The 72,089-nt window shown below is 45.9% G+C and overlaps 1 protein-coding gene, 1 long non-coding RNA gene and 1 pseudogene across 2 annotated transcripts; 2 read left to right on the plus strand and 1 right to left on the minus strand.

Annotated features, from left to right (window-relative positions):
* Nucleotides 1-20,710: 20,710 nt before the first annotated feature.
* On the minus strand, nt 20,711-36,487 carry LOC123153062 (probable LRR receptor-like serine/threonine-protein kinase At1g05700; annotated as a pseudogene).
* An 18,410-nt stretch (nt 36,488-54,897) lies between these two features.
* On the plus strand, nt 54,898-56,667 carry LOC123153252 (uncharacterized). The gene is made up of 3 exons (XR_006476419.1): nt 54,898-55,215; nt 55,679-56,128; nt 56,200-56,667. It is a non-coding gene; the product is annotated as an uncharacterized lncRNA (long non-coding RNA).
* Nucleotides 56,668-59,246: 2,579 nt separating this feature from the next.
* On the plus strand, nt 59,247-60,177 carry LOC123152447 (ethylene-responsive transcription factor ERF086-like). Its single transcript, XM_044571985.1, has one exon. The coding sequence runs from the start codon at nt 59,279-59,281 to the stop codon at nt 59,966-59,968; it is 690 nt and encodes a 229-aa protein (XP_044427920.1). The 5' UTR covers nt 59,247-59,278; the 3' UTR covers nt 59,969-60,177.
* The last annotated feature ends 11,912 nt before the right edge of the window (nt 60,178-72,089 follow it).

Below are 72,089 nucleotides of genomic sequence, written 5' to 3' on the forward strand. Positions count from 1 at the left end.
GGGCTTAGCTGCAGTCCAAGTACTCGCCTAAGTTATCAAAAATCCTACCGAGTGAAGAGCAAACCTCTCACTCGGAGGCTTAGCTGCAGTCCAAGTACTCGCCTAAGTTACCGAAATCCTACCGAGTGAAGAGCAAACCTCTCACTCGGGGGCTTAGCCGCAGCCCAGTGCTCGCCTAAGATATAAAAATCCTACCGAGTGAAGAGCAAACCTCTCACTCGGAGGCTTAGCTGCAGTCCAAGTACTCGCCTAAGTTATCAAAAATCCTACCGAGTGAAGAGCAAACCTCTCACTCGGGGGCTTAGCTGCAGTCCAAGTACTCGCCTAAGTTATCAAAATCCTACCGAGTGAAGAGCAAACCTCTCACTCGGGGGCTTAGCTGCAGTCCAAGTACTCGCCTAAGTTATGAAAAATCCTACCGAGTGAAGAGCAAACCTCTCACTCGGGGGCTTAGCTGCAGCCCAGTGCTCGCCTAAGATATAAAAATCCTACCGAGTGAAGAGCAAACCTCTCACTCGGGGGCTTAGCTGCAGCCCAGTGCTCGCCTAAGTTATGAAAATCCTACGAGTGAAGAGCAAACCTCTCACTCGGGGGCTTAGCTGTAGCCCAGTGCTCGCCTAAGTTATGAAATCCTACGAGTGAAAGCCATACTTCCACTCGGAGGCTTAGCTGTAGCCCAGTGCTCGCCTAAGTTATCGAAATCCTACCGAGTGAAGGGCAAACCTCTCACTCGGGGGCTTAGCTGCAGCCCAGTGCTCGCCTAAGTTATGAAAATCCTTCCGAGTGATAAGCCAGACTTCCACTCAGAGGCTTAGCCGCAGCCCAGCGCTCACCTAAGTGGATTAAGGAATAAGTCGATTGCAGTAAGCGCCCTGCTTTGAACCTGCAAAAGACATTTCGAGCCAAGAGCAATCATATTCAAACGACAAATTCAAGTTCGGATCGATACCTAAAGGAACCGGAAGTGCTCAGGCGCTAAGCCCGTTAAGGTTTATCGGTTACAATTCCACTCGGCATACCGAGGCAAATTTAAAGCGTCGAGCTTAGAAGAAGTTTTTTACCCCTCCTGTGGAGGGCTGGAAGGTGCAACAAACTCATCAAGATCAATCTCATCTGCGATCCGAGTGGCAGCCGCAAGGAAAGTTTCCATAAAGGACCTGAAGTCGTGTTTCTTGGTGTTGGCCACCCGGAGGGCCACCAGCTTGTCTTCTCGCGCATCTTTGCAGTGAACTCGGGCCAGACACAGAGCAACATCTGCACCGCACCGAGCCGAGGATTTTTTCCACTCCTGCACTCGACCAGGGATCGTGTTCAAGCGAGCCATCAGCGACTCGAGGTCATTCTGAAGAGTCTCCCCGGGCCAGAGCGTCGAGTCGATGCGAGATGTGGCGACCTTCAGCCTTGCAAGATAGTCCATGACAGCTGCAACACGGGACTCCAGTTGGGAAACATTCATGGCAGCTTCGTCGTCCATCGGAGAATTGACGGGGTCAAGGTTTGGTTCCAGCCGGCTAGTTTCTTCTTCAAAGTTTTGACAAAATTCTGCAAGGATGATCACCGAGTCAAGGCAATGGTCGAATGGAAAAACCACGGTTGGAAATGATCGCCGAGCATAGAGATTTACCTTCAAGCATAAGAAACAGCTTCTTGGCAAGACCATTCAGGAAGGCCTCCAGATCTTTTTTCTTCCCAAGAGCAGCTTTCAGATTGGCATTTTCTTGCTCAAGCTTGGCGACTGAAGCTAACTTCTCGTCAACAAGCTTGATCTTCTCAGCTAGTTCAAGGTCCTTCTTCCGTTCGGCCTCCCTCACCTTACCTGCAAGTTACAGCAAGATCAGATTTTGAAACAAATAAAGGGAAAAAGCAGTCGTCAAGGTCTCACCAAACATACCTTCGGTCTCCTCCTTTGCCTTAGTCAGATTCTCCTGAACCAGCTTCAAATTCAGCTCGAGCTGAATGTGCTTGTTTTCCAGCTCAGAGTAGTGAGCCACAAGATCACAGGAGTTCTGCGAAGAACCAATCGACTAAAATGTCAAATATAATTCACTTCCGAGTGAAAAAGGAAAAATCACGCGTTTCTAAGACTACAGCCGAATACGAGCATTCGACCGTAGTCTCGGGGACTACACCCAGTGGGTGCACTCAGCGTGCCCCCACTAATCGACCAGTCGAAGACAGAGTCGACCAGTCGACCGGTTTGTGAAACCCAGTCGCCTTAGTCGAATGACGGAAAGACTGAAATTATAAAGCCTAAGGCCGACTGCCAGCAGTCGACCTTAGCCTTGGGGACTACACCCAGTGGGTGCACTCAGCGTGCCCCCACTAATCCTATTTGAAGACAGAGTCGACCAGTCGACCTCAAAAAAAAACAAGATGTATTCTCTAAGACTGTAACCGACTGCCAGCAGTCGACCACAGTCTCGGGGAATACACCCAGTGGGTGCACTCAGTGTGCCCCCACCGGTTTGTGAAATCCATTCGCCGTAGTCGAATGACGGAGAGACTGAAATTATAAAGCCTAAGGCCGACTGCCAGCAGTTGACCTTAGCCTTGGGGACTACACCCAGCGGGTGCACTCAGCGTGCCCCTGCTAACACGGAGTTTAAATCAACACACCCAGTGGGTGACTACTATAAATTCTGGAAAGAAAAGTTTTTTGATAGCATATCCTAACAGAACAAGTGGTGGTCGACTGACCTGAACATTCCTTTGAAGGGCGGAACTGGCGTCATAAGCTGCCTGGCTCGCATCCCGGATGGTCTTCAACTGCTCCATCATGATCCCTGCCTGGCGTATCGCCTCCTTCGCGGCGCCAGCTTGGTCCTCTGGGACGTGGTGCGTCGTGAAGAGGGAGGGCTGCGGAGCACTCGTCAGCGGATCTGCGAAGGACACAGTGTGTCGAGTGGTGTTCTCCTCCTCCGTGACCAGAGTCTCAGGCACCGTCACATCCTGGGGCACCCTGCTGGCAGACGCTTTCCTTCTCATTCTGTGCTTTAGTGGTTCCTCGTCTTCATCGTCATCAGGGAGAGTGATAACAACATTGGATGGAGCTACAGAAAAGAATCAGAATTAGAGATCATGAGTCAGTCGACTAGAAACGGTGTTAAGAGTATAATACCAGGTTTTGAGGTTGCTGCGTCCTCCATCGCATGGTCGTCAGCCCGGGCTGAGGTCTCAGAAGTAGCAGCACTGCAACTCCAAAGAGTCAGTCGACTAACTCCAGCGCCAACCAGAGATAAAGTTCACACAAAACAAGAAGACGTAAGCAATATGATTACCCTGATATGGTGGGGATGGACACCTTCATCTTCGGCAGGTGCTTGGTCGGCTTCGACGGGGCCGCCCTGGGCTGCTTCGGCGCCTTTTCAGTCGGCGCCGGAGAGGTGGTCCGGGGGCGCTTGGTTGTCAGGACCCCGACTCAATGCCACATCGATCTAGCATGTAACACCTCATATCACTTTGCGGCCTCACGCACGGTATTCCCACGGGTGTCGCCTTACCTTAGCCCGGGACCGTTTGCGCCTTTTGGCACACGTATATGACAGTGTCGCTAGCATCCATATGATAAGGAGCCCGGGCTGACATGGCTAGTCGTAAACCCAAAGTGGCACAGACTTACAGGGACAGGCATCCATGACCCAGCATCGAACGTGTCGGTCATCAGCGAGTGAAACCAGGCTGTAGCACTGGGCTAGCAGGACTCCGGTGAACCGGGCTGTAGCGGGCTAACAGGACTCCGGTATTCATCGCGTGACATTTCCCCGAAGGGACAGACACAGGAACGAAGAAGGACACATGCCGGCCAGCCTAAGTGTTCCGGAGCAGTAGCAAGCTACCATGGCTCGGTGGAAACACTAGGAGACATTTCCCCGTAAGAGAGGCTACTAAAGATAAACAACTAGATGGTCAGATCCCACACATACCAAGCATTTCAATAACATACACACAATATGCTCGATATGTGCAAATACAACATGGCATCACAAAATGACTCTACGACTCAAGTAGTTTATTCAATAGGCTCCGAGGAGCGAGATATTACAAACATGGGTCTCATGACCCAACACTCAGAGCATACAAGTCAAAGCACAAGCGGAAGCTATCATGTCTGAGTACAGACATCTATAAATGAAAAAGGCTGAGAAGCCTGACTATCTATCAGATCCTGCCGAGGGCACAAGATCGTAGCTGAGGTATCAAGCTAAACGTCGAAGTCCACGCGGAATTACTAGTGAGACTGAAGTCTCTCTGCAAAAACATAAAATAGGCAAACGTGAGTACAAATGTACCCAGCAAGACTTACATCAGAACTAACTACATATGCATCATTATCAACAAAGGGGTGGTGGGGTTTAACTGCAGCAAGCCAGCTTTGACTCGGTGGCTATCCTGAACTACGACTGCAAGTAACTCTTTTGAGGTGGCGCACACGAGTCCACATATTCACCATATCAATACACCACTATGGATCCGCTCCCGTCTCCCTACGAGAACGCCATCCATAGCACTCACGCTTATCTTGCGTATTTTAGAGTATCCACTTTCACTTGTCTATGAACTGATATAAGTAACCCAAAAGTCCTTTTCCGTGGACACGGCTATTCGAATAGATGATGATAACCCTGCAGGGGTGTACTTCTTCATACATGTTTCCACCACTTAGCGTCTGCACACGACATGTGCTCGGCAGACTTCAAGCGAAAGCCGACGTGGGTGTAGACCACGACCTACCTAAACACTCAAGTCTCTAGTCCAGGTTTATCGCCTATTCGGGTTCCATCCATGAGGAGATCCGGCCGGAGTTTCGCTCACAGCCCCAAACGATGTGAACAGGGTTCCGTGACACCAAACGGGCGCCCGGTTTACCCGGCCACGTGCCTACCGCATCACAGCCCACCCCTACGGTCAGCGCTGTCCACGGCCTCCAGCATACTACAAACACCAGAAACTACTTGCAACTCCTGGACAGAGGACGAGGGTGAATGAGAAGTCGAGCGGGGTCATATTTCAGGGCCCAATGTATGGTAGTAGCTGAATCATGGATCACAAACACAGAACTCAGTTCCTAAGGACGGCTTCAATGAGACAACCCACCATGTACTCCTACATGGCCTCTCACCGACACCTTTTACCAAATCGTGTTCACACACTTAGCTCACACATAGTAGGACATGTTCACACACCTCTGATTCATCCTCGATGAATCAGACCTGACTCAACTCTAAGCAGTAGCAGGCATGACAAACAAGCATGAATGAGTAGGCACAACAGGGCTCAAACAACTCCTACTCATGCTAGTGGGTTTCATCTATTTACTGTGGCAATGACAGGTCATGCAAAGGATAAAGGGGTTCAGCTACCGCAGCAAGTAACAGATGAATCGGTGTTGTCCTAATGCAGTAAAAGAGAGCAGGAGCGAGAGAGTAGGATTGTATCGGAATGAACAAGGGGGTTTTGCTTGCCTGGCACTTCTGAAGATAACATTGAGTCTTCATCAGTGTCAACGATCACATCATCGGTATCACGTCTATCGAGAGGGGATAATTACCGGCAACACAGAAGGGAACACAATCAATGCAATGTACAATATGATGCATGATCATGACATGGCAAAATGAATGTGTTTTGGGCTAATGCAACTAGCAACGGATTAAATGAAGTTGGTTTGAATACAAGATTCAAATTCAAACTCCATATGTGATTATTCAAATGCCATTCACTTCATTTGCCCTAAACAGTAGTGATAAGTTGTTCTAACATGCATGAAAATGGTACAGATGGATTCCTTGAATTTTTCTGATAATTTTTCATATATAAATTATTTAATTTGGAGTTACGGTTAATTTTCTATGATTTATTGAGGTTTAAACAATTTTCTGGAATTTTCTGATTTATTTTAAATCCAGAAAATCATTTAATGCGTCAGCATGACATCACCTTGACGTCAGCAGGTCAACAGGGCGCCTCCAGGTCAAACCTGACCTGTGGGACCCATATGTCAGCGTCACAGGTTAAACAGGGGGGGTTTATTTTAGTTTAATTAAGGATTAGGGCACTAGGGCCCACATGTCAGTGGCTCTGGGGTTAGATTAGGTGGTGATTAGCTTAAGCTAATCACCTGATGGCGGGGGCCCACCTGTCAGTGTCAGCAGAGGGGGTAGTTAAAATAAAATAACTAAACTAATTAACAGGGGGGGCTGGCCCCACCTGTCATCGACCCAGAAAGGGGGGGGGGTCCCGCCGTGGTCAACGTGGTCAGACCCACCGGCGGCTTGACGCCGGCGAGGCCAGACACGGTGGTGCGCGTCGGAAACCAACTACAGGGGCTCTTTTGGCGCGCAGGGAGCAGCTACGGGGAGAGGGTGGAGTGGCGCATCCAACGGTGGCGGTGGCGGAGGCTGGGGTGGCCGGAGCTGCCGGCGGCGAGCTCTTTTGCGGCGGCCGGAGCTCGGGCGAGGTCGGGGTTGGCGTTCGGGGCACGGGAGGGGAAGCTAGTGGCGGCTACGGGCTCCTGGAGACGTGTTGAGTGCGGTGGTGTGCTCGGCTTCGAGCTGCAACGGCTCCAGCCACGGTGGTGACGAGGCACGGCGGCGGCGAGCTCTCGGGTCCGGCGGAAAGGCGGCTAGGGTACGGGAACGAGCGCGAGGAGGAGGGGGAATGGAAGAGTAGCTCACAGGGGTTGCGACGGTGGCCTCGGGGAGCTCGGGGAGGCACCCGAGCCGACGAATTTGACGAAGATGGCCGGCGGTCCCGAGGTTGAAGAAGCCGGCGGTGGCGACGTTGCAGGGGCTCCCGCGGTGCGCTTCTCGGCGAGGAGGAAGAAGTGGTCGAGGCGGATCCCCTGGGTACTTCGGGTGGCAGCGAGGAGCACGGTGGCTACGGCGAACGGCGTCGGCGACGACGAGCTCCGCTCGGGCGCGTGCAGGGAGGAAAGCAGAGGAGAGAACGGGGTCCAGGGGAAGAGAGGGGAGGTGCAGGGGGCGAGGGCGTCTCCGTGGCGTCGCGAGGGAGGCTCGGGAACGCCTCGGTGGAAGCAGGAGGTGGCCGAGGCGGCATCGGCGCTCGCCACCGAGCTGCTTCGGTGCGAGGGGAGGAAGAAGACAAGGGGGAGGGAGGAGGTGGGCTGGGCCAGCGGGAGGAGCTGGGCCGGCTACAGGTAAATGGCCCAGGTGGGCTGCAGGTAATGTTTCCCTCCCTCTCTCTGTTTTTCCTATTTTACTTCTGTTTTCTATTTTTCTGACATTTGTTTGATTTAATAAATATATTAAATCATTTAATTTTATTATGCCAATTTTTGTAGGGGCTAATGGTATTATTCCAGAGCTCTTTTATAATTGGCATAATTTTTGGACCATATTTCATATATATAGAAATATCTTTCCAATGCAAATATTTATCGAATTAATCCAAATGGCCAAAATAAATGTCCATGAGCTCCTAAAAATATTGTTTTGATTTTTATCTCTGTCCAATATTTTCAGAGGGCAACATGAGCATTTTCTTGGACCCTTTTGGGGAATTTTTTTATTTGGGTCATTTTCAAAATGATTCTGAGGGTTCCACCAATCCTCATTTCAAATTTAAATGAAATTTAAACATGATGCACACATGAAGCTAGCCTAGAGCATTACCAGAAGCTAGGGATGTGACAACTCACCCCCACTAAACAAGAATCTCGTCTCGAGATTCAAGCGTAGGGTAAGGTGAAGGGGAAACGCAACTAGTATAATCTTCACGATCCAGGGTGCACTTCAGTTGAACGTTGATTTGAACACCATCTTTGTCTTGATGTCTTGCTCTGAGAACTCCAGCTAATCATGACAAGAAGAGGAAAGGAAAACTCTAGAACAATCGATCTTCGAGAAGACCGAACAACTTAGGATCAACTCATGGGATGAGACATAGCAACATCTCTTGAGCTGAGAGACGAAGCACAGATCCGAAGAAAAGGAGTGAAGCAGATGACGAGGGTTCACTAGGTAGACAACAATTTCACGCTTAAGAAGGTGGTAAACAATTGTCAACGTAGCGAGGAGTTGAGTTGCCATGATACCACAACGAGACACCTTCGGAACCGTGACTCGTAGAGATATTCCCTTAAGTGGCAAAAAGAATTACTTTTGATTCAGAGATCATTGAAACTCTTTAAACCAGCCTAAGACAATTCTCGAGCGATCGTTTGGAGGGGGTCGGTAGAATGGCATACTCAAACTTGGATGATGTGGATTACCTTGTTGAAGACAACGTAATGGATGATTTTTGCTTATCACCGGAAATGGAAGGGACCCATGGTAGAATGACACATTGGCGGTGCAAGCTGGGAACAAAATGCAAATGCTGGGAATGATTCTGGTAACTGGGGAAGAACCCAACAATAGAGAGTGAATTCACTGTTGGAGTGGTTATAGCATAACCGAAGAATCTGGGGCAATCCCAGCTAGTGCCGATGATAAGACGTAGCGCTTGTGCGTGCTCTCAAGAACTTAAGCATTTCCACAATCATCAAGGTTTTATCAACAACCGCGTCAAGGGTGCTGACAACACAACATACTACCATGATGAATAGCGATGGACGATGCAGATGCGAAGGAGGATAACACTTTCTCAGATTTCACCTTAGCGAGGCCAAGCAAATAAAATCTGGATGATCGACCGAGAGACATTTAGCACTCCGCTTCTAATGTTCTCCTTGATGTGCTAGTATAACCCATTCATAGATATGGTTTGATATCTAAAACATCAAGTAAAAGGTCGGACTTCGGGAACACAATAAGCATAAGGCACAACTAGGAAGTAAATCCTACGAAGTCCTTATGGGAAGGTGGCCAACTGCTTCAATCAAGATACCACAATAATAGGTCCTTCGGCTGGGTGGTGCTGGCCACGACATCCACTTTACCGGTTATCAAGGGACCAATATTATAGTTCTTGGGAAATGTTCCAAACCATCATATCTGCCTGAGATTCAGATCTGGTTGGTGTCAGGATATTCCAGACTCATCGAGTCTAGGAAGAAAAATGAAAGTTTGCAACACAATTCGACGAGATGACGTTGCGAGATTCTCGGGAAATGAACTACGATAGCAAGCTCCAAAACATGAGCTGGTTCTGCTACAAACATGTGAACACGTTGTCCAAGACAAGCATGACCACAAAGTAGTCTTATAATAAAACACTACCGAGTTCAGGAGGGGGAACCATCAGCGAGGATATCGAAGTTTTGTACAAATCCGTCTGGTACCTTCGGGACTAGCACTTAAAACTTATTAATCTTGAACAAATCAATCAGTGGCTTGGTGTGCTAGGGACCCATATAGAATGGAGGTTGCAAGTCTCCGAACCACAGAATACTTCGCACGTATGCATGACTGATTTGGGATGATTCCAAAGGAAACAACATTGACTTTCTCGAATCCACGGCGGCAACTTGCATCAAATGCACATGGACTGGAGGAAGTCACTTCTTACATCCGAACATTTGCTCCATGAACTAGCATGAAGAAATGCTTTCAAAAGTTTCCAACACTAGCTTAATGTTCAACAACACCATGGAGGAGAGAAGGATGTTGCCAATGGGCTCAACAACAACTCATCCGGGTTTCCTTTTAAAAGGAATTCCATAGTTAAGTGAACAAGTGATAGCATTGGTCAGACCAAAGATGTAAGGGTGTATGCTCGAGGGATCAACCACGAGTAAGGCAACATTACGAGCATCGTTGGTACTGATTTGATTTGACGATAGCCCACACTCAAATCAAAGAATTGATAAGACAATAGGTCCAGCAACTGATCACAGGGACCAATCGATGAAGATATCATCTTTCTTCAACACACACTACACAAGAATATCCCTTTGGAACGAACTAAGTCAGACAAGCTTTTATCTTCCAACTCTCCAAGTTGTTGTCTAGCTTAACCAACTAGCTCAGGGATATCTAACACCGATTCTTGGAGAGAAGGTGGTTCACAAGAAACCAACTTGATCACGGGCTCAACATAACGGTCAGGTGACGACCTGGTGATACTTCCGAGAAGATATTCAGAAAATCATGAACCACCGGTATGTTACTAAGCTCGAGAACAATCTCGCTTTTGAGGGCAAGACGATATGATCAAATGAGTGAGGACTTGACAAGATCCTAACTCATCAATCGAAGGGTGCACCGAAATAAGGACTAGGTAGCACGATCAATCTTAGAATGATGATTTAATAACCAACACACTAAGAAAGAAATTATTGTCCTTTAACTACCAAGCAACAAGGTTGCTAGGAGTATTGGTTTCACACATCATGATTCACTTGTCGGCACTCCGGCTGCAACAACACGGAACCGAGGAATGAAAAAGGATGGCGAGAAATATCACTATGTCAAGAATTCACAAAGGGTAGTGCAATTCTCATGAAATTCCTGTCATAAGGAAGGTAATACTTCAGGGTAGAGCAGACCAGAAGCTGGATTGTAACTTGATCTGCGGAACACAACTACTTTGACCCAATCCTAAATATGGATGAGGTACTGGAGTTTGTTTCTCCTAGTCATTCCGGAATAGAATGGCTTGACAGACCACAAGAGTAATAGGCATCGATGAACGAATGCACACATAATCTTGACTATCAATTGATAGACGAGGGTCAGAAGACAACTAAAGGGACAACTCAAAGAACATATAATTTTCTGAGTTGTGGATGCATGGTTTAGCATGTCGAACGAATTCCACATATTTCTTCCGGATAACCCATGCAGAAAGGTAGAACTGGCAGAGTCACAATATAGCATGGAGAACTCATAGAGGGCCTGTTGTGATCTTTTGATCCAACAAACTTCTGCCATAATGGTTCATGGTATTTGGAAGAACGATATACCACGGACCTCGAGGACTATCGCAAAGGTTACTAATATACTAAAGGAACTAGCAACACTATCAACATGATGTAAGTAGGGTGAATATCGGGTTTAAGAACCCAGGAATAGAATACCTATTACTAAGTAGCATCACGGGATGCTTCCGAGAATAAAAGCCAGAATCATCACACTGGGATCACAAAACATTGCTAGATTACTAGGTGACTCCCTAAACACCTAGGGCCACAATAATATCTCCAACATATATGTCAAGGTAACGAAGTACCTCAACTCACTGATTAGTGTGGTTAATCTGGCCCATGGGAACATTGAAACGGGAAGAAAGGATTTGCAATTGCATCAGACTACTTAGAAACCTGGGATGACTCGGACAGCATAACGGCTGTAAATGCTCAGAAAAGATTTGAGACATTCACAAAAATGGTGGCATAACCACTCAGAAGCACAATATCAAGGTTCCGAGATCAACAATTCACATACGGAAGTAGTAGGAACTGAACTGAGACTTAAATCCAACAATCTTATAAGTCTACTGATTAGTAACTCGTGATCCTGATAGAAAGAAGAGATAGCCTAGCTCTTAATCCCCGCAGGAAAGATAAGATGACTCAGATCAGAAGGCATAAGGTACAAGGAGTAAAAAGAGCCTTACGTTCCATCCCACAATCAATTCCCTTATATAACTAAAGAATTTCTAGACTCAACTTCGACCAGTTTGGCTTGGTAATCCTACAGGCAGTCAAGCTCTGATACCAACGCTGTCAGGACCCCGACTCAATGCCACATCGATCTAGCATGTAACACCTCATATCACTTTGCGGCCTCACGCACGGTATTCCCACGGGTGTCGCCTTACCTTAGCCCGGGACCGTTTGCGCCTTTTGGCACACGTATATGACAGTGTCGCTAGCATCCATATGATAAGGAGCCCGGGCTGACATGGCTAGTCGTAAACCCAAAGTGGCACAGACTTACAGGGACAGGCATCCATGACCCAGCATCGAACGTGTCGGTCATCAGCGAGTGAAACCAGGCTGTAGCACTGGGCTAGCAGGACTCCGGTATTCATCGCGTGACATTTCCCCGAAGGGACAGACACAGGAACGAAGAAGGACACATGCCGGCCAGCCTAAGTGTTCCGGAGCAGTAGCAAGCTACCATGGCTCAGTGAAACACTAGGAGACATTTCCCGGTAAGAGAGGCTACTAAAGATAAACAACTAGATGGTCAGATCCCACACATACCAAGCATTTCAATAACATACACACAATATGCTCGATATGTGCAATACAACATGGCATCACAAAATGACTCTACAACTCAAGTAGTTTATTCAATAGGCTCCGAGGAGCGAGATATTACAAACATGGGTCTCATGACCCAACAATCAGAGCATACAAGTCAAAGCACAAGCGGAAGCTATCATGTCTGAGTACAGACATCTATAAATGAAAAAGGCTGAGAAGCCTGACTATCTATCAGATCCTGCCGAGGGCACAAGATCGTAGCTGAGGTAACAAGCTAAACGTCGAAGTCCACGCGGAACTACTAGTGAGACTGAAGTCTCTCTGCAAAAACATAAAATAGGCAAACGTGAGTACAAATGTACCCAGCAAGACTTACATCAGAACTAACTACATATGCATCATTATCAACAAAGGGGATGGTGGGGTTTAACTGCAGCAAGCCAGCTTTGACTCGGTGGCTATCCTGAACTACGACTGCAAGTAACTCTTTTGAGGTGGCGCACACGAGTCCACATATTCACCATATCAATACACCACTATGGATCCGCTCCCGTCTCCCTACGAGAACGCCATCCATAGCACTCACGCTTATCTTGCGTATTTTAGAGTATCCACTTTCACTTGTCTATGAACTGATATAAGTAACCCAGAAGTCCTTTTCCGTGGACACGGCTATTCGAATAGATGATGATAACCCTGCAGGGGTGTACTTCTTCATACATGTTTCCACCACTTAGCGTCTGCACACGACATGTGCTCGGCAGACTTCAAGCGAAAGCCGACGTGGGTGTAGACCACGACCTACCTAAACACTCAAGTCTCTAGTCCAGGTTTATCGCCTATTCGGGTTCCATCCATGAGGAGATCCGGCCGGAGTTTCGCTCACAGCCCCAAACGATGTGAACAGGGTTCCGTGACACCAAACGGGCGCCCGGTTTACCCGGCCACGTGCCTACCGCATCACAGCCCACCCCTACGGTCAGCGCTGTCCACGGCCTCCAGCATACTACAAACACCAGAAACTACTTGCAACTCCTGGACAGAGGACGAGGGTGAATGAGAAGTCGAGCGGGGTCATATTTCAGGGCCCAATGTATGGTAGTAGCTGAATCATGGATCACAAACACAGAACTCAGTTCCTAAGGACGGCTTCAATGAGACAACCCACCATGTACTCCTACATGGCCTCTCACCGACACCTTTTACCAAATCGTGTTCACACACTTAGCTCACACATAGTAGGACATGTTCACACACCTCTGATTCATCCTCGATGAATCAGACCTGACTCAACTCTAAGCAGTAGCAGGCATGACAAACAAGCATGAATGAGTAGGCACAACAGGGCTCAAACAACTCCTACTCATGCTAGTGGGTTTCATCTATTTACTGTGGCAATGACAGGTCATGCAAAGGATAAAGGGGTTCAGCTACCGCAGCAAGTAACAGATGAATCGGTGTTGTCCTAATGCAGTAAAAGAGAGCAGGAGCGAGAGAGTAGGATTGTATCGGAATGAACAAGGGGGTTTTGCTTGCCTGGCACTTCTGAAGATAACATTGAGTCTTCATCAGTGTCAACGATCACATCATCGGTATCACGTCTATCGAGAGGGGATAATTACCGGCAACACAGAAGGGAACACAATCAATGCAATGTACAATATGATGCATGATCATGACATGGCAAAATGAATGTGTTTTGGGCTAATGCAACTAGCAACGGATTAAATGAAGTTGGTTTGAATACAAGATTCAAATTCAAACTCCATATGTGATTATTCAAATGCCATTCACTTCATTTGCCCTAAACAGTAGTGATAAGTTGTTCTAACATGCATGAAAATGGTACAGATGGATTCCTTGAATTTTTCTGATAATTTTTCATATATAAATTATTTAATTTGGAGTTACGGTTAATTTTCTATGATTTATTGAGGTTTAAACAATTTTCTGGAATTTTCTGATTTATTTTAAATCCAGAAAATCATTTAATGCGTCAGCATGACATCACCTTGACGTCAGCAGGTCAACAGGGCGCCTCCAGGTCAAACCTGACCTGTGGGACCCATATGTCAGCGTCACAGGTTAAACAGGGGGGGTTTATTTTAGTTTAATTAAGGATTAGGGCACTAGGGCCCACATGTCAGTGGCTCTGGGGTTAGATTAGGTGGTGATTAGCTTAAGCTAATCACCTGATGGCGGGGGCCCACCTGTCAGTGTCAGCAGAGGGGGTAGTTAAAATAAAATAACTAAACTAATTAACAGGGGGGGCTGGCCCCACCTGTCATCGACCCAGAAAGGGGGGGGGGTCCCGCCGTGGTCAACGTGGTCAGACCCACCGGCGGCTTGACGCCGGCGAGGCCAGACGCGGTGGTGCGCGTCGGAAACCAACTACAGGGGCTCTTTTGGCGCGCAGGGAGCAGCTACGGGGAGAGGGTGGAGTGGCGCATCCAACGGTGGCGGTGGCGGAGGCTGGGGTGGCCGGAGCTGCCGGCGGCGAGCTCTTTTGCGGCGGCCGGAGCTCGGGCGAGGTCGGGGTTGGCGTTCGGGGGCACGGGAGGGGAAGCTAGTGGCGGCTACGGGCTCCTGGAGACGTGTTGAGTGCGGTGGTGTGCTCGGCTTCGAGCTGCAACGGCTCCAGCCACGGTGGTGACGAGGCACGGCGGCGGCGAGCTCTCGGGTCCGGCGGAAAGGCGGCTAGGGTACGGGAACGAGCGCGAGGAGGAGGGGGAATGGAAGAGTAGCTCACAGGGGTTGCGACGGTGGCCTCGGGGAGCTCGGGGAGGCACCCGAGCCGACGAATTTGACGAAGATGGCCGGCGGTCCCGAGGTTGAAGAAGCCGGCGGTGGCGACGTTGCAGGGGCTCCCGCGGTGCGCTTCTCGGCGAGGAGGAAGAAGTGGTCGAGGCGGATCCCCTGGGTACTTCGGGTGGCAGCGAGGAGCACGGTGGCTACGGCGAACGGCGTCGGCGACGACGAGCTCCGCTCGGGCGCGTGCAGGGAGGAAAGCAGAGGAGAGAACGGGGTCCAGGGGAAGAGAGGGGAGGTGCAGGGGGCGAGGGCGTCTCCGTGGCGTCGCGAGGGAGGCTCGGGAACGCCTCGGTGGAAGCAGGAGGTGGCCGAGGCGGCATCGGCGCTCGCCACCGAGCTGCTTCGGTGCGAGGGGAGGAAGAAGACAAGGGGGAGGGAGGAGGTGGGCTGGGCCAGCGGGAGGAGCTGGGCCGGCTACAGGTAAATGGCCCAGGTGGGCTGCAGGTAATGTTTCCCTCCCTCTCTCTGTTTTTCCTATTTTACTTCTGTTTTCTATTTTTCTGACATTTGTTTGATTTAATAAATATATTAAATCATTTAATTTTATTATGCCAATTTTTGTAGGGGCTAATGGTATTATTCCAGAGCTCTTTTATAATTGGCATAATTTTTGGACCATATTTCATATATATAGAAATATCTTTCCAATGCAAATATTTATCGAATTAATCCAAATGGCCAAAATAAATGTCCATGAGCTCCTAAAAATATTGTTTTGATTTTTATCTCTGTCCAATATTTTCAGAGGGCAACATGAGCATTTTCTTGGACCCTTTTGGGGAATTTTTTTATTTGGGTCATTTTCAAAAATGATTCTGAGGGTTCCACCAATCCTCATTTCAAATTTAAATGAAATTTAAACATGATGCACACATGAAGCTAGCCTAGAGCATTACCAGAAGCTAGGGATGTGACATTGGTCGACTAAGTAACAGTCGCGACCCCCTCGCCGCGTTCAGTCGCAGGGTCATGAACAAGTTTCGACCGCCTTTCCGAGCGCGGTGGTGCGACCTCCTCCTCCTCCTCCTCTTCGCCGTCCTCATCGTCATCATCATCATCGTCATCGTCATCATCATCGGCCTCGGCGGCGTCCGAGTCCCACTCCTCCTCCTAACTCTCGCCCCCGCTCGCTTCTCCCTCCTCAGTCGGAGCCCGCGCTCCGTTGGGCATTGAGTACAGTTCAGTGAGGGCCTGATGGACAACAAGACAAAGATCAGTCGATCGATCGGCAGAGAAAACAGAAATAAATACGACAAAAATACAATGGGAAGTGGAGCAGACATACCTTGTTTGGGTCACTGTGGCAGTCGAGTGGAGGAATCCTTCTGGCTCCGCGAGGGTTATCCTTGTTCCTAGTAACAGCGGCCATCCACCTTTCCAGAGTGGCATCGTCGACTGTTTCTGGGTTAACCCGAGTCACGTCTTCAGTCCCACAGTACAACCACATGCAGTGGCTCTAGAACTGAAGAGGCTGGATTCGACGCCTAAGGAAAACTTCCAGGAGATCCATGCCCGTCACTCCCTCCCGAACCAACTGAACTACGCGCTCCATCAACATCTTCACATCAGCTTTCTCCTCCGGAATCAGCTTCAGGGAGGAGGGCTTGTTCACTCGGTCCATGGTAAATGGAGGGAGCCCACTCGACTGCCCCGGTGTCGACTCGTCCTGGCAGTAGAACCAGGTCGACTGCCAGCCTCTGACTGACTCGGGAAATGTCATAGCTGGGAAGGTGCTCTTGTTTCTCACCTGGATCCCCAGACCTCCACACATTTGGACCACTCGGGTTCTTTCGTCGCCTGGACTCGCCTTCTTTACAGTTTGAGAGCGACATGTGAATATGTGCTTGAACAAGCCCCAGTGCGGTCGACAGCCCAGAAAACTCTCGCACATGGACACAAACGCGGCAAGATAGGCGATAGAATTCGGGGTGAAGTGGTGGAGTTGCGCTCCAAAAAAGTTCAAGAAACCACGGAAGAAAACGCTCGGCGGCAAAGAGAATCCGCGGTCGACATGGGTAGCCAGAAGCACGCACTCACCCTCTTCCGGCTGGGGCTGCCACTCTTTCCCCGGAAGCCTCGCAGCTCCATGGGGGATCAGGCCCTCGTTGGCCATGTCGAGGAGGTCCTTCTCCGTGATGGCCGACTGGATCCAATCTCCCTGGACCCAGCCTTTCAGCAGGCGGGATCTGGACGAAGACCCACCGCGGCTGGTGGATCTCCCCTTCGCCTTCTCCGTCGCCGACGCCTTCTTCGCGCGCTCCAGCGCCGCCGTCTTCTCCTTGACCATGGCTTCCGGCAGGGCGCGTGAGGAGAAGTGGTGCGGGGGCAAGAGCGAGCGTGTTGGGTGGAGACGAAGGAGGCAGAGAGAGAGAATGCCGAGGCACTGTTCAAAAAACCCCCACCGGGCGCATTTATAAGATCCCTTCCGAGTGGATGACAGGTGGACCCGGCAGATCTAATCATATCCTGGAACTGTTACACGGGCGAGATACGTGGCGAAGAAAGCGGCACGAGAATCGAGGCGTCTATGTCCCGTCCCATCCGAACGCCGCAGTCCGCTCCGCTTCGCGCGTTTCCCCAAATTTCGCATCCCGCGGAATCCGCTAACGGCAGATCAGTCTGTCAGGCGCAGGATTTCCTGCGATCCGTCGCTCGGAAATCGACGAAGCCCGAAAGATCACTCGACGAAAGAAAAGAATGGATCGAGTCGACTGAAGACAAGTTGCTCACTATCAACGAAAAGATTCTCTGGATTCAGGACAACGCACGACCAGTGTGCAAAGGTCAATCGGAAACAGCATCAACTCCTCCGTTACTCAAAGCCTCAATCCGTTCGGGGGCTAATGATGGGGTCATGTACTTAGGGTAGGGTCACAGACCTGATCTAAGTACCCTGCCCAAGGACACCCTTAGAAGAGGTCACCTTCCAGTCGACCAACGAGGGATTCACTCGACTGACTTGAAGGACTCGACCACGAAGACTCACTCGACTACCAGGAGGTCAAAAGGCACTCTGCACTGCAACGACCTGTAGTTAAGTAGACTTTATGGTAGTTAAGACACGTTATGTGGGACGTTACCAGTAACGCCCCGGACTAAATACACCTTAAACCCTTCATTACGTGGGCTGGCTGGGGTCCTGGCGCACTCTATATAAGCCACCCCCCTCCACAGGCAGAAGGGTTCGGCACCCTGTAACTCATATACACATAATCCACTCGACCGCCTCCGGGCTCCGAGATGTAGGGCTTTTACTTCCTCCGAGAAGGGCCTGAACTCGTACATCTCTTGTGTTACAACCTCTCCATAGCTAGGACCTTGCCTCTCCACACCTACCCCCCACTCTACTGTCAGACTTAGAACCACGACAGGGGGCGCCGCCCCTCCTCCTTGTCCAATTCAGACTTGGGGGGGGGGGGAAGGGGCGCGCGGCAGCCCCTAGGCCTCCTCTCCTCTTCCTCCACTAGGCCCAGTAAGGCCCATTAGGTTACCGGGGGGTTCCGATAACCTCCCGGTACTCCGGTAAAATACCAATTTCACCCGGAACACTTCCGATGTCCAAACATAGGCTTCCAATATATCAATATTTATGTCTCGACCATTTCGAGACTCCTCGTTATGTCCATGATCAAATCCGGGACTCCAAACAACATTCGGTACATCAAAATATATAAACTCATAATGAAACTCTCATCCTAATGTTAAGCGTGCGGACCCTATGGTTTGAGAACAATGTATACATGACCGAGACACGTCTCCGGTCAATAACCAATAGCGGAACCTGGATGCTCATATTGGCTCCTACATATTCTACGAAGATCTTTTATCGGTCAGACCGCATAACAACATACGTTGTTCCCTTTGTCATTGGTATGTTACTTGCCCGAGATTCGATCGTTGGTATCTCAATACCTAGTTCAATCTCGTTACCGGCAAGTCTCTTTACTCGTTCTGTAATACATCATCTTGCAACTAACTCATTAGTTGTATTGCTTGCAAGGCTTAAGTGATGTGTATTACCGAGAGGGCCCAGAGATACCTCTCCGACAATCGGAGTGACAAATCCTAATCTCGAAATATGCCAACCCAACATGTACCTTTGGAGACACCTGTAGAGTACCTTTATAATCACCCAGTTATGTTGTGACGTTTGGTAGCACACAAAGTGTTCCTCCGGTAAACGGGGGTTGCATAATCTCATAGTCACAGGAACATGTATAAGTCATGAAGAAAGCAATAGCAACATACTAAACGATCGGGTGCTAAGCTAATGGAATGGGTCATGTCAATCACATCATTCTCCTAATGATGTGATCCCGTTAATCAAATGACAACACATGTCTATGGTTAGGAAACATAACCATCTTTGATTAACGAGCTAGTCAAGTAGAGGCATACTAGTGACGTTTAGTTTGTCTATGTATTCACACAAGTATTATGTTTTCGGTTAATACAATTGTAGCATGAATAATAAACATTTATCATGATATAAGGAAATAAAATAATAACTTTATTATTGCCTTTAGGGCATATTTCCTTCATTAACTTTTCTGGATAGTCAATGATCAATGTGGGCCCCGACCATTGGTGAACAACGGCCGGTCAACTAGGAGCCGACCGAACTAGAAAATAAAATATAAACGAACCAAGAACCCTTTTTTTAGCGATCAATCCAGGAACTGAGCCCACGCTCAAGAGATTGAATTGGACCGGCCCATGAGCAGAAGGACGTGAGCACCAATATCCATAACTGGTGCATAAGGCGCCAACTAGGAGCACCCCTCGCCGTAGGGGCGTACTCACATTCAGCTTTCTGGGTGCACAGGACACCAGGTGCAAAATTGTCTTCTTGGTAATTTGGTGTATAGTATAGTGTGTGACACCTTGTTTTCAGATGTAAATCATTTGTGATTTTACACTAGGACAAGGTGTCATTTTCTCTCCGGGTCCATTGCTCCCTTGCTGGGCTGTTGGGAGCGAAGGTGGCCATCGATGTGCGATTACAAGGTTGAACTAGCTGGGCTGACAACGAGTCTGGCATCATCAGCTCGCTGCGCACCTAGCACCCAAAGGTTCACGGACAGGTAACCCAAGAACCCATCCATGAGATAAAAACCAGAGCAACATCTCTTAACTATATCTTTGCGTTTGAGGGTCGTGCGGTCAATGTTGACACGCACAGCTTAGCTAGATTTCTCTTACTTTAGCTCCGGGTTGTCATGTTTGATTTGACCAACCAAATGACACAAATTGTATCTCATTAGTTATGGTTTTTTATTAATAAAGTTGGCTTACCCCTAAAAAATGGTAACCCAAGAACCCATTGAGTGACCCGTTGGCGACGAGAAGCTTGAAAAGCTATGGAGGGTGCTCTACTGCAATTGTGTGGTATTGCACAAGAGGTGACGCTTGGCCGTGGACGACCACGTCACGTTGACAAAGAGAACTTTATTCCAGAGCAGGAGGAGACCCGTTGCACAAGGCTAGCAGGGAGCAGTGGTACCTCCGCTCGTACTTTGGAGCCTCAGTCGTCTCGCGGTAGCACACTAGATGTTACCCAGAGCCCGATCGAGACCACCGTCCTTCTATATAGGACCTTGAGTGGCCTGTGGCGCGCATGGGCGTCAAGGAAGACCGGGCTCGAGGTGATGATGTGATGTTCGAGAGACGAAGTGGCGATTTATTTATTTATATAGGTACATGGATGAAAATACCTTTTTTACAAAAAATAGGGTGTGTGCATTGAAGTTTGTATTCATGCTAGACTGTTACAAAACATAACGGTCATTAACGTGCAACAAGACCCATGGACATTGCAAGTACCCTCTTAGCATTTTCTTCCATGTCAAATGCGGTGCTGCTCTGGCTTATATCAGCGGACTGGTCACCTCCATAAGAACCATAACTCAGATTCGGGTTGCCCCCGCTACCAGTGGTGTGTAATTCGACATTCATGTCTCCACTGGCATGGCCCTCCTCGAGCTCGATGCACTCCTGTAGCTGTGCCACAACATCTGTCATTGTGGGTCGTTGCGTCGACGCATACGAGGTGCACTTTAGTGCGACATCTGCCACCTTCCACACACTGTTGACATCGTATATTCCACGCATGCGCGCATCAACCACACTTTCAATGTTGCCTAGTGCCATCCGTTTTCTTGCCCACTGGATGATGCTAGTTGGCTCTGCCTCCCGCAGTATGGCTGGCTTCCCTGTAATCAACTCCAAAAGGACAACACCAAAGCTATACACATCGCTCTTGGCTGTTGGCTGCATCGTCGCTTGGTACTCAGGATCGACATATCCCGGCGTGCCCACAAGTGTGTTTGTGGACACATAGGTGTCACTCTCACTATTGAAGGCCTTGGACAGTCCGAAGTCGGCAATCCTAGCCTCCAGCTTCGTGTTTAAGAGGATGTTTGTGGCCTTCACATCCCTATGAATCAAGGGTGGGTTGCATCCCTTATGCAGATACTCTAATCCTGCACATCAACATACCAGCTAGTGCCCAAGTTTCTAGAAACATAAAAGGTTCGGGAACAACGAACTCAAAATATTGAAGGGTGCACCTTCCGCAGATTCAAGTGCAATTCGGAGTCTCCGTCTCCAGGGTAAACATCCCTCGATGTTTTTTCTTCCTACAATCAGATTGCAATTTTCTCAGTTTAAACTACTTAAGAGACAGTGAAATCGGAAAGAAATGACTAAGAACCTCTATACCTTCAATATGGTCTTGCAGGGTCCCTTATGACATGTACTCATAGAAAAGTGCCATGTACTCCCCGTCATTGCAGTAACCAATCATGGAGACAAGATTCTTGTGGTGAATTCGGGTCAAAATATGAGCCTGGATAAATGTTTCTAAGTTATCACCTTCCAATCCTAAATTTGCTGACAAAACATTTCAACCCATAAACATAAATTGTGGCCCAAGAAAGAAGTTTTTACCTCCGCGAGGAACTCCTTAACGCCTTGATTGGAAGACTGAGAGCGCAGTTTCACTGCCACCTGAGTGCCATCTTCTAGGAAACCATCATAGACGTACCCGAACCCTCCTCGACCGAGTACTCGCTGGAAGTTGTTCGTTATCATCTTGAGCTCTTCATATGTGAACCGACGACTCTCAAGTCGCAGCGAGCCGTCCCCGTAGACATCGCTTCCTGATGCATAGCTCGCCATCGGATCATTTTGTGGCTTCACGGAGTTGTTCATCGAACCTATGTGTAGAATAGCACAACTAACATTAGTAGTGTCAACAGATCCATTGGGGAAAATATTACTCCTCGGGAAGCCCCCCCCACCTAACCCCAAAAAAGAATAACAAAACAGACCCCCCCCCCTAAGTTTTGTTTGATGTCAGCATCTCTTAAGTTTGACTAAGCTTTCATGAAAATGTGTCAACATCTAAAATAGTAAGTCAATATCGAAAGATTTATCCTGAAATATGTAATAACAACATATCTATTGTGTACAATATTGATATTTTCAGTTAATTTGGTCACACATAAGAAAGTTGAACCTAAGGTAAATCTTAGGTATCTATTTTTTGTGAAGAAAAGTAGACAATTGGTGTTTTAATGCCAAAACCTCACCTTGTTTTTTTCGCCTCAGAAAGTAAAAGATTAGTGCCATTGCTACCACCACAACCACAATTACAGGGGCAACAATTTTGATGATCAGCTTGCTCTTTATTTTAGCTGGCTGGCATGAATCACCATTGGCGCAGAGGTCTGGATTGTTGTCATATCTAGGAAGACATGAAACGAAGAAGCATAGATAAATTGATCAAGTATCATGTCAGATATGGGAATTAAAATCAATAAAAAAATACCTTAGATTCAGGGAGCCATCTTGAACTCTTTTGAGAAGTCCAGAGGGCATTGATCCACTGAGCTGGTTACCTAACAAATCTCTATAGGAAAAAAGGCTATTTACATTGCTCAAAGCAGTCACATGAATGGGTAAATTTTGATAAAAGTTATCTGACTTACAGAACTGTCAGTGATTTTAACTGTGAAAGAGCATATGGGATTGAGCCTATCAAATTATTATTTGACAGATTCCTGCAAGATATGAAACATGGTCCTTTTTGTTAGCATTTTTTTCACCAAGCCATCAACTATAAAAGAGGCCAAAATAGATCCAGAAGTACTCTATACGTACAAGTATTGGATGTTCTCGAGGCTTGCAAAAGAAGAGGATATATCACCACTGAGACGATTGGAGGACATGTTTCTACATAAAGTAAACATTAAGTGATCAACTTTACTCCACGGTAGCAATGAAACCATCATGTTATTTTGACATTTCTAATTATAATTGTCCCTAACATAAATATATATTCCATGCAGATATGAACTACTTACATGCTTCTGACCCTTGGAGGGCTTGCATTGGCATAGTCACAAGTCAACGTATCCCATACCATATTATTAGGAACGCATGGGTCACCCATCCAGTTCTTCATCACCTTATACTTTGTCTTGATCGCAGCCATGGCAGACACTGCAGTTAGTAACACCAATTGTTTGGTTCACATTTGCCAATTCTCCGTTGCCTTAAAACATATGAAAACTTACATACTACTTAAAAACTGCACTCTAGCTTTATTGTAACTGCAATTTTAAGTCAGTACTAGTATAATGTTATATATGGAGTGACTTGAGAGGAGGCTGGTTAGATGTCGATCAAAAAACTTTGAGACGATGTTGATCAGGTTTGACAATAATTTTAGAAAAATTGTGATTTAATTTGCTTTTTAGGCGTGCACTATTGTGGCCATGTACATATTTTATACGTGTCTATACAGAATGCACATACCATCCCTGGAGTCTGTGCCGATGATGATAGTAGGGATGACGTAGAACACCTCAAGAGCGTTGAGTATAGGTGGCAGTGTTGAGTTGGGTGCGGCGATGATGGAGATGTTGTACTGGCTCTTCCGAGAGGGCAAGCTATTGTAAGTGGCGCTGCCATAGAGGTACTTGGGCGTGAAGCCGTTTGGGTGCCATGGCTCGCCGTTGATGCTGACGAAGAATTCGCGCACGTTGTTGCTTGTGAGGAGCTGCAGCTCGGAGAAGTGCATGATGGCGATGTACCCCGGCGATGGGTCGTTCGACTGCGCCACGGGATCCCAGGAGAACTCTATGCCGTTGGACGCATTCCGGCGCGGCATGATTGCCGTCTGCATCACCGCAGTCAGCACTTCGAACAAGTCGCCTTCTTCGTGTTGCACCATGTTCATCGTTGTTATCTCAGTCCAGGTTGCCGAGTTGACCTGAGGGACCCATATTCTGTCGTGTGGGTTGTCCGGATACCTGATCAATTGTGTCACGTAGGGTTAGTGCCATTGAAGAAATGAAAACTTAGAGGAAAACAATGGATGTTCAAAATGGAGGCCAAGCTAGTCCACATACCCTGGGTGGATAGGAAATTCGAAAGAAAAAAATCAATAATTTTCTATTTTGTTACAACAAACATGTTGTGCCTTAACTGCATGCAATTTTTTTTGGAAGAGATGGCATATTTTGATCTAGGCAAAAAAAACGGAAATGTTAACGACCACACGTGTGGGCGTTGACCAACTCACCCACACGCCTCCATCACCGTCCAGTAACTTTTGCACGAATCTTGGCACGAATTAGCTGATTTTGTATGCCACGTAGGACAACTCGCGTGTGTGGTGTGTGAGAGAGGTCGCCCACACATCCGCTTTATCACACGGAGGGACTGGTGTGTGGGTGACGGTGTCCTGGACTAGGGGGTACTCACCACGTCGTCTCCCGATCTATTAGATTGGGCCGAGGACCCCCATGGCCGTATACTTATGGGCCAGTTCGGACAGTTGCCGCATACAAGGAAGATTCCATAAAGACTTGGCGATCAAGACAAGGACTTCTCCCCACCGGCGTATTCGGCTAGGACTCTTGTTATCCTAGGCCTCTGGTGCATTATATAAACCTAGGCCAGGCTAGTCGATAGAGGATCATATACAACAATCATACCATAGGCTAGCTTCTAGGGTTTAGCCTCTTTGATCTCGTGGTAGATCTACTCTTGTACTACCCATATCATCAATATTAATCAAGCAGGAGTAGGGTTTTACCTCCATCGAGAGGGCCCGAACCTGGGTAAAAATATCGCGTCCCTTGTCTCCTGTTACCATCCGGCCTAGACGCACAGTTCGGGACCCCCTACCCGAGATCCGCCGGTTTTGACACCGACATTACTGCTTTCATTAAGAGTTCTGCTGTGTGATCGATAAAAGGATCGATGGCTCGCCTGCAGATCAACTGCGACTTCGGCATCTTCATCACCAGCTCGACTGGTCACCTTGGTTCGACCAAGAATTACGCCCCGTGTTCGGATCACCATGTTCGGACGAGAGCCTTCATCAAACATCAGCTCTGATCTCTATCAAGATCACGGAGGAATCATCCATGGAGCTCGGGGCTCCACGTCAACATTGCCCTCAAGCGACCGTGCTATTTTCATGGACAGCGAACTCGTATCTGCTGCCACCACCTCCTCGAGTATCGCTTTGACGATCGCTTTGGTGGAATTGTGCGGAATTGAGTCTACAACAACCATGCAAAATTTCGTCGAGTTTCGATGAAGGAATCTCCGACAATCTACGATATAAAGGAACCCTGTCAAATCTGGACGGGAATCTGGATGAGTTTAGGGCGTGGTGTCCAGCTTCTAGCTCGGACATCCTTTGGAAGATCCAACCGTTGATCGGCTGCGGAAATCCCATGTCTATCACCCCTCCAAGTTTCAGCTCGATCCAACGGTTAAAACTCCGGGAAACTTCCAATGAGTTGACCGATTTTCGGATCTGTTTTCTGCACGAATACGGATCCGACCCGAATTCATGTTTCTTTATGAACGTGATATTGGACAACCTTTTTTAAGGAATTTTCTTCTATGGTATTATGCGTTGTTTTTGAACACGTACCCATAAATTTTTAGCTTCCTTCGAGGTAATCTTCACCATCACGCTGGTGTCAAACCAGTCCGGCAATATTACTCCACGGCTGTCGACCTACACTACACACATTGCCGCTTTATTGAGCCGAGCTCAATTTCTTTGATTATCATCTCGGCAAGCCGAACAAGAGTTCGGCATCGCGAAGGATAAATCATCACCAACATCGCCGCCCCACGGATTACACGGAGCAGGCATACCGGCATCGCTGCACGGTCACTTCATCAAGCCGGCATCGACCACGTCACAATCTGCATCGGCAGCGCCGCACTACTGCTTCTTTAAGCTGGTGTCCATCATGCCGACCTACTTCGACTCATCGGCTCACGTCGAGGCTTCGACATCTCGGCTGGACCGGGGGCTTCGCCATCTCTTCATCAACCTACTCCGGACACTTCGGCGTCACTAGCCGACCAGCTCCGTCACGTTAGCTGGGCCGAGGGCTTTGCCTCGGTGAGTCAACCTTTACCAGCATTGCCATGCCGTCGTTTTATCGCCCATCAGGCAATGGGTGTGTGGAGCGAGTCCCAATTTTGGGAATCACCTTCCTTCGGATTGCTACAACAAATAAACCAGGTGCTATCAATCCCTAATATTTTTTGCTTGTTGGGGTTCATTTTTCCCAAGGAATTATTACTCTGATTGTCCATCATATGTACAAAGGGCTATCAAATGGTGGCCGCATTCACGACAGTCGCATGGTGATTCGGTCAGTTTCCGTACATAGTCCGGCGAACGCCGCATCCGGATCTCGGACCGACCTGCGAATTCAGGCTTTGCCACGCCTTTACCGCATCACGCCGACGCCCTGCATCGACATTGACTTCAGCGCCAGGCCACATTTCTTTTATTACTCACTTTGCATAAATTATTTATTATGCAATGATTTTTTTAATTATTATTATTACTATTATCTCCGATTTGCACTATTTTTTGTGCGCAGGAAAATGATCCGGGGACTTCGTCGTCACTCTGCCGGTCTGCATTGACCGTGCTATGTCACCTCTTCGGCATGTCGAGCTCTCCGCTCCGCCACCTCGGGACCGACTTGGGGGATGGAACCTTGTCCCGCATCAAGCTCGGACCGCGTCATCAATGCCGAACACATTAACCAGCTAAGTCGCTTTCATGCTCAAAGTTTTAATTTTTAACTTGTGTTCGGTTCGACCGAGCATTATACTTTTTTGGAAAAAAGTTGCTTGTAAAAAATTTCCTTGTCCAAACTTTGATTGTAACGGACAAATTCAAATACCCCGTTTACTTGGGGGCTTCCTTTATGAAGCTTTTCCTGTTGCATATGATTATACTTGTACGGCTTCGTTCCTTGTTCGTGTATTACGCCACAATATGCACCATATTGACTTAAGCGATTTGCAAGCTGGGTTGCCTCGCTCCTTTGTTTACCCCTAAGTTCCCGATTGTTCGACTAGGGAGTAAAGGGAGCACCTCTGCGATTGTCACGATCGGGTCACCCGAGCCGGACCTCAGACTGGGTGAAGCCGAAAGCTAGCGCTCTTATAGTTTTTAATGATGGTCGGCACACAACGGAACTCATGAGTACAAAAAATCTATCGCACAAGTCTCATAGTAACAATGAGCACCGAAGAAAGGTATCGGCGGGGGTACTATTTTCTTCGAAGATGCTTCTTACACTTAGCAGTAATATAGCATAAGTTCCCTGAGCGCGCTTTGTCTGTTACAGCCTTATGGCCTGATTGCCTAGTTATTGGAAACACCGTCGATATTCTCGACCGATGGAGTACATAACACTTTTCAGTCCTCGACCGAAGAGGGAGAAGCCGACGGTCGGTTAAGACACGTTTAAAGTTCGGTTGAACATAGATATGATATAAGTACTTCGGTACATGCAATCATTCTCCTACCCAAGTCACTTGGGGGCTCTTAAGTTTATTTGAGCCGTTTTATGATAAGTGTTCTTCTTCTTAGTCGTTGCAAAGTTTTATTATTATTTATCACTCCTTTTTTCGACACGAGTGTGCGGTCACTAGTCGGGGAGCCTAATTTCTCTCTCAAAGCCGCTAGAGTTTAGTTTGCTAAACTTGATGAGAAGTACTCCGCCCTCGGGATAGGAGGTTGAAGCCGTAGGCTGACCCGCTCGAAGTCTTGAGATAGGATGTATCATGTGAAAGCACGACAGAAGCACTTCTCTTTTCTAAGACCAATTTTTGGATTGGCACCGAACACTTGATATTGTTCGAACGTCATGTTTTACTGACGTTCCTTGGTTTTCCAAGCTTTTTGGCACTTTTAAACTATTTGTGCTTTTCCAGCATTAGTCTCGCAGTGCAATGCCGGACACCTTTTAGGGATTCGGCAAAAACATTCTCAGATATTGCTATATATGCATTGGTTTCGAATTGTGTCTTCGGTCAATAGTTGGGTTGCCCGGCTCCTGCACTTGCTTCCTACGTTCCGTTTTGTTCGGCTAGGCGTGCAAAGGGAGAACCACTGAGATTGTGCTTCCAGCTCACATGGTTAAGCACCTCAGTGGAGAAAGCCGAAAACTGTCTGTCACAATAAGCGTAAACTGGTCAGCGATCCGATGACTATGTTAAATAATAGGCCGTTCATAACATTGGCCGAAGTGTTTACGGCTTGACCTCGACTGTCGCCGAACACTACCGGGGGCTATTAACTAGCCTCCCAAACTAAATCCTCGATATTTTGCTCTTACATTGGAGCTGAGGTTTTATGATCATGCTTAGCATGACAACCCAAAGAAAGGAACCGATAGCGGGACTTTTTTTTGGAAGACATTTCTTCTGTTAAACAGTAATATAACTCTCTGCGTACCTTTGTTTATAAAACCGTATGGCCAGATTGCCTTGTTTGTTGTAAATCTTTGCCCTCATAAAGGCTTTATAAAGTAGGACAAACACTCCTCGGCTACTGGCCGAGGAGGTGGAAGCCGATGGTCGGTCAACAAAGTTTTGTACAATGCAGATACGAGCATTAATGATGTAAAGTACTTGGATACATAGAGTCATTACACATAATTTGTGATTTTACTATGGATATTGATCCTTAATTCGGCCACCCATGCCCGCATTAAGGCTCGGGGGCTACTGGGCTTCGGGCTTATTATTTACAAATATTAAAGGGGCACATTGATCCCCTGATCTGGTGTTACCACCCGACCAGTGTCTCGGGGGCTACTGCATTGCTTGTCCAATACAGAAAATTCTATGTGCAATATAGTTTCCGAGGAGATTTTGATCCTCGGGTTGGTCGGCCGCACCCAACCTGAGTCTCGAGGACTGAGCACGCCGCTTTTAGTGTCCCGAAGTATTCTGCCGAGCTTGGACTTGATCCTCAGGCCGATTTTGCAAATCGACCCGAGTCTCAACGGCTACTGGGATCAGCGGTCTTATGTCATCCTTCATGTGCATCTCGGGTTTTAGACCGATACCCACCTTGAGGCACTACAAGAAACTTGTTAATACATGACGGTCCTAGTCCGTCATAGATCAGGCAAAAACTGTCATGTGTGCCCATCCTTGACGGATCCAAAATCCGTCATGTATATCGCGTCATAATTCGACATCGTGCCTTCCATGACGGTCCTTGGCCGTCATGGATCTGCCCCAAGCCCGCCAAGCCCAAACTAGGCTGTGACAGAACAGACCGTCACCGATTTACATGACATGGCTGCAACATGCGTCTACGTGGATCTGACGTGGAGGATAGCATGGCCCATGTTGTAACCAGCCCAATTGGCCCAATATTTTTGGTGGACAATTTTATCTTCATCCTGCTATTAGCCCACCTGTTTTTTTAGTCCCAACCGATTAGCCCCTTTTTTGTCCAGGTTGTACAATTTACAATAGGAAACCCAAATTATATTCATTCAAAAAATAGCAATTGTTTACATGACAATACAGTGTTCCAACTATCAAGCCTGATTTGAAAAAAAATAACAAAGCTTAATATTAGAACATATAAGCATATCTAGAAGGCGCTATAAGCATTTTTGGAAATGCACTACTAGCTAATTTCAATGTCCAACACTAGCTACACCACCGCTTGAAGGCAGCTCTCCAGACCCAAATAATTCCTGCTAACAAACTACGAACTCCGGTAAGACGGATTACACGCCAATCTGCATAGAATCAAAACAAATACAAAATTATAATTATAATAAGTTAAAAAAGCCAGCTCCAAAATGAATCCAGAGAGTAATAATATTATTTGATTTTCTGGACACACCACTACTATATTAAGGTACCATGTAATTGTGGGCAACACACGTGGAAAAAAGCTGACTAGTTACAAGTTCAATAAATTGTTCTATAAATGTGACATTTTATCATCCAAACATAAAAAGGTCAACATCATTTTAAAACAAAGGACAAACAGATCATTTCATATTCATAAGTAGGTCAACAAAATCAAGTTTATATGCGCATGACAGGACTTGTATATTAGAATAGATGATCCCATACAATGCAATGTAGTTCATAGTCAATAAAACATGGAAAAATGTAATACTATACTTTTTTCATCAATTAAAGCTAGTTTCTGTCAATAAGGTTATTCCTGCATGTAATGGAAAATAAAAACACACAAAAGGAAAGAACATTTTAGGCAATTAAATGATCCAAAGTTCAATAGGAGAAGTGATGAAGAATTGAGACAGTAGATGTTGAGTATGCAAGTAATAACACTGAACAATTGAACTATGTAGCCGAACAAACTGTCCTAAATCGGAAGCAAAAAACAATATAACATCTACTATTAGTAATCTTAAATAAAAGCACACAATTTTCACTTCCATCACTACTTCAGATTGCAATTCTGTGTACACGCATTTCCGGAAGTATGGTAGTACGAAATCCATCACCTCTGCTGTAGTAAGCAAAAAAAAACTGAACATTAATTAAACTGTTAGCTTGCAAACCCAAAGAAGAATGGAAAACAGAAGGATTATTTATATGACTACATGAAGAAGTTAGGTAGTCACTAAATTAGACATCAAGGCAGTAATGAAGTTCATTTCAGGGAATCATGGAAATAGAAGCATTATTTATACAACTATATTGAAAAGTCACCTATTTGAACAAAGCAGAAGTAATCATACAAAGATTAGCATGCTAGAGAAACAATGGTACAGCTGGATGATGATGTACTTGCATTAGCGTTGTTTGCAACCATATTAATACAAAACTTAAAGAGTCAATTAGAAACACAAAAGAATAAGGGAGGATAATTTTCTGTACAAGCAATCAGCTGAAAATTATGTAAAGAAAATCCTGCCAGCATATACATTGTACCACACATTCCTTAACAACTAAGAATGACAGTAAACAAGTAACAAAGACTAACTTCAAGATAATTAACACAAACTGGGTGTAAACATAGGCTAAGTTCAACTAAAACTATGTAATGTTCTGGACAATATTAACTCAATGTTTGAATCAAATTCGGCACCAAAGGATTTTTCATCTAACTCGATGTCTATGCTGCAAGTTCATCTCAAAGCACCAACACATACAGTACTAAGCAATACTTACTTGCTAAGTGAACTTCAAATGGCATGCAAAATATTAACAAAGAATAACGTACTGTAGTGAACTATGAAAGAAGAAAATAATTGATAAATAGTGAACTAATAGTTAGGAAAGCGCAGCTTGAATTGATCATGCTTCGCTTATATTCAAGGACAGGTAGAAAAGCTAATCTATCATCCATGTTACTTCTATTCATGAACATTCATCAGCTTGCACGAGAACTACACATTATTTTATTACATGGGAAAAACAATTAATTAATTGTTATTTGATACAAGCAGAATCAGAACCCATGAACACCAAGAGATGGCAACTCTAGTAGAGTATGGATGCAATGCATGATATCAGGGACATGGTCCAATGCAGATTTTTTGCACACGAAAATATATGTACAGTTAGAATTTTACAGATACCACGCAACAATCCACACCTTGAATTCACAACAGTACACAACTTGAACAGCTCAAATGTACAGCCAGAATAATTCACATCAAGAATACAACAAGCGAAAGAATGGGAGGGTATCATGCTCACCATGTTCTGCTCGAGGACTGTGGCATCAACTTCGATCAGGTGGGAGATGTACAGAATACAATGTGCAAAGCAAAGATATTAATGTGACAACTGGATGTGCAGTTTCATTTCATTATTACTGAAATGCAAATGTTGTCTCAACTGAACCAAATTCTGAAAGTACTATACCTTCCCAAATGTATAATTTACTATCTGGAGTCTTAAAGAATTGATTCAAATGCATACTAACTGAACTAAGAAGGAACAATGTTCAATGGCTAGCTGCACATTACTTTCCCTTTCTTCATGATATACTTGAAGTTCGTCTTGCATAAAGTAACAAGTATCTATTCAAAAATTTATTACTTGGAATTATAATGAACTAACATCAGAAACCCAAAGATGTGCAACACTGACCATCCTTTGGATAATAATAAACAGAACATATTTTCCATCTTTGCATGAGACAAAAAATTACTAGTCCTTGAAATGTGCCAACTAAAATGAAATACCGGCTCCACATGCCCTGATGTCCTCTGCCCAATCATGCAATGTTCGAACTTACAGAATTCGTGAGATATATATCTGTCAACAATCACTATGCAATCTAAGTGAAAATGCAAGCCTTAACCTATGCTGAATATAGATCAGGAATCTAAAGTGGTCTGTCACAAGTGTATATTGGGTGAAATAAAATAAGCAGAGGATGCCATAGAGGAGGAAGGCTGAAGAAGTTCATTGGTGTTGCAGTGGTCGCACTACAGGTCGGCCACCACCGTAGCGCGGCAGAGTAGGTCACCACAGGATGCACAGCCACGCCGGAGAGGCGGTAGAGGAGGTCGAGGTCGCTGCCGTCCAGCCCAACGCGCACAAGCGCACCGAGCTAGGGGACGCAATCCAGGAGGTGGAGAGGCGCGATGGGGCGCGTTGTCCGACGGAGAGGAGCCACCGGAGACGCCCCGGTGATGGACGTGGTGCCGCAACCGAAACCCTAGCCATGGGCTAGGGGTCGTGGGCAGGCGCTGGAGACAGGTAGTGGCAGATCCAACTGGATTGGAGGAGGGCGAGGTTGGAGAATAGCTCGTCAGTGTGCTATGCGGTGGCGGACGTCGCCGCAATCGATGGGTGTTGGTCGCGGCGCGAGGGGTGGCATGAGAGAGAGAGAGAGTTAGGTTGCCAGAGTGATGGATGGGTGGGGGATGCGAAGGATCTGACATCTGCCGGAGGTGCGAGGTTGAGAGGAGGGAGGGGGAGGGCCGACGGCGAGCTGTGGGTGGAGGGATGGGAAGATCTGGTGAGTGGCGGCGATGAGGAATCGGGAGGGGGCTGCATGGAGGAGGAAGAGATGAGGGGGCCGAGGAGGAGTGCGTTAGGGTTAGCCTTTTATATGCGGGACGGTTGGGCGGGCTTTATGGGCTTTAGACGGGCTTGCGGGGCTGGACCAGACCATCCATGACAGATTCTGAAATTGTCATCGCAAATCCGTCACGAATTAACAAGTTTCTTGTAGTGAGGGCTACTGGCTATATATCTTGGCAGAGAATAAATTGCACCAATCAAAAATATTGGCAAAAATCGGCCCACATTCAGGGTGGTGCACCACCTCGGAAGCAGTCCGGCATAAAGCTCGGGCACTAGTGGCTGGTTCCATAGAGGGCATTTCCGGCATTAAGCTCGGCTAAACTCCTTCAAACTTCTTTGAACCAAGGTGATTCACGACACCTCGGATATAATCCGGCGTTGGAGCTCGGATACAGTCCGGCATTGGAGCTCAGATACATAGTCCGGCGTTGGAGCTCGGATACATTCCGGCATTAGAGCTGGGAAGCGGTCCGGCGTTGGTGCTCGGCTGCAAAAGATACCTCGAATGCAGTCCGGCGTTGGAGCTCAGACGCAAGAGGACACTGCCTCCCGGAAACAACTTCAAACCCGAGGTGTGGCATAAAGATAAACAAGGCATTGATAAAGGCCGGAAACTTAAAGGGGCTCCTCGGATACCTGACGTGTAAACTCGTCGAATGCATTTCGGCGATCCTCAAGATTGAAGAAAAGAAGATTTGTTGAACCAGTTTTCAAGACCGACGACCGAAGATGAAGAATGGTTCGGAAGAATCGAGGAGTGTCCCTAACTTGAAGACCGGTTCAGGGGGCTATTGACGGTGTCCTGGACTAGGGGGTACTCACCACGTCGTCTCCCGATCTATTAGATTGGGCCGAGGACCCCCATGGCCGTATACTCATGGGCCAGTTCGGATAGTTGCCGCATACAAGGAAGATTCCACAAAGACTTGGCGATCAAGACAAGGACTTCTCCCCACCGGTGTATTCGGCTAGGACTCTTGTTATCCTAGGCCTCTGGTGCATTATATAAACCTAGGCCAGGCTAGTCGATAGAGGATCATATACAACAATCATACCATAGGCTAGCTTCTAGGGTTTAGCCTCTTTGATCTCGTGGTAGATCTACTCTTGTACTACTCATATCATCAATATTAATCAAGCAGGAGTAGGGTTTTACCTCCATCGAGAGGGCCCGAACCTGGGTAAAAACATCGCGTCCCTTGTCTCCTGTTATCATCCGGCCTAGACGCACAGTTCGGGACCCCCTACCCAAGATCCGCCGGTTTTGACACCGATAGTGGGCGTTTAGCAGTTCGCCCACACACTAGTTTTCAGTCACGCACAGGGTTGGTGTGTGGGCGTTTGCCATCTCGCCCACACGCCCGCCTCCTATCCCACACCCAACTGTCAGTTGCCATGCGTTTTGCAGTGTACATGGCAACTGCCCTAGTGTGATTGCAAGCAGATGGCAACTCTCTCTTTTTTTTGTCCGAACATGTCAGTTGCCATATGTTTTATATGGTACATGGCAAACTGCCCTAGCGTGCACGTAAGCAGATGGCAACTCTTTCTTTTTAAATGACAACTGCCCCAGCGTGCTTGTGAGCACATGGCAACTCTCTCTTTTACCCGAACATGTTTGTTGCCATGCCTTTTTTTGTAGCGCTACATGGCAACTGCCTAGTGTTAGTAGGTGGCAACTCCTAAAGTTTTGAAATCATGGCAACTGCAGTAGACCAGACCACACATGGCACCATCTGTAGTTGTCCAAAAAATGGCAATCTGGAATTTTTTTTACCTGAGATGGCAACTGCAGTTGAGCAAACATGGCAACTGTAGTTGTCCGACATGGCAATCGTAGTTCAGCGACATGGCAACTGCACTTAAACGAACATGGACGAGGGTCCGGCCCATGGCAACTGCGGGGTGCGTGGTAAAGTGTCACGTGGGGCGTGCAGGACCACGAGGTACGAGGCCTGACGTACCGGGCGTGTGGGCGTTATCTATTTCGCCCACACGCACGCGTGTAAGAGGGACCGGGAGGAAAAAAAGAAGCATGTGGCCCTAGTTGTTTTGCCCATACACAGACGTGTGGGCTGGTCTTCTTAGGCACCACACAGAACGTGTGGGCAGATTTTTTAACGCCCACACGTGTGGCAGTTAGCGGCGTCAAAAAAAAAAGAAGATTATTTTTCCTTTTTCTCCAGATCACAAAATACGTATTTTCTTCATTACAATTTGTACGCAGAGTCGCAGATAGAAGACATGAACATGTTTATTTCCCACAACCTTTATATTGTTTCGATTTTTGTTACTGGTTTCTCAAATTTGTTGTTCACCCGGGAACATATGCTTGGGAGGCAAAAACCGGAGAAAAACTTTGCTTGGTATCTGATTCACCTGATGACATTGTTTTCGCTGGTTGGGCCGAAGTTGAGCCTGGACGAGAGGACGAGGCCCTGCGCCGTGGTTGCCTGCGGGTAGAGTGTCCTGTGCAGCAGCCTCAGCTTCAGGCTAGAGATGAAGGGCGTCCCGGCGCCTGTGTTCACCAGGCAGACCTGCAAGAAGTCGTCCGGCACCACAACAATAACCTCTGTGGACATCATCCCTTCCGGCCCCCGGGCGGCCTGTCAAGGCCGTCGTAGTTTCCATACATGAACCTGGCTCGGACGAGGTACTTGAGTCCGGACGTGAGAGAGAGGAGCGTGTAGCAATTGCGCGGGCCAGTGGCGAAGCTTCGCAGATTGTGCCAGCTCCTGCCGGTTGACGGGGTTAAATACTCGGCCGAGATGTTGTGGTTGGTGCCGGTGTCGGTGAAGCCGGCATCCGGAGTATAGGGGATTTTGGTGGTGTCTTCCAAGTAGCTCGTCTTGCCTCGAAGGCCGCAGTCTATGCTTATGAACCCTTCAGTGCAAACAACATGCGATCAATCCTTCAATCACGCACAGACACAACATGTACACAGTTCGACTGTGCATGCCTACGATCCATACGTTGCAAAAGAAAATGAAAATTTTCCGCAGGAAGAAATGTAAGAGAATGTAAAATTGTGTTGTGAACATGGGATCATTATTAGAAAATACCGTTGCTGTCAGGCTGGGCGCGAGCTTGGAGTACCCCACCCGCCGCACCGGCGAGACAGATAAGCAGTAGCCACCGTGTTGGCGCCATTGTTCGGGGCGTTGATCGCTCCATTGCACAAACAAGCCGGCAATGCAGCACAATATATATGTTCGATACCAGTTCGTGTAAAGGTAGGATACAGATAGTATATATTTGATTCTAGGTGCTCCATCCATGTCTCGTTCACTGGGCCTACTTGTCGTACACCGTCACTTGTACGGTTGTGTAAGGCCGGAAGTTGACTTGCCTGCCTATGAACTTGTCAACGCCCTTGCTCTTCTCACAATATTCTAAGCACGAGTTGGGCGGCTGGTTCGGTGGCTCTTCTGACTTTATAGCTCTAGAACTGGCCGACGGAGGTTGTGCATATGTACCTTATTTGGGAACTCCAATTCCATAGGTTTACCCTCGATCGCCTAATATAAACAAAGATGTGGTGATAGAAACATGGCAACTGACACCGCCAGAAGCTCCTTCACCCTTCGTGTAAAAGCTAACCAAGTTGAAATGAGCGAAATACAAGTTGAGTATACCAAACTTTATAAATTGATCAATTGGACACTTCTTTAAAACAAACTTGAAATTAATAATCTATAAACTTGATCAATTTGCTATGGGCTTATTCAATGTTACAACAAACGGGTATCAATAAGTTCGAGTTATTATCAGGATATTTATGTCTCAACATGGGTGGTGAACAGGCGATGTAGCAATGGACTTTGTAATACCTCTTTTATCTTTTGTTTCTTTTGTAAGACTTGACAAAATAAGACAACTCCCTTCAAAAAAGTTTTCAAGAGTGCTTTAATTTTTTTTAACCTGCAGAGCAAGTGTGCAAAGTCTGATTACCTAAAACTACATGTTTTATAATTTTTCTTCTCTTATTTCTCTGTTGTGTGTCCATATAAACCATAATTTATTTTTAATTTTACATCAATGTGTAATACATAGAAGCTAACTGAGCGTAGCACAGATGGTTAAGTCCTAGATGACTCGCCATTGGTGTTTGCATTTTCTTCGATTTATTTCAGACTTTTCGGCGATGTTCCTTTGTGTATGTGAGTACTTGCGATTGTACTATGTTAAAAAAATTGTAATACATAGGTCAATGTCACAACATCTCATTCAACATATTGGTTCAAGATGCACAAAAAACCTATTGGTTATCGTTTGTAATAACTATTAACCTATGCAGGCGCACAGGTTGATAACTCGATTTCATGAATTCCCATTCAACATTCACATATTTCCCCTAAAAAGACATTTATATTATCTTATTCTCACATCTGGCTTTATTTGATTCATATTCGCATGAACCGGAATGAGGATATGCCTCTGATCATCTTTAATTTTGAGGTGCTCCACGTTAGGGTCAAACAATAATGTTTATTTTGTACGAAGAGGTGAGGCAAGAATCAATTAAAGCGCACCTGTGTGCACTAAACTCCCTACGAGATATTTTCATTAGTTATTATTGCAATGACATTACCATAGTCGGGTCCAATATCACTAGTAGAAAAAGGGTCAAATGTGAAGCACATTAGTGCCGGTTTGTAAAAAAACCGGCACTAATGCGATCAATAGTACCGGTTCGTGGTGGCGATCGATAGTACCGGTTCGTGGCGAACCTTTAGTACAAGTTCATGCCACGAACCGGTAGTAAAGAGGTTGTGGCAGCCTGCGGTCAGGCTATGGCTCCACCATCACCATTTAGTGCCGGTTCATACCACGAACCGGTACTAATGAGGTTATGGCAAGCTGTTTTTAGTCCCACCTCGCTCCCCTGACAAGGCTTTTACCACATTAAATATGTTTATTCTCAAACTATCACAAGCACTTGGTCTTCATTGAACTCTATGTGTAGAATTTGTGGCCGCAATATGAGTCTTCACCGGTTTATAAATCGTTGAGGACTCATATTGACAATTCAGATTGTACACAAAAAGACCATTGATGATCAAAGTATTTTTGATGTATAAGATCATATTGACAATTCAGACTGTAAAGAAATATAAGATCATGATCTAAATGCTCTTATATTTTTTGCGTTCAGTATGCACCATTCAAAGCGACGCCATCAACTCTCAACCATTTCTGCCTTCATTTGTTATTTTTCATGCATTTAATGATTTGTTTTGAGAACTAAATGACCTGGAAATTGAAAAGCACTACGAATAAACTCTGAAAAAGTTGAAACTTGGCATGGTATCATCATTTCACCCACATAGCATGTTCAAAAAAGTAGAGGGGGTTACGGTAAAAACTGGATGCACTTCGTTTACAAACTGGACAATCTCTTTCGAAGATTCGGGTTTCTGACGAAATTAAACTCATCTGTTACAAAGGCATTTCATTTTTTAAACTTATTACAACTCCAGACTTTTTGTGCATTCAGTATGCACCATTTAAACTAATCAAAAATAAATAGAAGAAAAAATAAAGCAGAAAAAAAAACTATATCAAAAAATTTGGGGCGCTGCCCTGTGGGCCTGCTAGATCACGGGCGTGCAATTTCAGGCCCACAAGGCCCAGCAGACTCACAGGCAGCGCGTCGTAGTTAGGCCCAGAAGCCTGCTTATAGAGGAGTTCGAAAGGGCAGCCGCGTCTAGGTTTATAAACCAGTGCGGCTGCCCTTCGCCCGGCGAGGTGGGACTAAACTTTGTGCAGGCAGCGCACCACCTTTAGTACCGGTTGATGGCTCCAACCGGTACTAAAGGGTGACTCTTCCCGCCTCTTGGCCTGGCCAAAGTTGGCCTTTAGTACCGGTTGGTGGCTCCAACCGGTACTAAAGACCTCTCCTATATATACAATACTTATGAAAAATTTTAGTTAGTTCCTGTTCCGTCTTCGTCGCCGCGCACCCCGTCCCCGTCGCCGTCGTCGCCCCCCGGCCGTCCCCGGCGTCGCGCGCGCCCCAGCGGTCCCCGCCCCCGTCGTCGCGTGCGCCCGGCCGTCCCCGTCCCCGTCGTCGCGCGCGGCGCCCCGGCCGTCCCGACCCCGTTGCGCCGCCCCCGTCGCGCCGCCGCCCGTACGCCGGCCGCCCGTACGCCGCCGCCCCCGCTCGTACGTACACACACACACACACAATTTTTTTACTTATTTTCTGTTTTCTGTTTTTTAGATTAATGCATGTCAAATTGTTAATTAGATGAATGTCAAATGTTAGATATGAATTAGATAGAAAAGTTAAATATTAATTAGGTATATGAGATTTGAACTAGTTGAATTAATATAACTAGTTTATTTTTAGTAAATGCTTAGTTGAATTAATTAATAGAACTTGTTGAATTAATAGAACTAGTTGAATTAGTTGAAATAATAGAACTAGTAATGTTTCACCTATATATAGAACTTAACTAGTTTATTTTTTATTTTTTTTATTTTTTTATATACATTTTTAGTTTATATAAATGTTAGATTAATGTCAAATGTTAGATGAATTAGATAGAAATATATGTTAGATATTAATGTCAAATGTTAGATGAATATTAGAATTAGTTAGGTATTAATTAATGTTAGATAGTAAGTGTTTAATGTTTCACCTATATGAACATAGAAAATGTCGTCTGACGATGAAAAAGATTTCATTATGTGCGAACACTGTGAAGACCAACGCGGCCTGTGCGACAGAAATTTCTTTGTTGATAATAAGCGCTTCAGCATCAAGCTGGATGAGATATTCGAAGTGGATACAGTAAGTCACAGCGGCAAGTATTTTTTCGTAATAAAGCATGACTTATACTTCATTTGCTTGAACTTATAATTTTAAATTTTCACTATCCTACTAGCGCATTCCCTGCCATGCTCGAATTTTTGTCTTGGATAAGATATGTTTCAGTGCGATGAATGATATGGAGGTAAAGATAGTTTACTTGAAGACCGAGTATGGGTATACTTTCAACGTCAAATTATACAATGCAGACACATACACCCATTTTGAATGCAAAACTTGGCAAGCACTATGCAAGGCTTATGCATTTGAGCCTGATATGGTTATCACCTTCGATATTTGTCCGGAAGATGATATTGAAGGTAATAGAGACATCTGGGTTGATGTGCAGACGCCTCCAGTTCTACCATTATGTGAGTTTTTCTCAACTATGTTTATGTTTTTGATATTGTTTATTCAAAAATAGTTGACAACTAATTTCTATTGTCAGCTTATTTCAGTTCAAGCAAACATGTCTGGCGCTTGGTAGACAGGATCTACTACTGTCCCGGGGCTGAACTAAACTGTGAGGAGATAAGTCATTATGTTTCATGGCTTGAAGATCTTCATACTGTCAAGACAAATTTTCTTCCTACACTTAGAAATGTTAGTACTCAAAACGTGCGACCAATAGTGATCGTATTGAACTACGGTCACATTTATAATGGAAAGATGGTAAAAATTTTAATATTTATCCTTAGTGCATCTTTTGCATACATTAGTTTTGAAGCTAAACTTTCATTGCTAAGTATATTAATTTTACGATGTTCTTCAACAGGGACTCCCGATGACAGTTGTGCCTCAGTGGATCGAGACAAAAGGTCGCATGCCAATGGTTAGCTTACGACCAAGATATCCTACATTGCACATGAGTGCATTCAGGATTTCTGAAAGCGATGAATGCTTAATAGTGAAAGATTGGAGCAAAATTGTTAACGATCGCAGAGAAGTACTAGGGGGCAGCAAGGAGAAGCGCAACCCACGATTAGGAGACAGATTCATCTGCATGCTCCAGTATAATGAATCGGGAGAGCTATACATGTTCTATGCTATTTTACCTGAGAGGGAGCAGCAGGAGTGATTTAGCTAGTTCATGCTCTTAGTACTTGTCCTCTCATGTTCGTATTCTCGTCCTGAACTTAATTAATCTCAAATAGTGATTTGCTTGTAAACGCTTATACTATCATGACCATGTTGAACTCGATGATATTTTTGCTTCTGTAACAAGTGAATGTTTCTTCTTTAAGCTAGTGTTGGTGGTGATTAATTAGATAGCGGTAATGACTATGATGATAAATAATGGTAATTAATGACGACTACGATGATTTTTAGCTAGCTAGTATATATATATATATATACTGTTGTTGGTGATGATATGATGCAAGAGTTTATTTCTATATTAATATGTGATGATGATGATGATGAGTTATTATATATATATCATTTATGAAAGAAACCGCAAATTAGTTTGAACTAGATAGATCCTAGCTAAGTGATCAAGTATATATATATATATATATATATATATATATATATATATATATATATATATTCCATATCCATATCCATATCAAGTATAACAACTCATTATAACGTAAAACAATCCTAAATTAAATTGATAACACAAATTTAAAGGAAAAATGAAAAATAAAACCAAAACCCACAAACATTTAGTACCGGTCGGTGTTACCAACCGGTACTAATGATCTACCGCACCCGTGGCCTGGCTCGTGCCACGTGGTTGCCCTTTAGCACCGGTTCGTGCTGAACCGGTACTAAAGGGGGGGGGGCTTTAGTGCCCACACTTTAGTGCCGGTTACCGAACCGGCACTAAAGGGCCTTACGAACCTGTGCTATTGCCCGGTTCTGCACTAGTGTATGTTCTCGAGACTAATTAGTGTGTGGGCCGAAATACAAAAAAATTGCAAACACGTTCACACGGGCACTATGCTGCTTTTCATAAATTATCAATGTTTATCTTTTAATTCCCAGAAAAGAAAAGACATTCATGTTTGAATTTTTGTTTCATATTTTCACGTTATGAAGGATTTACTTCAAATCTTTTAACATGTGGGTATCAGATTCCCGTCTACTTGCAAGGGAAGGCAATTCACTGCAAGTCAACACATGCATGGAAACTAACTTGGCTAACACGTACGTAGACAATGATTTAATAACTGAATTCACGAAGCAGAATATGCTGCCGGACCCCGGAGCGAGTGACGACGACGAGTCGGGCATTTTTGTATCTGGTGGTCGAAAAGTGGAGTCCCAAGATGCCATCCATATATATGGTGCACCGTTTTTTTGAAAAAGAAGGCTTGCCCCCGACCTCTCCATCGAAACGATGCACGCAGCCATTTTATTAAAGAGTCACGAAGTACCACAAAGTCATAAAAGTATTGCAGCTCGCAAGCGGAGCAAAAAGAAAAAAATGAATGCTCAAAATCATAAGCGGTATGGCAATATAAAGGACAAATTCTCTAGACTCCTATCCTGTTATGCGACCGCTATCCAAACCGGTTAAATATAGCCCGTGCTTCCATCTCCCACTGGTTGCGCCCAGTAACCAAGGATTCCCTGGAGTCCGTAGGAGTGAGTAAGGACCACGTACGGATCCATGCGGTAGCTCAGAAAATGACCTGCAAGAAAGTATGTTGTCTATTAAAAATCATATCATTTCCACCCGCAAAAAAATCATATCATTTCTACAATTCCATATAGCTCATATGAGCGGGACGTGGAGTTTCTACACTTGAGCTCATATGCTCCTGCTATGAACAGTAAAATAAATAAAATAGAAAACATTTCAAAAAATTCTGAAATTTTTTTGTGGCATGCTTTAAGAAATGTTTATTGTGGATGCAAAATTTCGTCATGAAATGACATTGGTGGAAGGCATGGTAAAAAAAACAAAAACAATACTCTAAAAATGTTACTTTCAAACGCATTTTGGAGCTCTGATTTTGTTCTTTTTTGCGACGACCTCCACCAATGTGATTTCGTGATGAAATTTTGCATGCGCAACAAACATTTCTTAAAGTATGCCACAAATTTTTTTAGAATTTTTTGAAATGTTTTTCTATTTTGTTTATTTTACTGTTCATAGCAGGAGCATATGAGCTCAGGTGTAGAAAGGTACTTTCGATATAAGCGCACATATTTCAATCCGAATATGAGCCGCAGTAATATGATCAACCCCAGCTAACCACATCCCAAACAACGATTGAATGTTAACTGGAGGAGTAATGTTGAAGGCTATATGTATCGTTCTCCAAAGTAATGTTGAAGGCTATATGTATCATCCAGCCTCGCTCCTGACTCTCCTCATCAAGGAAGTATGTCAAGATTGCATCCATACCAAGCTTCGAGCTTTCCATGGTTCATACGTATAGTGCTTATGCATCATCGGTCCATACAGTTTGCTTAATGTTTACCACGTCAATGCTTCTACACTGAGTCCAATTTGCTTCATACATACTCAACTTATGCTTCTATGTTGTGTTTTGTTTTGATCAATCTCCATGCCTCACATGTGCTTGTAGGTGTCATATGTTTACTTAATCAATGACTAAAACATGTTGCTTAAATTTCACATATATTATGGGCAAGATGCAGGTCACCCCCTTCCTTGTCCTAATTTGCATGACCGCGCAGAAATATATTTTTACCCCCGTTTAACAAAAATATGCTTCCACTATACGGAAATTATGTTGAGATTACATCAATATGATGCATCCAGTTTTCATAATTCATTTGTATCATACTTGTGCTTCTTCACTATGCACAGTTTGCTTCATTGCATTCTTCATATTTACTACTAGGGAAAACCCTAGTAGTAGCGCTTGTTTTATAGCTAGCAGTAGCGCTTGTACAAGCGCTACCACTAGAGCACTACAACTAACTTTTAGCAGTAGCGCTGGAATGCCAGCGCTACTGCTATACCTACTTAGTAGTAGCACTTTCTTTGGGAAAGCGCTATAGATAAGAGTAAGTAGCAGTAGCGTTCCTTTAGAAAAGCGCTGCTGCTAATTTTTCCTGTATTTTTGAAAATACAACTTATTTTCGTTGTGGTTTTATACACAGTACTTTCATCATATGATTTTATGACCATGATTAGTTATTATATATAACAGTGGGTGAAATGAACATGGAGTAGATTCAAGTGGAGGCAACATGTGGTGCATGTCAAAAGTACTACTAATCCAAACTTGATCTAGTTTGGATTAGTAGTACTTACGATGTGCACCACACGTTGCCTCCACTTGAATCTAATCCATGTTCATTTCACCTACTGATATATATATATAATAACTCATCATGCTCATATAACAACTTAGCATCATGCATCATCGATCATAATAATAAATAACTCATCATTGGTATCATAATAGCAAGTCCTACTCATCATCATCGATCATACAACTTATACTCGATACCAATCCTACTTAGTTGTTCTTAGCACATGATCCTACTTAGTTGTTCTTAGCACATGATCATGAGTATTAGCTAGGACCTACTACCTTCTCTTAGGTAAAATAGCATAAAACAAGATAGCCCCTGACTCTCCATTATGGAGAATGGAGATTATCCTGTCTCCAATTCTTGCCTTTCACACAATGTTGCTTCCAAGAACCTCCCTATGACCGACCATACATTTTTTCATTCTTTGATTATCATGTCTTCACCGGTTTTAGAAATTCGATATGGATAGGTGTGATTCGTAGGATGACCTGGCTGTATGTTCAAAGCATCCAGGCGACCATTCTGATACATCAGATGAGGCACACAATTTTTCAGGATTTTTTGTTCAAAAACATAGTAATAACTTTGTAGTTATCAATGTAGTTAAGTTTTAAAAGAATTTATGCAAAAGATGCACGGATGTTGTACTAGTAAAAAAATCTTACCATGGCATCTCCATGGATGTTACCGTGGTTCAAACGTGCACTAGTGGCACGTATTGACCACAATGTGGAGGAGTTTGATAATAGGTATTATAATTCTCAAGATCAGTAAAAAATGTGATCAGATGATTTTTCTCCTGATAAGTTAACTCAGAGCCATCGGCGTAGTAGGTTCTGTCTATCATCTTCTGCACATTGTTTGAAGAATGGAAATAAGCTGTCAATGGAAATAAGCTGTCAACTATTTTGAAATAAACAATATAAATTAGTTAATAACTATGTTTGAGAAACTCACATAGCGGTAGAATTGGAAGCGTATCAACAAGGACCCAAATATCCATATTGTCTTGGTCGATGTCAGGATCACCAAGATCCATGGTGACAAGCATACCCTCATAAAAACCATACATCTTGCAAAGTGCTTCCCAATTTGTGCAAACAAAATGGGTTACACTCTCAGAATTCTACAAATTTACTTCAAAATCCATACCATGATGGGTCCTTAGGTGAATTTTCTTTGTTTCGAAATTTTCATGGTCTTCAAAATCCATCCTCTCCAAGACATAGCGTCTTGCATGGCATGTGATAAGCTACTGGAATTGTAAAATATGAAAAATTACACGTTGAAATAGTTGAAGTCATGCTTAATTACGAAAAAAACACTTGTCGTCGTTGCGTACCGTTTCAACATCGAAGGTCTCCTAGAGCTTAATGCTGAAGAGCCGACCTTCGTCCAGGTGAGGCCTGTCACACAAACCCCGGTCGTCGTTGCAACAGTGGCACTCCCCCTGGGAGACTTTCGTCGTCTGATAACGACATTTCCTAGGTTCATAATTAAAAGATTAAACTTGTACAATTCAATATATGTACTACAAAAACTAAATTAGATCATTATTATTCATCACCGGTTGACTATCGGTCTGCCGAGTCTTTTTCTTGAAAACTCTCAACTCGCGTGGTGTATACATTCGACCGTTGGTGATGATCGCTCCTCTTTTCATCCCCGAGTGCACTACACCAAAATGTATAGCACACGGGAACGAAGGATAAGCGACCCCTACGATAACAGTCGGGATTTTTTGTCCTCTCATATGTGGTGGAGACTCTCACTCACTGATTCCTCTCTGACATTTGCGACCGTCGATGATGGTTGTTACTCCTCCTTCCCCTAGTGCCTAACAAAGGTCTAGCACCCAGAGAAGAAGGAGAAACGACCCCCATGACAACAGTCGGGATTCTTCGTCCTCTCTCATATATGGTGGATACACTCCCTCACTGACTTTTCGACCGTAGGTGATGGAGCCTCGACAGACTTAAAGTCAACCCGAAATGTCGTTTAATTATTTTTCTAGAAAATCCAGGACACTCGATATTTCCTACATATTCTAGCACAAGACATGCCAGAATTCACGGAAAAATCCGGCATGACCTTTGCTAAAAAAGGACATATCGAGCGCCTAAAATTTGCCGGAACGGAAATTAATCAACACTCCGGCAAAACATAGGCCACTCGGAGGTTTAACCTGCAAACATGGCCGGCCACTTGGGCAAACACATATCCTATTTGAGCAACACAAGATATACATATTTATATCTACATCATATGAGCATTCAAAGTAGGAGTAGTTTTCCAATTTGAGCATTCAATAAGCAAAACCAAATCATAAAATAAATTAGTATTGAAATTAGCATGCATTCAATAAGCAAAACTAAAGCATCTCTTTCCTCCGTACATCATCGAATATTATCACTAATACATCTCGAATAGTATCATACATATAACATCACTAATATAGCTAAAACCCTAGCGAACGACGGGTATCGGCGCGGGCAGTGGACACCCAAAGAGAAGGAACCGTCATAGGATCATAGCTCCAGTGAGATCCCTGAAGAACCTGCCAGGTATTGGAGAACCTTCCCTCCAACGCAACCATGTAGCGAAGAACGTGCTCGTCCTCCTCGCTAACACGGTGACGTACCACCTCAGCGGGGTCCTCAAGCCTCCGCACCGTAACTAGCCCATGCGACCGCCACCAAAGAAGGTTCGGGTCAACGACGGGCTGGCTCCTCACCAAGTTGCACCCCCCGAAAGGTAGCACATCCCAGTACCAGCCCGGCGGAGCCCAGTCCCAGGCATGGCCCCTCTGATCAAGCAGGTGTCCTCCGCCGAGTCGACGACAAGGATGCGGGATAGGCATCGTCGACGTCGATGCGGGAATAAATGCTTTAACTAAAAAATAAAAATAAATTCTATTAACTACACCTAGTTAGATACACCTAAAACACCTAAATTCTATTAACTACACCTAGTTTAAAACCTACATTTTGAACATGATTCGATCATAACTAGGGTTCATACTACATTATTCTAAGATTAAACACCTAAAATACCTAAATTAAATTAATAACATGGGGTGGCTGGTCTCACCTCGAGGTCGGAGGGGGTCAGTAACGGGGACGACGGCGGGGATGATGCATGGGCTCCTTTATTTCTGAAAAAACAAAATATAATGAAAAAACATCATTATCGTCATCTTAGGACTTAGTGAAACTCCATAAGCTATCAAGTAAATATCCAATTTGATTCCAAATAAAATTTTCAATTGTCTGCAATTTGTTTCCTAAACCCTAAGAACATTATCATCCTCATTTTGTTTACCTATTGTCTACTTCTTGAACCATAGAAAAATGCCATAATTTCACATAACTTAGAAAAATTCCTATTCTATTCAAGAGACCTACATTTACTTATTTTTTTCAATTCTATTTAGAAAACATACATCTACTAAAATAATCTCACATAGCATAATATATTTCTCTACCTAACAATTTATATTACTAAATTCTTTTACTAAAAAAATTCATATCTAAATTTTTATACAAAGAGAGGAGGGCAGTGGGAGGAGGAGGAGGAGGGAGGAGTGAGGGCTTCGGGCGGCTGGGGAAGGGCGGGGAGAGGAGGGAGCAGGGAGCAAGGCGGCGGTCGGACGAGGGAGAGGAGGGTCATGGGAGGAGGGAGAGAGGAGGGCGGCGAGAGAAGGAGGAGGGAGGGAGGGTCGCGAGAGGAGGAGGGAGGGAGGGAGGCAGATACCTTGGGGGCATCGGCGGCAACGGCGGGTGATGGAGGCGACGGCAGGCGACGTGCGGCGAGTGAGAGTGTGTGAGGGAGAGTGAGGGACGCGCGCGGGGTGTGGATAAGATAAGCGTAGTAGTAGCGCTGTTTAGCAATAACCGCTACTGCTATTTAGCAGTAGCGCTCGTCAGAGGACAGCGCTATTGCTATGTACAATAGCAGTAGCGCTTTTTAATTACGAGCGCTACTAGTATACCTACACTGCCATGCAACCGTTTGGCAACTATAGTAGTAGCGTTTTTTATAACAAAAGCGCTACTGCTACATGAATAGTAGCAGCGCTCTTCAGACACAAGCGCTACCGTTTCTTAGTAGCAGCGCTTTCTTATAAAAAGCGCTACTATTGAGCTCCTGTGTATAAGCATTTCCCTAGTAGTGATTGTATCTTAGGCATCATCTTTGTATCCGAATAAAACTAATCATGCTTCCTTAATTTCTGCAAGGCTAACAAGAGTGGAAGATCATGCTTTCCCGACGATGAGCATGTCGTGGTCATCGATGGTGGGCATGTAGTGTGACATGATATCGATCATCTCCTGTGCCCAATGTTCTGTCATAATTTTGGAAGTAAACTAGCAAGGCAAACACTCGGTTGTCCAAGTTCAAGGGTGTCGTTCCCTCGTTGGTGCCAGCGTCGTTGCTCTTGACCATGTAATTATATATTATTGTTTCTCAATATGTTACTATATGGCAGTCAACTTTTGCTTCAACCGTCATTAGATTATGCTTCAGCCGACATTAAAGTATGCTTCAAACAATGTCGTGTTGCCTCTCTTGGTAAATTGTACTGACATTTTGCTTCTTTTAGAGAGTTTTAATTTTTGACCTATGTTGGTGTGCTTCATTGCTTGTCTCTTCTCATGGTTGCTTCCATTGTAAAGATCTTTTGCTGCAATGTTTCGAGCCATGATTGTTAGTTTCTCACACAATCAGGATGATGTTATAATGAATTTGAGTGCTAAATTGTTGACAATGGGCTGGACAAGACACAAAAGTACCAAATAGTGTTGTTGTAATAGTATTTTTGTTGTTTTTGTCTACAAAGTTATAAATTATTGTTCACATTGGCTGAAATTTGTTTCAATGCTTCGTGCTTCTCTTTGTGCTTCCACCGGATTTTTTGTGTGAAGCAAATATTTGTGTCTCACAAAAATTTGTTTCCTTAGCCATTTTTTGTTCAAAGACACTTAAACCATGATACCATAGATGGAAAATGTTGTTTTGTCGCTCACAAAAAACTGTATCATCACAAGAATTAGCTGTTTCCATCACACAAGAAAAATGATGCTTCTATCCACTGAAAAGAATGTTTCCTTGGCAGGAAAAACATATTACCATCGCCAAAAATATATCTCAGAAACAAATATAATGAGTAATATGCCAGATCGGTTGTTATAATCACCAAATTTGTTTCCGAAATTTGGGGGATTAATTTCGTCATGCCAGATTTGATTCTCGGAAGCATTGGTTTTTCTTTAATTTGAGAATCTCAGAAGCATTTTGTTTGGAAGCACTGCTTGATAAATTACCAAACTAACTACCACCAAGCCATGGAGACCATTACGAGTATGCAATCAATTAACGCTACAATCCAGCTAGTTAAGCAAGCCGATTTACTGGAGGATCGACGGTGCACATGCATTTGATCTGATGGCCTGTGAGGGAAAAAAATTATATGAGACCAGGTCTCATATAAATCAGGTGAGACCCGCCCTGATGAATGACATGTGGCATTCACAAATCACAAAGCATCTAATCTCTCCCCCCCTGATTTCAGGTGGGGGTGGGGTGGATGCTTTGTGATTTGTGAATGCCACGTGTCATCCATCAGGATGGATTTCACCTGCTAATCCGTGAGACCTGGTCTCATAGAATTTTTTTCCGCCTGTGAGTCTGTGAGTGGTCTGATGGAAGCAAAACATCAGTAGCTCCCCTTTAGAATAGTACTAGAACTTTGACCACATGGCTGCTCCCACATAAAATATCTTTCTCTACGGTTTCTCTTGCTGGGCTGAAAGTATTTTCAGGGAAAGATTGAGTATAAATGAAGATCGTAATAATATTAATTCCTTTCAATCACATTTCAACAACTATTTGTGATTTAAAGGTCACATATTCACATGCATATTGGACAATGTCTATGCAAGAGTGACTCGGGAACGAGAAATAGAGGGAGTAGCGGACCCGGGAGAAAAGACGAGAGGAAGGAGGCATGAGCTCGTCGGCCGAGCCTGCCCGTAGGATAGCCTCACGGGGGCCGGACGTATATAAGGCACGCTCAGGGACCCCCTAGAAACCCTAGAAGCACATCGACTCTCCAATGATCTAACCCTTGAGCCACAAGCAAGGCCAATTGTGATAGCCAGTACAAATCTCGCGGCGATCTCTTTTGGATCCCCGGCGATCACCGTAATTGTGACAGTGAAGAAACTGCTCCCACCGAGTCATTCAACATATTAGTTGAAGAAGCTCAAAAACTTATTGGTTATATATTTTGTAATAACTATCAACCTATGCAGGTGCACAGGTTGCTAACTCAGATTATCATTCGACATTCACATATTTGCAATCCCTAAAATGACCTATATATTTTCTAATTCTCTCATCCAGTTTTGATCCGGATGAGGATATGCTTATTTGGTATGAAGAGGAAACGATTAATTAAAGCGCACATGTGTGCACAAAACTCCCTATGAGATGCTTTCATTAGTTTCCCATCCCCCCGTGTCGCCCACCCCGCGGGCGACCCGGGCGGAACCCTAGCCACCGGGCGAGCTCCCTCCTCGCCAGATCTCCCTCCCCTCGCCGCCGCAAGGCAAAGCCCGCGCAGCGTCGGTGGCGGCGGGGCACTCCGGTTTTCCCTCTCACGGTGCTGGGGTGTTGCGGGGCGTCCGCCGTGGGAGCGCGTGGTCCCCGTGGCGCGCTGGGGCTGCGCGGCGACCGTGTATGGCGCGCGGGAGCACGCGCGGTGCACAGACGCAGACGTGGGGATCTGGCGCTCATGGCGCGGCGGCGGCTGGCAGATCGAATCTCGGGGCGGCGGCCTCGATCGGTGGCGCGCGGTGCGGCCTGCCTGGCGGGCGGCACCCGCGGGTGCAGATGGGGGGCCTTCCACGACTGCGTGGGCGACGTGGAGGCGGCGGCGCTACGGCGGCTCCTCGATGGCCGACTGGAGTTTCATGGGAGGCGTCGTCTCTGACTCGATCTACTCCGATTCGTGCTGGCTACGGTAGCGACTATGGTCGATGCCAATACCGTCTGGACGGATCTGGCGGGTGGGCATAGATCTAGGGGAATCTCCAGGCCGGCATGGCGGCCGCACCAAAGTCGACGTCCTCGACGCCGATTCCCTTCCTGGAGGCTTCGGTGTGGATCCTTCGCCCCCCACCTCTGCCATGAGCGCAGGCGAAAGCCTCTGTTCCTCTGGTTTGGGCAACGATGGCACTTTGGTGTCGTGTTCCTTCCTGAAGGCGTCGGCCGGGGACTGCTCAGGGTGGTGGAGTTGCTAGTAGTTCGGAGTCGACGTGAGAGCATCTCCAACAGCCGCGCTAAACTAGCGCCGCGCCGCAAAATAGGCCGTTTTAGCGCGCGCACAACGCAGCGGGTCGCTCCAGCGGGCGCGCAAAAACGGCGCGCGCACTATAACGGGTTGGGCGCGCGGACAAAAACACTTAGCCGCGCGGTGTATTTGGGGCGCCAGCTGCAGCGCGCGGCACACTCCAGCGCTCGCGCCCGCACTTCCTCTCCCACTTCCACCCCCCGTCCGGTCGCGCCGCCGCCGCCGCCCGCGCCCCCGGCGACCGTTCAGTCTTCCCCGGCCTATCCCCGCGCGCCCGTGCTTCCGCCCCTTCCCCTCCTAGTCTCGCCGGCCCTCGCGCGCCTCCGTCGTCCGAGGAACAGCGCCCGAGCGCTCGCTGCCGCGCCGCGCCCGCAAGGTGTTTGACAAAACGCCTACAAGGTATGTATTGCTCAAACTTCATGAATTTGATGCATGTTTTGAATTGTAGTTTTTATAGTATAGTATTGCCTGCTATCATGCCATTCGGCATCAATCAACGCACAATGAACTTCAGAATGATTTGATTGAAGAGTGGTGGGCATGGCATGGACGACAAAGAGCATGATGATATCTGCATTCGACATTGTATTGTTCATGAACTATTTGTTGTGTTTATTGCATTTGTTGTACTGAATGATAAACTATTTGTTTGAGTTGTAATGATAACGAAATTGAACTATTTATTGTTGATTTATTTTGTTTGTTTGATCATTTTTGCTATGTATATGTGGTTTGTGCGGCGCGCGCGCGCTGTATTTTTGCGCTCTGCTGGAGCGGCGCGCGCGCTGCATTATAGCGCGACTGCTGGAGCCAGCGCAGGCGGGCGCGCCAAACCAGCCGAAGCGCGCGCGGCAAACAGGTTTTTTGCGCGCGGCGCATAGCGCGGCTGTTGGAGATGCTCTGAGATGGCATGTAGGAGGAGCGGTGTGGCATCAACCGTATCGTCGACGGTGGATCTCGGCGGCATTGCGCAGTGGAGACTTGGCGTCTGATGCACAGAGATGGACTCGCGCGGGAGGAGGAAGTTGTCTGGCGTCATGGTGGCGGTGATGGCAGAGAGGTCTGGCAAGGTCGGTGCATCAGTTCTGCTTTGAGGATGGACCGATGGAAGGTGGATGTGACGGCTCTTGCAGCGTGCAGTGCTCAGTGGGAGTGTGCCGGACCGGTGTGGGACCCAATCCTGGTAGTGGCTTGGATGGGACACCTGGCTTTAGATGTTAGCCTTTAGTGTGATGTCTGTTTGGTATTAGGCCCGAACATTCGGCACACCTTCATCAAGGGGATAGGAGTAGCAACAGCATTGCCAAGATGATGACTTCAGACTTATTGATGTATAACCTTGTATGGTCTTTGTGAATAATTAATAATATGGATGCATGCATCGTCCAGGTGCAGAGGCCTGGGGTACATCCTCTTTTTCTAAAAAAATTTACTGCAATGAGATTATCACAATTGAGTAAAAAATGTTAACGGAACTAATTAGTATATGGGCCTAAATACAAAAAGGTTGCACATATACACAGACACTATGCTGCTTTTCATAAATTCTCAATGTTTATCTTTTAATTCCCAGAAAAGCAAATACATTCATGCTTGATTTTTTTCCTTCTATTTTCACGTTATGAATGATTTACTTCAAATCTTTTAACATGTGACTACCACATTTCCGTTTAGTTAATTTTATTGGTGCTGGATTGATAACTTGCAAAGGAAGGCAACGCAAGGCAGCAATTCACGGCAGCTCATCAACACATGCATGGAAATTAAATTACTTGGATTTGCAAGAAAAAAAGGAAATTAAATTACTTGGCCAACACGTATGTACAGAATGAATGAGATGACTGAATTCGTAAAGCAGGATATAAAAGGGCTCCATCGATCTACCTATAGCCAGCTAGCTAGCGAGCTGCCGGGCCAGAGCGAGTGACAACGACGATGAGTCGGGCGTTTCTGTATCTGGTGGTCAAAAAATGGAGGCCAGACAACAAGTGGACTGGTCCATGGGTGTACATGGTGCACCGCATCAACCCGTGGCGCCTCTTCTTCTCCAACAATGACGATCAACGACTGCAAGCTGGTGAGGCGGCAGCGGTAAGGGCTCGCCTGACTCGCCCTACCATGGCCTTGTACTCATCAATCGGGAATCCGACCATGGACTTGGCGCTCTTCAGCCGCACCAAGGATATATAAGATGGTCGCCATGGACAACCAAGGCAGAACGGTAGGTCCTCTACGACGACGACGCTCTGCAGGCCGTCACCCCGCTGCCCAGCATGAAGAGCTTCACGTGTCATCCTGTGTCGCTCGCCGTCGGCGACGATCTGTTCGTCATGACCGACCCACCCTCCGCCGACGACCACCCGCCATCCGCGGAGGCGCTCGCCGACCCACTGTACTGGTCGCCTGAGTCTGTGGGAGACATGGTTTGGCATCCCCTCCCGACGCCTTCCTATGCGAAGCCAGGGTACGACCCATATGGCTACGTATGGTCATACACGGTGGTCGGTGAGTCCAAGGTCTGGATCTCTCCGCAGTATCACGGCACCTACTCCTATGACATGAAGATGGATATGTGGCGCCCCGAGTGGAGCAAGGTAGGTGACTGGAAGCTGCCGTTCGCCGGACCCGCCATGTACGCCGAGGAGCTCGACCTCTGGTTCGGCCAGTCGTTAACAGAGGAACTGGAGTGGATTCTCTGCGCAGCCGACCTTGTGCCTGGCCCAGACCAACCGCCGGTAGTGGCCCATGAGTGGGAGACCTTCCGAGTGCCCAAGGGCACAGGTCGCTACGAGACCCGTTCCTCGTGCACCTAGGCACCGCCGGCCGATTTTGCATCGCCAAATTCACAAGTAACGCAAGACGTCAGAATTCGGTCGTGCTCACCGGCGTGGAGGTCACGCGCTACGGCGACGGCAAAGCTGATCTCCGACTCATCAAGCATAAGACGTATTATTACGTAGGACTAGGTGAAGATGACCCTATGTGTGTACTTTAGTTTTTTAGTTTTAATAATAATAATAATCTCTCCCTAATAATAAAGCACGGATTGGGTCTTCGGATTCACCGTTACGGCATTTTTATACAATAGTCCTTATACTTTTTGATAATGAACCCGCAGTTCTATTAATCTGGTACCCACAAAAAAACGGTTCGTTGAAAAAGAAAACGTACGCATCTGCCTCCTCCTCGACCCTGGTATGTGCCCAAGCCTCCCACGCCGCCGCCACCGCACGTCATCCCGCTCGCCGCCACCGCACGTCAGCTCGCTCACTGCCCACGCCCGCCGCGGCCGCACCTCAGCCCGCTCGCCCCCCATGCCGGCGCGGCCGCTCGCCATTCCCCGCCGCAACCCAGCCACCTCTGTCGCTGCTGCTAGCCGATGCGCCACAATATAACTTTTTGCGATGCACTCCTACCTGTAGCCCATCTCAAACCATCGAAACAGTCCAAGGATATTGCAACAGCTGCCGGCTGCGATAAAACCAAGCCACTGTTCGTGCACATCCCACTCTCTCTAATACTACATGGATTTATACAATGGCAGAAGTACTATTCTGATTCTTTAATTTTGGGACGCTCTGTTCATGAGCTTGTGTCCACATAGTGTTTGATTTTATGCATATGAGGGAATGTACTACATTTTTTCTGGTTTCCCTTTGGTGTATGTTTGATTATATATGTTTCGGTTGACAGTTGTTATTGCCTCTGATTTGTCTTCTGGTTACTTCGTTCATGTTTTCAGTTGTAGTGACATCCGGTTCAAAGTTGCTATAGGGGTTGTCTGGGTACGTTTCAGTTTTTAGCAAACGGATTTTAGGAGAAATTATATGAAAACGAGCTTCAGTAAACTTATTGTAAATCTTTGTTTGGATAGAAATTGTTTTTTGCAAAACCATGTTTGGGTTAGATCCATTGATCAGAATGAATTGGATAAGAGACTCAGCCCTCACTGCAGTCTCGGGAGGCAAACACAAGAGCACTCACCCAGCAAGACCTGGAAGCCATGCATGGCCTTCCTCCAAGCTTAGCTGCCTCCCGAAGCTCAACATGTCATGCTGCTTCAACAAATCGTCCCAGCCTCCGTTCAAAGTTCACTTTGCTACTGCTAATGGGAAGCATTCAGCCCTCCTGCACTCGCATGGTGTTGTTTGCGCTCGACGCGTGCATCGTCAACGACACCGGAGGAGTCTGCAGCGCCGGCCCTGCGGGCGCCGGCTCTCCGAAGCACTGTCCCATCGAGTGGCGCTATCTTCCGTGGGTGCATGCCATGCCGCAAGGTGGACCACGCCGTGTGCATCGCATGGCGGAGAAGCGCATTGCAGCTAATCTACGGCGCCACGAGGAGCTATTGGCTGCTGTAGCAGTGTCACGCTAGAGCAAGAGGTTGGACACTAATGATTCTGAGGTACTGTTGTGACCTGCTGTATCGGTTTACACACGACCGCATGTCTAATCTGTTCACGGACATCCTTGCAGAGGACATGCACAAGCTCGCTGACGGCAATGCAGCAAAGTGGTGTTTGTCATACGAAGGCTCCATCCTGCAGTAGGGGTGCTCCGAATGACAAAGGCAACAAGCTATATGGGCATGTGTGCAGTTAAAGAGTAGAGGCGTAGGATTATAGCTAAACAAGTATTCCCTCTTATATTTCAGTTTTTTTCAAACATATGTTGAGATCTATTGCTCAATGAGAAAGGTAGAACCAGTGTAAGATTTTGAGCTGCAATATTAGAAAGGTGAAATTTCATTTAGTCCTAAAAAAATATTGACTGTTCTTTCACAGGACAATCTACCCGCAAATGCATCAACATTCATATGAGGAACAAATGCACTGGCATATCATGTGCAGGGGAAGACATGCGGTATTATGGCAGTTCTTTTTATTTGTTTCTTTCAATGTTGGATAATGTCTACACCACTTATTCATAATTGGTACAGGTAACTTCAGCACATATCACAATGGATGGCAAGTATATGTATAAGCTGAGATTGTTTCCAATCTGTTGTAAATGCGTTGCTATTTGTTTAGTCAGTCTAATTTTCTAACCATTGTAAAAATGCTCAGTTTCCTAGCTCAAATGATGTTGAAGCTGAAAAGCAACAACAGGTAGGATGCATGGTCTGAATTTTTGCACCGAGATTTAAATGAATCACAACTCATATGATGCACAATGTTACTGAAAATCTAGGAGCCTATGATCAAACTTAGTTTATGACTTAGGAGGACCAGAATAAATATCACATATCCTGAACCGGCGTCCCAAAGAACCATACTCTCAATAGGTATGTCGTTTTTGTCATCAGCAGCCTTCCATTTTTGTCATCAGCAACCCGTTATTTTTCTCCCGTTGCAACGCACGGGCATTTGTGCTAGTAATAGTAATAATAATAGTAGTAGTAGTAGTAGTAATAGTGTTTTGCACTCCCCTAAAAAAAAGTGTTTTGCACTATCAAATAAGTTCGGTACCGTGTTTGTTAGCCACATCAGCATGTCTCGGCGTTTATTTGCAAAAAAAAACATGTGTTGGCGTTTTGTAATGTCTAAGGTGGGCATGCAGAAAGTGTTGTTACAGTGTGTGCAGTGTCGATTAATTAGCCATTTGCGGTCTTTCGCAACAAAAAAAAAATCCATTGTCGGTCAAGTCAACATGTTCTCTCTACCAGAATGAACGAGTTTGCAGATCGTCGAGTAGTTCGCTGACTCTATTTTATCGGGCGCTGGACACATACATAATTTAAAGAGTCTTTATCCTCAAAAGGAAAAAATGGCAGAGTCTTTGAGAGAAACACTTGGCAAAACAGTGACACCGGTAATTTGTCTAGTGTGTTTTCTTTTGGTATAGAACAATCGGCAAACAAACAAAAAACCAATGGGTTACATGCGTACATTTGTATGGCCTCCGATTTCCGCGCGCTCGGACGTCGGCGGCCTCCGAACGTCGGTGGGTGGTCGGCAAAAAGGATGTGGGCTTTGTGAGCAGGGAACCGGTGGTTTAACGGCGACCACGACGGCGTGTGTGAGTTTCGGCCGCCAAACAAGATGAAAGAATGATGAGACCATGGAAGGAGAAGTAAATTGCAGAAAACCACCAGTTTGAGGGCTAGATTAGCAGAAATCACTACGTTACAGTTTCTTGGCAAAAAACACCAACTCTCCCGTAAACAATTTGCAAATACCACTGATCGGTGGATCGGACACCGATAAGTGGATTTATGACAGGTGGGGCCCGGTTTTTGCGACGTGGCGCTGTCAGCTGGTCCGACAGCCGTTAGACGCCGTTAGACGGCGCCGTTCGTTCTGTTTCCTCTTATCCCCCGTTTCCCCCCGTCTTCTTCCCCCATTTCCCCCTTCTTCTCCCCTGTTCCCGGTCGTGCGGCGCACCGTCCCCGCCTCCCGTCGTAGCCATGAGTCCGGCGAAGTCGAGCGATGCTGGCAGCGGCGCCCAGCCGTCCACTGGCGAGATGTGCGGGAGCTCGAACCCTACGAAGGCGACGGCAGAAGAAGAGGAGGAGGAGGACCCGCAGTACTCGGTGGAATTCAGGGCAGCCAGATCTTTCGCCGCGGCGGTGAAGGCAAATCCAGTTGGAAGCCATCACATTGCTTCAGCTTTCGGCGGCGTCTAGTGAGATCCCAGTCTCATTCCCCTCCCCAATCACATTCCCCTTCTGTTGCGTTAGGGTTAATGTAGTTCTAGGGTTTGTGTGTGTTATAGTTCTGTAATTAGAATGATATAGTTCTTTAATTAGATGCTTACAACTAGGGTTTCTGTAAATAAAAGGATATGAATTGTTGCACTCAAATGACGTTCTGCTCTGGTCTGCACTAGCTTGCTTCAGTTTCCCTTAAGTACTTATAGTGCACTATTGTATTATTATTTGCAGTCTTGAAGATGAGGTTTGGGAATTAAGGATGCATTTTCATGATAGAGATAATATTGAAAGGAGTATGATGATGTCAGACATCACATATTACAATTTGATAGCACTGATGGAGAACTGTGTCTATTGATGATGACATGTTACATATTGATGAGAGACAATCGATAGTATTGAAAACTGTGTCTATTGATGATGACAGGTTACATATTTATAGTCTCCGAAGAGACGCATTCGGAGGGACACGACGCTTACAAAAGTCGCGTCTATTTATATGACGGTCAGGATAAGTGGAGATTTAATCCTTAATTAACTTAATTAAGTCTTAACAATAAGCTAGACTTACGTGCACCACCAGAGCGCGCGCATGCATGCAGTTGCGCTACAATGGAAACGGCAGTGCAAGCTTTACTCATCCCTTTCCGTGCACGCCATTGTATATATCTTTTGTCGTGTTAATAACGACTTTGCTTTTGAGTGGTTATCGTGTTGTTAATCGGCGCTCCGTTCCTGGCGAGGCGTGGTTCCAGTGAAGCTGAAACGTATGTATGTACGCAATGCACGGCGTGATGCCGGCGGGGTGGGCTGCGCGAGACCCGCTATTAAACCCCATCGTCTTGCACACATTCGGCATCCACCTCCCAGTGCATCCACCTCCGTTCAACTGTGGCAGAGGCCATGGCAGCGGCGGCAGCGGGTGAGAGCACCAGGTTAATTGGGGTGAGGAAGAAGGGGGAGGACAAGTTCGGTGCGGCGATCATGCACCCGGTGACCAAGACGTTCCTGTGGCTAGGGACGTACTCGTTGCCCGAGGTCGCTGCGTGCGCCTATGACCTCGCAGCTAGGGAGCTCAAGGGCGCAAAGGCAAAGCTCAACTTCGCTTACGCTCCGCCGGCCAGACTGGTTAAGGAGGTGATTACTGCACCGAGGCACCGCAGCCACGGTCACGAAGCACCGCTCTTTCAGGTCGTTACATTGCCACCAGACCCCACATCACCGCCTCCACCACCGCCTAAGCTCGTGGTTTACTTTCCCTTCCCCATAGAAGTGCCCGCCAGCAACCCCCCGCCAGTGCCAACATACCCGTTCCTGCACATGCCGCGTCCGGCACGAGCACGGCTCAGCCCGCAACCAGCGCACGCGCCCGCTCCAAAGACACAGCCGCCGATCCAACGGATGAACGTCATGGTGCAGGCGGAAAGCTGCTTAAGCTCCTCAAGGAAAACCCTAGGGGCTTCTTCGTCGCGCCGCCTGGTGTTCAAGAAACCCAAGCTGGTCGTAGTTTCCGTTACCCTTAGTGCTCCTACAGAAGGAACGGGTGACAATTTCACCAAGCCGTGGTATTGCCCTTATTTTCCTGTTGTTTAGCCTCGGCCGGGTGAACTATGCACCAAGATCTCATAGTCGTGTGCCATCATGATCCATGGGGGATCTCAATCACCTATCATATAAGTTTTTCATTACAACAAGTTGTATTTTCATTAATGTATTAAGTGTGTCGTACCATATAATATGTTTACTGTCATGTTTGTTTTTACCAATCATATGTAATCAGGTAATCTATGTTGTTTGTTTCATCAACCTTCTCTTGTGTGTGTTTTTTTTTGCGAGTACACTCTTTGTCTTATGTTACCATCACCTGTTTTGAGTACAAATTATATATTAATTTAATCCATTAGTTAATTAATATATAGTTCAGTTTGTCTTTAAGATTATTGTTTTGAGGTGAAGAGAGAATATGTTCGTCAAACACCGGTGCTGCTACCCTTTTTAATGGTGAAGAGAGAATATGTTCGTCAAACACTGGTGCTGCTACCCTTTTTAATGCAAAGCAAAGAAGCACGAAATACTGTGTATGGAAATTTCAGGAAAAAAAACAATGTAATCCCCGACTTCTCTACCATATCATGCAGACTCGTTAGCAACCAAGTAAGTTTCTATAGATCTTCTGCTCCCGGACCACCACATGAGAAGTTGGATTGTGTTAAGAGTCTGAGAAATAATCTCTATGTAATCTTAACTATCTCAATCTCTTCTATCCCGTATCTGTTTCTATCTCCTTGTAATAGCTGGATTCCAAATCCATCTCTTGTACTTCACGGGTCACAGCAAGGTTCTGCCTCAATAAAATAAACGCCAGCGGCTCTCCCTCGAGGAGCGTAGGAACGCTTCATCGATTCTAATATGGTACGAGAAGCTATTGCGCGCTTTTGCAGCTCCGTCCCTCTCTTCTTGGGTCTAATTATCCGTGGATGTAAATTGGTCGCTAGGTTGCGGACAATAGTTATGCTAGACTCGGTGTTTCTTCTTGCAATGGTTTTTGTTGGAGTTACAGTTTGGACGCGAGAAGAAAGACAATGTTAGTTACATACGACACGTAATTTCAATGAAATTCACACAAACGTCGACCACCAAGACAATTGACCATGCCACCCCATCCACCCCCTCCCTTCCCCACCTTGGCAGCGCATAATGTACCAACACCGGGTTGCTTCTGGATTCTTATAGAGTCCAATAGCACTTCCCGGTCTGCTAATTTATATATTGGGCCAACCCATCAATACAGGTTGACCAGCTTTGGTTTCTTTTATTATTTTTACCCCCCCCCCCTCCCCCCCCCCTTCCCGGTCTTGATTTGCTTGTTGCATAAATGGATAGTCCGCCACAAGTAATTTGGGAAGGAGGAAGTATTTATGTTGCTTTTTTTTGCTTCAATTGTAAAACAACTAAATGTGTAAGTAATTTCAGAAGGTACTTTATAAAACATTTATATATTTTTTAAATGTGTTCGTACATTTTAAAATATATTCATGTTTCATAAAGTGTTCACATGATATGTTCACACTTTTTAAAACATGATCATATTAAGAAGATCTCCATGCACCATGCTTTAAAAATGTTCGCACATTTGAAAATTGTTTATGTCACAAACCGTGTCCATGCATTGCTTCTAACGTGTTCAAACATTTAATAAATGCACAAAGTTTTAAAAGTATTCATGTATCTACTAATTAAAATATGTTCATATTTCAGAAAAATGATTCATGAAATGTTAGAATGGTTAGGGCATCTCCAACGGCGACCCGTAAATTTCTTCCCGCATCCGTCAGCGAACACGGATGCTGGAGGCAGACATCCAACTGTAGCCGCATACATTTCACAACAACTCGAATCAGCCGGTCAAAATTTGTTCAAACAAGTCCATATTTCATATAAAAACGGCCAGATTTCATATAAACATGGCAAAATTCATATAAACATAACGGATTTCATATAAACATGACAGATTTCATTACGATTACATCAAAGTGGTGTTAGTCGGGCTCTCATCTAAATGATTGCCGGCGTCTAGTCTTCTTGTCCGGCCATCAGCCCCGAGAACTGAAGCTTCACCATCTCCAGTTCCGCCTCAGCGCTCTCCAGCTCCGCCTCCGGAGCCCTGGGAACTGAAGTTGTCTGGCTCCACGTCAACGCCAAGCGACTAATCGGCGCCGATGTTGATCCCACCAAGCTTGGTGTCGATGGGAGGGGGAGGAGCGGTGGCCTTCCTGGGACCAGAGAGGCGGTGACCTACTGTTCACTACTCTTCCTCGTTACCAGTGGCGCCCACGTACGTGCCGACTTTTTCATGGTTGTGGCGGCGGGGCATGGCCTCGGTGTTGTCCTCCTCCTCCTTGTCGGTCTCGTCGAACACACCCTCGCATGCCTCCTCATCGCACTCCTAGCCGATGGCCGCCACCTTCGCACCTGTTGGCGGTACCGCCAGCGGTCAAGGTGGATCTCGCAGGCGGAGCGGTAGGACTCGAGCAGCGCCTCCTGCTCCGTGATGTCTGTGTCCGGCGCAACGCCCTACCGACGGCGAGTTGCTCCTCTGCCTGCAGATGCTCCTGGAGGAGGTGGTGGTTGTAGGTGGCGTCGGCCTGCGCCTCCCGGAACTGCTCCTCCGGCACCATGTCCATGTAATGGGCACGTGTCTCGCCGATGGTCATGGTGTAATGCACCGGCGAGGGTGGCGCGGAGGAGGACGTTGTCGCCTGCTCGTTGTCGGCAGTGTCCTCCACTCGAACGTCGTCATCCTCCGGCTGCCTATCGGCCAGCCAGCCGGCAGCAATGGCGGCCATTTCCTTCTTCTGGTCCGGCGTCAGCCCATCCCAGAGAGTTTTGGCCGGGAGGAATCCATGACGGGAGTAGCGCACAGGGGGATCGGAGGTGGGATGACTTCGGCTATGCCCGGGGCAGCAGTTTATATAGCAATGGCGGGAATCAGGGGAATGGACGGGTGGCGTCGGAGAAGACGCCTCAGCAACCGTGCGCCGTCAATGTGGGCGGCAGACGGACGGACGGACGACAGTCGTGTCATATGAATGCGCCGCAACCATATGCACCGGGAAGCAGCGGAGATGTTGTTCTCTTGGCCAGCGCGCCACTTCCATGCTAGCGTCAGTGAGTGGTCATGTCTGCTCTAGTCGGGCATGAATGCGGCCACTGACGCTCAGGAGCGGTGCTGACCGGTTCGGGCGGGAAGCGTGCTCGGAAGGGAAGAGAGGTTTCTGGTGGGCCAGGCGGTTAGAAGCGGGCTTAGGAGCGGTCCGGACTCCCACAAAACCCCCTTATGTTTGTCTCTGGTTTGCGGTAGAAATCGCATCTGAACCGCCCTACGGATCGATACGTTGGATGGCTTCCGCGGTCCGGACAGCGCGGTCCGAACGCATGCGAGAGGTTTACGGGTGGATGCCCATAGTGAGTCTTTAATTGGTTGGGTGTGATAATAGACTTTTTTTCTTGACTGGACAAACAAAAAAGCATGGAAACCCATCACGTATACAAGAAAAATAGGCATGCACGGAATCAAGCTACCAACACAACACGTCCTCCCTATCACCTGGGGCTGGGGCCCATGCACCACTCACACCCATGCACCATTCACACCCCTCGATTCACCACAGAAGCTTATTTCTAGGGAGCTTAGTAACTCTATAGATACAGAGTCTAGCCTCTTCCCATCATCTAGCGATCCCATCATCCAGCGAACAGAAACCCAAACCCAATCATCGCGCGAAACCTAAATCCTATCGCCATGGCTGGTTCCAGCATCGTCGCCCTCAACCTCGGAGTCCCTCCAACAGAAAAGCTCGAAAGAGGGAATTATCTTCTCTGGAAAGCGCAGGTGATGCCAGCGCTGCAAGGCGCACAAGTAACCGGCCTCCTCGATGGCACAGATGCCGCACCGCCAAGAACGGTGGAGGTCGCGAAGGCAGACAAGACCACGGCCATGGAGCAAAACCATCTGTATGGCCCGTGGCTAGCGAAAGATCAACATGTTCTGAGCTACCGGTTGAATTCGCTCACCCCTGAAATCTTGGCGCGGGTCATTGGTAAGGAAAGTACTCATGATCTATGGAATGCTCTTAACACACTATTTGCTGCGCAGTACCAATCTCGGATAACAAATCTGAGAATTGCCATCTCCAACACCAAGAAGGGCAACATGTCAAGCCACTCCTTCATTGCCAAGATGTAGAGTCTCGGAGATGAGCTTGCAGCCGCCGATAATCCAGTGACCGAAGGCGAGATGGTCAACTACATCCTCGGCGGCCTTGTACGATCCCATCGTTGCAGGAGTCGGCGCCATCAAAAATTTAATCAGTGTTGATGATCTTTTCTCGCAGATTTCATCTTTCGATCAAAGGATGGAGATGTTGGGTGACAGACCATCAGGCTTCCGTTCATCTACAAACGCCATGTACAGAGGCCGTGGGCAGGCCTGCGGTAGAGGTCGCAGACGAGGGAATAGAGGGCGCGGCCACGGCGGCGATTGTGCCTCTCCCCCTCCTTCTCGCGGCGGTGGAGGCGGCTATCAGCAACGCCAGCAGCGACAACCCCCACAGCAACAACAACAACATGAAGGGGATTATCTCGAGTGCCAAATTTGATACAAATATCACGCCGGAGGTGCAAGGGCCTGCGGGCACCGCTATGATGAGGATCGTGAAGAAAAGAAGAAGGACAACCTCATCACTAACTCCTACGGGATTGACACAAATTGTTATGCAGATTCCGGCGCTATCGAGCATATCACGGGGGAACTTGACAGGTTGACGATGCGAGAAAGATATACCACGGAGGTGACCAAGTGCACACGGCAAGTGGAACGGGTATGGAAATTGCTCAAATTGGTAACTCAATTGTTAAAACCCCTAAGAAAAATTTGCATCTCAATAATGTCTTACATGTTCCTCATGCATCAAAAAATCTTGTCTCAGTTCATCGCTTACTCTTGATAACCAAGTTCTCGTAATATTCTATCTTATTCTTTTGCCCTTAAGGACTTGGCAACGAGGAGAGTCATTCTTAGAGGAAAGTGTGAGGGAGGCCTCTACCCACTCATATCATCAGTTTCTTCATCATGGTCCAATAAACAAGCATGGAGTGTCGCGAAACTATCTTCGGCAAAGTGGCATCGTCACTTGGGTCATCCTTCTTCAGCTATCGTTCAACATGTTCTTAGTAGAAATAAACTTCCTTATGAGTCTAATGTTAATTAGTTTGTGATGCGTGTCAACAAGCTAAGAGTCATCAATTACCATATCCTATCTCTACTAGTGTATCTACTGCTCCTTTGCAACTTATTTTTTCAGATGTATGGGGATCAGCTCCAACATCAGTTGGTAGATTCTCATATTATGTAAGCTTCATTGATGATTATAGTAAGTTTACTTGGATTTATTTGCTTAAGAAACAATCCGATGTATTTCAAGTCTTTAGAAATTTACAAAATCTTGTTGAATGCCAACTAAACTCCAAAATCCTTGCTATGCAAACTTACTGGGGTGGTGAGTATGAGAAACTCAATTCTTTTTTCCAAAAAAATAGGAATTTCACATCATGTCTCTTGTCCACATGCTCACCAACATAATGGCTCTGCTGAACGAAAACATCATCACGTTGTTGAAGTAGGACTCACCTAGTTAGCTCATTCATCCATGCCTCTCAAATTCTGGGATGAAGCTTTTCTCATCGCCACATATCTTATTAATATTCGTCCTAGCAAAGTCATCAAATTTGAGAATCCTATTGTTAGGGAACGTAGTAATTTCAAAACAATTCCTATGCACATGCAAGATCTATCATGGTGATGCATAGCAACGAGAGGGGAGAGTGTTGTCTACGTACCCTCATAGACCGAAAGCGGAAGCGTTAGGACAACACGGTTGATGTAGTCGTACATCTTCACGATCTGACCGATCCTAGTACCGAAAGTACGGCACCTCCGCGATCTGCACACGTTCAGCTAGGTGACGTCCCACGAACTCTCGATCTAGCTGAGTGTCGAGGGAGAGCTTCGTCAGCACGATGGCGTGATGACGGTGATGATGAAGCTACCGGCGCAGGGCTTCGCCTAAGCACTACGACGATATGACCGAGGTGGATTATGGTGGAGGGGGGCACCGCACACGGCTAAAACTGTTGTCTGTTGTGTGTTCTAGGGTGCCCTTGCCCCCGTATATAAAGGAGCAAGAGGGGAGGCCAGCAGGCCCTAGGGCGCGCCAAGGAGGGGAGGAATCCTCCTCCTAGTGGGAGTAGGATTCCTCGTTTCCTAGTCCAACTAGGAGGAGAAGGGGAAAGAGGGAAAGGAGAGGAAGAGGAGAAGGAAAGGGGGAGCGCGGCCCCTCCCTAGTCCAATTAGGACTCCCTATAGGGAGGGGCGCGGCTGCCCCTTGTGGGCTGCCTCCCCTCTTCTCTATGGCCCATGTAGGCCCAATCTTTACCCGGGGGGGGGGGGGGGGTTCCGGTAACCCTCCGGCACTCCGGTTTTCTCCGAAATCACTCGAAACACTTCCAGTGTCCGAATATACCCGTCCAATCTTTATGTCTTGACCTTTCGAGACACCTCGTCATGTCCGTAATCATATCCGGGACTCCGAACTACCTTCGGTACATCAAAACACATAAACTCATAATATCGATCGTCACCGAACTTTAAGCGTGTGGACTCTACGGGTTTGAGAACTAAGTAGACATGACCGAGACACATCTCTGGTCAATAACCAATAGCGGAACCTGGATGCTCATATTGGCTCTCACATATTCTACGAAGATCTTTATTGGTCAAACGGCATAACAACATACATTGTTCCCTTTGTCATTGGTATGTTACTTGCCCGAGATTTGATCGTCGGTATCTGAATACCTAATTCAATCTCGTTACTGGCAAGTCTCTTTACTCGTTCCGTAATGCATCATCCCGCAACTAACACATAAGTCACATTGCTTACAAGGCTTATAGTGATGTGCATTATCGAGAGGGCCCAGAGATACCTCTCCGACAATCGGAGTGACAAATCCTAATCTCGATCTATGCCTACTCAACAAACACCATTGGAGACACATGTAGAGAACCTTTATAATCACCAAGTTACGTTGTGACGTTTGGTAGAACACAAAGTATTCCTTCGGTATTCGGGAGTTGCATAATCTCATAGTCATAGGAACATGTATAAGTCATGAAGAAAACAATAGCAATATACTAAACGATCAAGTGCTAAGCTAACAGAATGGGTCAAGTCAATCACATCATTCTCTAATGATGTGATCCCGTTAATCAAATGACAACTCATATCTATGGCTAGGAAACTTAACCATCTTTGATTCAACAAGCTAGTCAAGTAGAGGCATACTAGTGACACTCTGTTTGTCTATGTATTCACACATGTACTAAGTTTCTGGTTAATACAATTCTAGCATGAATAATAAACATTTATCATGATATAAGGAAATATAAATAACAACTTTATTATTGCCTCTAGGGCATATTTCAGTCTCGCACTTGCACTAGAGTCAATAATCTAGATTACACAGTAATGATTCAGACACCCATGGAGTCTGGGTGTTGATCATGTTTTGCTTGTGAGAGAGGATTAGTCAACGGGTCTGCAACATTCAGATCCATATGTATCTTGCAAATCTCTATGTCTCCCTCCTTGACTTGATCGCGTATGGAATTGAAGCGTCTCTTGATGTGCTTGGTTCTCTTGTAAAATCTGGATTCCTTTGCCAAGGCAATTGCACCAGTATTGTCACAAAAGAATTTCATTGGACCCGATGCACTATGTATGACACCTAGATCGGATATGAACTCCTTCATCCAGACTCCTTCATTTGTTGCTTCTGAAGCAGCTATGTACTCCGCTTCACATGTAGATCCCGCCACGATGCTTTGCTTAGAACTGCACCGACTGACAGCTCCACCGTTCAATATAAACACGTATCCGGTTTGTGACTTAGAGTCAACTGGATCAGTGTCAAAGCTGGCATTGACGTAACCATTTACGACGAGCTCTTTGTCACCTCCATAAACGAGAAACATATCCTTAGTCCTTTTTTAGGTATTTCAGGATGTTCTTGACCGCTATCTAGTGATCCACTCCTGGATTACTTTGGTACCTCCCCGCTAAACTAATAGTAAGGCACACATCAGGTCTGGTACACAACATTGCATACATGATAGAGCCTATGGCTGAAGCATAGGGAACAACTTTCATTTTCTCTCTATCTTCTACAGTGGTTGGGCATTGAGTCTGACTCAACTTCATACCTTGTAACACAGGCAAGAACCCTTTCTTTGCTTGATCCATTTTGAACTTCTTCAAAAATTTATCAAGGTATGTGCTTTGTGAAAGTCCAATTAAGCGTCTCGATCTATCTCTATAGATCTTGATGCCCAACATATAAGCAGCTTCACCGAGGTCTTTCATTGAAAAACTCTTGTTCAAGTATCCTTTTATGTTATCCAAAAATTCTATATCATTTCCAATCAACAATATGTCATCCACATATAATATTAGAAATGCTACAGAGCTCCCACTCACTTTCTTGTAAATACAGGCTTCTCCAAAAGTCTGTATAAAACCATATGCTTTGATTACACTATCAAAGCGTTTATTCCAACTCCGAGATGCTTGCACCAGTCCATAAATGGATCGCTGGAGCTTGCACAATTTGTTAGCATCCTTTGGATTGATAAAACCTTCAGGTTGCATCATATACAACTCTTCTTCCAGAAATCCATTCAGGAATGCAGTCTTTACATCCATTTTCCAAATTTCATAATCATAAAATGCAGCAATTGCCACCATGATTCGGACGGACTTAAGCATCGCTACGAGTGATAAAGTATAATCATAGTCAACTCCTTGAACTTGTCGAAAACCTTTCGCAACAAGTCGAGCTTTGTAGACAGTAACATTACCGTCAATGTCAGTCTTCTTCTTGAAGATCAATTTATTCTCGATGGCTTGCCGATCATCGGGCAAGTCAACAAAAGTCCACACTTTGTTCTCATACATGGATCCCATCTCAGATATGGCCTCAAGCCATTTTGCGGAATCTGGGCTCATCATCGCTTCCTCATAGTTCGTAGGTTCGTCATGGTCAAGTAACATGACCTCCAGAACCGGATTACCATACCACTCTCGTGCGGATCTTACTCTGGTTGACCTATGAGGTTCAGTAGTAATTTGATCTGAAGTTATATGATCATCATCATTAGCTTCCTCACTAATTGGTGTAGGAGTCACAGGAACTGATTTCTGTGATGAACTACTTTCCAATAAGGGAGCAGGTACAGTTACCTCATGAAGTTCTACTTTCCTCCCACTCACTTCTTTCAAGAGAAACTCCTTCTCTAGAAAGGATCCATTCTTAGCAACGAATGTCTTTCCTTTGGATCTGTGATAGAAGGTGTACCCAATAGTCTCTTTTGAGTATCCTATGAAGACACATTTCTCCGATTTGGGTTCGAGCTTATCAGGTTGAAGTTTTTTTAACATAAGCATCGCAGCCCCAAACCAGAAACGACAACTTGGGTTTCTAGACAAACCACAGTTCATAAGGTGTCATCTCAATGGATTTAGATGGTGCCCTATTTAACGTGAATGTAGCCGTCTCTAAAGCATAACCCCAAAATGATAGCGGTAAATCAGTAAGAGACATCATAGATTGCACCATATCTAATATAGTGCGGTTAGGACGTTCGGACACACCATTACGCTGTGGTGTTCCGGGTGGTGTGAGTTGCGAAACTATTCCACATTGTTTCAAATGAAGACCAAACTCGTTACTCAAATATTCTCCTCCATGATCAGATCGTAGAAACTTTATTTTCTTGTTACGATGATTTTCCACTTCACTCTGAAATTCTTTGAACTTTTCAAATGTTTCAGACTTATGTTTTATTAAGTAGATATACCCATATCTGCTCAAATCATCTGTGAAGGTGAGAAAATAACGATACACACCGCGAGCCTCAATATTCATCGGACCACATACATCAGTATGTATGATTTCCAATAAATCTGTTGCTCGCTCCATTGTTCTGGAGAATGGAGTTTTAGTCATCTTGCCCATGAGGCATGGTTCGCAAGTACCAAGTGATTCATAATCAAGTGATTCCAAAAGTCCATCATATGGAGTTTCTTCATGCGCTTTACATCAATATGACCTAAACGATAGTGCCACAAATAAGTTGCACTATCATTATCAACTCTGCATCTTTTGGCTTCAATATTATGAATATGTGTGTCAGTACTATCGAGATTCAACAAAAATAGACCACTCTTCAAGGGTGCATGACCATAAAAGATATTACTCATATAAATAGAACAACCATTATTCTCTAATTTAAATGAATAATTGTTTCGCATAAAAAAGATCCATACATAATATTCATGCTTAACGCTGGCACCAAATAACAATTATTCAGGTCTAAAACTAATCCCGAAGGTAGATGTAGAGGTAGCGTGCCGACTGCAATCACATCGACTTTGGAACCATTTCCCACGCGCATCGTCACCTCGCCCTTAGCCAATCTTCGCTTAATCCATAGTCCCTGTTTCGAGTTGCAAATATTAGCAATAGAACCAGTATCTAATACCCATGCACTACTTCGAGCATTAGTAAGGTACACATCAATAATATGTATATCACATATACCTTTGTTCACCTTGTCATCCTTCGTATCCGCCAAATACTTGGGGCAGTTCCGCTTCCAGTGACCAGTCCCTTTACAGTAGAAGTACTCAGTCGCAGGCTTAGCTCCAGACTTGGGCTTCTTCACTTGAGCAGCAACTTGCTTGCCATTCTTCTTGAAGTTCCCTTTCTTTCCTTTACCCTTTTTCTTGAAACTGGTGGTCTTGTTGACCATCAACACTTGATGCTCTTTCTTGATTTCTACCTTCGCAGCCTTTAGCATTGCAAAGAGCTCGGGAATTGTCTTATCCATCCCTTGCATATTATAGTTCATCACGAAGCTCTTGTAGCTTGGTGGTAGTGATTGAAGAATTCTATCAATGACACTATCATCAGGAAGATTAACTCCCAGTTGAATCAAGTGATTGTTATACCCACACATTTTGAGTATATGCTCACTGACAGAACTATTCTCCTCCATTTTGTAGTTGTAGAACTTATTCGAGACTTCATATCTCTCAATCCGGGCATTTGCTTGAAATATTAACTTCAACTCCTGGAACATCTCATATGCTCCATGACGTTTAAAATGTCGTTGAAGTCCCCATTCTAAGCCATAAAGCATGGCACACTGAACTATCGAGTAGTTATCATCTTTGCTCTGCCAGACGTTCATAACATCTGGCGTTGCTCCTACAGCGGGTTTGGGACCTAGCGGTGCTTCCAGGACGTAATTCTTCTGTGCAGCAATGAGAGTAATCCTCAAGTTATGACCCAGTCCGTGTAGTTCCTACCATCATCTTTCAACTTAGCTTTCTCTAGGAACGCATTAAAATTCAATGGAACAACGGCACGGGCCATCTATCTACAACAACATAGACATGCAAAATACTATCAGGTACTAAGTTGATGATAAATTAAAGTTCAATTAATCAAATTACTTAAGAACTCCCACTTAGATAGACATCCCTATAATCATCTAAGTGATCACGTGATCCAAATCAACTAAACCATGTCCGATCATCACGTGAGATGGAGTAGTTTTCAATGTTGAACATCACTATGTTGATCATATCTATTATATGATTCATGCTCAACCTTTTGGTCTCAGTGTTCCGAGGCCATATCTACATATGCTAGGCTCGTCAAGTTTAACCTGAGTATTCTACGTGTGCAAAACTGGCTTGCACGCATTGTATGTGAACGTAGAGCTTATCACACCCGATCATCACGAGGTGTCTCGGCACGAAGAACTTTCGCAATGGTGCATACTCAGGGAGAACACTTGTACCTTGAAATTTAGTGAGAGATCATCTTGTAATGCTACCGCCGAACTAAGCAAAATAAGATGCGTAAAGGATAAACATCATATGCAATCAATATAAGTGATATGATATGGCCATCATCATCTTGTGCCTTTGATCTCCATCTCCAAAGCACCGTCATGACCACCATCGTCACTGGCGCGACACCTTGATCTCCATCGTAGCATCGTTGTCATCTCGCCAACTATTGCTTCTAC

Source organism: Triticum aestivum, chromosome 7A (genome assembly GCF_018294505.1).
Source record: "Triticum aestivum cultivar Chinese Spring chromosome 7A, IWGSC CS RefSeq v2.1, whole genome shotgun sequence".
NCBI classification, from domain to species: domain Eukaryota; kingdom Viridiplantae; phylum Streptophyta; class Magnoliopsida; order Poales; family Poaceae; genus Triticum; species Triticum aestivum.

Excerpts from the sequence above, each read along its gene's own strand:
- LOC123152447 (XM_044571985.1), top strand. The coding sequence starts at position 59,279 with ATGGCAGCGGCGGCAGCGGGTGAGAGCACCAGGTTAATTGGGGTGAGG.